The following is a 62,338-nucleotide window of genomic DNA, read 5'->3' as shown; positions in this document are numbered from 1 at the left end:
TACAGTATATCATGCCTACTACTGAAGGGTTAAAATGTGATATTTATGTTATGTTGAAACAATTGTATTCTTTCCTGCAGAAGCCCAAACTGTGATTGGTTGGCAGCAGGATTTGGAGTGAGCCCCGGAAGCTCATTCCAAGGTTCTTGGTCTCACTCTTTAGATGTGAGTGTCATTATCTTGTTACATGTGGATTGCTTAATTTCGTCTACTACTACAGAGAACCCAGATGCCCCCACATTGCTGTTAGGTCCTGGTGGGTAACATTGCAGAACTTCAATGACTAGATGGCCACTCTTCAGGGAGAGTGGGTGCTGCCTCACCAGACACTTAGCGACTTGTGAACAGCAGGACACAAAGGGGCTCATTTAATAGGGGTCCGAATCGCGTTTTCCGCCAGGTTTCCCGAATTTTTCCGATTTGTGCCGAATTGCCCTGGGATTTTGGCGCACGTGATCGGATTTTGGCACATCAGCGCCGGCTTTCACGCAACAGAAATTGGGGGGCGTGGCCGTCGGAAAACCTGACGGAATTTTTAAAAAAATTATGTCACAAAAATAGCACTCACATACGCCGAGACGAAGAAGGTGAATTACGGCGAACTTCAGCCCAGCGGCAGTAAATCTGCCCCAATATGTCAGTGGTAATTGCAAAGGGTTAAATGTAGAGTAATGGAGACATTAACATTATGGTGGGGTGCAGCCAGCATTGTTGTAAATTGTATGAGCTAAGGAAATCCAGATTGCATGCATCATAATAACCCCCTTCTGAGGAATATATAGGAAAATACATGTACCTTGGGGGGTGGGGGGGGGGGTTATTATATTCATCAGTGCCAGAACCGGTCACCCACTTTCTCCAGCCTCATCTTAAATAGTCTAATTGAGTCAAAGCTTGAGTGTCAATAACTCTCCAGGAGGAATAGCCACAAAGGATTCCCGCAGAAGTGTTGACACCGAGGTTTCCCTCCACTTTCAGACAAGGGATCATGGTGGTCCCATGTGTTTGTGTTTCGCTTATGGACAATTATGGAATTATGTGCCATCTCAGCCCAAGACCAGATATATTTTTGGAATCAGGTTTGCCAGGGTAACGCATTCCTGTGTCGAACTAGGTTGCAGCATTCTTGGACGCAAAGATATAAATATCTCTGAATGTGAACATATGAAATGCACCTTGTCTGGTATAAATGTGATCCAGGGATTCATCCAGATCCAATGAGATCTGGATGACCCTTTGTCTTCCCTTTGTCTTCCCATTGAGAAGCTAGAACTCCTCCAAGGTCCTGGATCTGATCTCAGGTAGGAGGGTCCCTAGAGACCTGTTATGGGTGTGAAGGGGTGTGTCTGAACCTATTATAATCACAGCACCACTGGTGCCCATTGTCTTTGCCTAGAGGAGCATTTCACCATCTAAGGAAGGATCATCAAGTGTGGACTATCCATCCCCACTAGGCCCACACAAGGTAACTAACTCACTGATAGCTGATACTTGTAGTCCTACATTTTTTTTATTCACTGCTAACTGTATAGATATCCATTGTGTGTACTGTTTGTCTACTGTGACCTTAAAGGGGTATTCTGGAAATATGAACGTCTGGTACAAAAACCCATAATGCTATAAATAAATGAATATAACAAAACTCAATGTCATTAGTCACAAAATGGAGCTTAACTAGTTTGATTTTATGATTCACAAAATGTAATGGTCTTTCTAAAGTAGGTGGAGTTATCACCAAGATGGTCACCACTGGTAACTACAAATCCCATGACCCTTTGGTTCTCTGTAACTTCTCCTTCCTCTTATGCTGTGCTCCCAGTGATGTAATAGACTGTCCTGCTCTGTTACCATAGTAATGATGTGTAACTGCCATCACTGCAGATTTCCCCAATGGAATGGGTCTCACCACAGCACTGGCCATACTGGATGCACTACAACCAACCGACTACAGCCAAACTTAATGATGATCACGTGACCTGCCCAGGCAGGTGCAGGACATGTGATGTGGACATGTGACCAGCGGCCATCTTCTGTCCTGTATCTGCTCCGCGCAGAGGAAACCAACAAACTGATTAAAGGGCCACTAGCATTGTAATTCTTGTAATACAACAGATACAGATTAGCTTATATTTTAAGGACCCATTTCTATATGAATTAAGCTGATTCCCGGAATACTACTTTAAAGCATTTAAATAAAAAATTTCACATTGTTATATTATATCTTGATCCACAAATCCCCACATCCGTGTCTCGGCTATATACATGCTACGGGGATGGCTCCTTACCAGATATAATCCCGTTATAGACCCGGCTTACTGTATATTAAAGGGGTTTTCCCATGAACCTGTAGGGCCTAACTTTAGTTCATGGAAAAAACCCCTTTATATGAGAGCTGGTGGCGTCTACCGGGCACTTCCTATGCCTCCCAGAACCTGTGCGTTCTGGAAGTATCTATACTATAATTATTTGACCTTGCGTACCCATCAGGGGTCCAGAAAACATCACATAAAAGAGTATTTCAGCATGAATTTAACCTAAAATATCCTTAACTATTTTTTTATTTTTCTGTTTATATAAAAAATAAAAAAACCTTTGTAAAACAAAACTCTTACAAATTTTAAACAAAAAGTTCACATAGAACTGAAACACTAATTGAAAAAATATCAATTTTGTTTCAGTTTCTTTCTGGAACACAGGAGGTGAAGAAGAAATCTGATAAGTTTCACGATGATGTAGATGATCAGAGCGACACAGGAGAAGATGAAGAGGATGACGTCCAGGAGAAGCTGCTGATACCAGGGCTGCTGGTAAGAATAGGGTCTAAGATGGCCGCCTCCACCGGAGCGGATGATGTGCTCCACCCATCCCAATAACTGCTGGTCGGGGGGGAACGGACGTGAGCGCATGATGATGCTCTGCTTCATGGCTGCCGTCTTGTAACTGGGGGAAGACAAAACATGTTGAGTGTATAAAGGAATCTAGAACAATCTTCCACTGTTGTAAGCAGGAAGGCAGGGTCTTCATAGAGGCAATGGACTTAGCTCTTTAGGGTGTTAGTTTGCTAAGATCTTCCTACCACAAGGAGTGTGATGTAACATGGAGGTTGTTTCCCATGGATCCACTGTACAACCTCCATGTTGAGCCTCCATAACACTGCAATGGTTCTAATAAATGGCTCAGCTCACAAATAAATCAGTGTGATGCTCCTGCTGGAGAGCTGGTGTGGTCCCCTCTGTGTTTGGGATTATCACATGACTCCTCTGTGCTGCCCCTTCTCCCCTCTCACAGCATGGATCTCACAGCATGACACCCTTCTAGAATCTAAATGACAATCTTCATCCAGACAGTGTAAAACATCATTCACCTGGGTGGTAACCCCAATATTTTTCAGTATATGATTAGAAAGTTCTTTATTGATTTCTAGGCCAATCGCCCTCAACTCAACCCAGGATCATCCAGACGGACACTCACCTTCTGTCTTCAACTATTTTCCGGATTATATCAGCAAATTTCTTGGACTTTATTTTATAAAATGGAATATATTCTCCCATATGTTTTGCTTTAATTCGGACTACATTGTCTGGCTGATCGGCAAAAATTGGGATTGCCAAAACTGGGACCCCATGATACACGGCCTCCGTCAAGCTGTTCAATCCACCGTGTGTCACCAGGAGGCGCATCTTTGGATGTCCTATAACAGAATATAAATGGGGAGTTAGTTAAAGGAATGAATAGACACACAAATATTTTGCAAATTCTTAGAACAACGTTTCGAGATTTTGGTAAATTATGTGGTATAGTTGCATACATACAAAGGTATTGGTGGGAAGCAAGGTTTGGAATCAAGTCATACTGGGATTGTCACCATCATTCAGGAGAACAGGAACACAGAATCATAGACAAGCAGGGGCTAGTAGCAAACAGATCAGACACCTTTGGAGGACAATAACTAAGTAGGACCCTAATGCTCAGGCACCTTCCTTTGGAGGAAGTTCCCCTTTTCAACTAGGAGCTGCATAGGATTGCCTACAGACCGTGGATACCTGGGGCAGGATGGACTTTATGGAGAAGCACAAGTAGCCAAGGATGCCTACAAAGAATTACTTCTTTCCCAAGGGAAAGAGGAGTAGATATAAAGCCAATGGCAAAACAAGTAACACAAAGGTGGAAATGGACTGTTACAACATTCAGATACATGTTCAGTCCTGGCTTGATCAGCGGTGAGGCTCAGATTTCACCATGTTCTGGATGATTAGCAAATTTTTTGAGAAGCACCATATCTAGAACAATATATATAACACGTTTATATCATGTAGTATTTACCTAGCAAATCATTCTGGTTCACCCAGTCCAAAAGCCTAACGTTGGGGGCCAGTTTCAGGTCCTTCGGCCATTGTGAAGCCTTATATCTCCAGATGATCTTCTGTGGGACACTAGCAAATGCAGAATTCATCTCCTTAATAAGATCCATTCTCGGGATAGTGGAAACCATTGAGCCAAGTGTTACCAGGATAAACCCAGAGTCTCCTGACTCAGCTATGAAGTCTTCTAGATCCTAGACAAAGGAAATGAATCAGTAGTCAGGCAATACTGTATACAGCTGTCTCGAAGTGACTTTAGTCTCATTACTTGTCACCTCCTGGTAGTGTCTGCGACTTATTGTGTGTCATATATATATCACATCTTATTTGACATAGAAGCCTCTCTCAATGGAGTCTGGGTGTAACTCAGCATGATGGATGTTACACCTGTGCCTGCGTTATCCTCAGACCATAAAGTAAGGCTTACGATCTGTCTTATGCTAATCTGAACATGGGTGTATTCCTTTCTTTGCAATCTTGATTTTTTTCCACTATAGCCATTTGTTTATTGCAAACTCTTAACTCACTGTGATTGAGAGAATGGGGGTCGTTTACTAAGTGCCTGAATCGCTATTCTTCGCTGGGCTTTTCCGAAAATTACCGATTTGCGCCGAATTGCCCTGGGTTTTTGCCCCACGCGATCGGATTGTGGCGCATCGGTGCTGACATGCACGCAACGGAAATCAGGGGCATGGCCGCCGGAAAACCCGACGAATTCAGAAAAAAAAGTGTCTCTTGACACGCGCTTACCTGCACCCAAGATACCGGACTTCAGCGCAGCAGCGACACCTGGTGGACATCGGGCGCACTACCTTAGTGGATCGCCAGAAGACCCGAATCCTTGTTGGAGAACGCGTCGTTGGATCGCGAATTGACCGGGTAAGTAAATCTGCCCCAATGTCTCCTCAATCTCATTTCCACCCTGTCTGATGTCAAAGAACTAAACCAATCACCTTGCAAATTTAGGTTATGGATTCTCATGAAGTTCTGTGGATCACTGCTATTTGCTTGCTATAGTCTTGTACTGTGTTTATTCTGTCACCTTTGTACTGCTGTCTTTAACCTATAATCCCTAACCATTTGCCTAGAGATTTTGTACTGCATTGTCCTCTTGGTTCTGACCTTTATTTACTGACTATCCCTCTCTGTGCTGTCTTGTCTTTGTCTCCATGTTTGTACTTGGGCACCGGAAGGGAACTTCGGGCAGTTATCAGCTAGGCAATCAGGTACGGAACAGCTGGGGAGAGTTTAATTCTTAGGGTTCAATGTCCTTGTATATTTTTCCTATCCATCCAGTACATTCCCTGACCCTGCATAACCATAGACTGAGGCTGCTGCAATCACACTACTCATAGGTAGCAATTTTATCCACAAAATGAAAATTTCTTCCCTGTTTCAGATGTCTATTTTTCTATTCATATCTGTCCATAATCCATGCATCAGCTACTGTTATCACCAGAATTCTTTCGGTGGTGGTAAACCCGATTTTTGTTCTCACCTGTGACAATGGTTTAGGCGGCTTTGCATTCAATCCAACAATATATTGAATGTGAGGAAGAAGAGGACGGGCAAATTCAATGCTGAAATCCATATTGTATATCCAGAGCTCCGCTTTATGGTAGAGGTCACTCAATGTAGGTCTAGAGTCAGGAGGAAAATGTTCTTCAATGACTCCGCGGAATATCTCTTCCTTCTTAATCTCCACCATATAGGAGCCCAGGTACAGAAAAGTGTTTTTCACACGTTCCAGGAAATTCATGCGATCAGTAAAACCTGAGAGGAACATTGGCACATAGGATGGAGGGCTCGGCAACCCAAAGGCCAACGAAAAAGAAAAAGATCCAGGAAAGAAAACAATGTATGGAATACCAAGCTTCTCCACAATCAAGAAGTGGCAAGGGTTGAATGGATCCACGATGGCAATGTCATAGTTTTCCTGCTTCAGAAAGTCCAAAATATCCGTCTGGTTCATGTAGAGGCGGCAATGCTTTGCATATATTGTTATCAAGTTTAACAAAGGCTGGGGCCCCTCTCTGAAAGAAAGAATAAAGAAGCTACTAAGACTGGATTTTTATATCTTGTTTCATAAATACGTTGTAAGGACAGGTCTGGCAGATATGACCTCTGAATTTGGAGGGAAGGGGAGTGAACATCAACACCAGACCATTTTAAGGGCGCCTCCCGATTGATGTCACTGTCCTTATATAGATGGTGACGTCACTGAGTAACCTCCCTAAGCCTCCTCTCAGAGGAGGTTGAGAAAGATGCAGGACTGCTGCATCCACCCCCATAAGACTTCAATGGCCTCCACTGAGCGTATATATCGCTTACCAGGATAGTAGGATAGTAAAATGTAAGTTGCTATGTTTTTCTATGCTGTGCTTTGCAAAAACTATGACATTGGCAAAAACGATGGGGCTCAATTACTAAGGGTCAGCGGGACCGTGATTCCGTCGGGTTTCCCAAATATTTCCATTTTGCGCTGAATTGCCCCGGGTTTATGGCGCACGCGATCGGATTGTGGCACATTGGCGCCGGCTTGCATGCAACAGAAATTGGGGGGAGTGGCCGTGGGACAACCCGACTATTTCGGACAAACCACAGAATTTAAAAATGGAATTGTGTCGCAAGATCAGCACTCACATACACCAGGAAGAAGAAGGTAAACTCCGGTGGACCTCGGCGGGGAAGCAACGGATGCAGGAACTCGGGCGCACGACCTTAGTGAATCGCGGTAGACCCGAATCCTCGTCGGACAACACACCGCGGGATCGCGACAGGACCGGGTAAGTAAATCTGCCCCAATGTCTCCATCTGGTAGTATAGATATATGGGTACTCCCAGCGTATACACTGAGCATATAAAAAGGAGGTGTGAGTCTAGCCTTAGAGGGTTTGCTCAAATGAAAGGCAGCGACAAAGAGTAGGGTCCCTACTAAATATTTTGCGTGACTCCCTCGGTATTGGAGGGGAGGGCCTGATCAAGCCTCTTCCACCATTCACAAAAAATTCATATATTAGGGTCCTAACAGGATTAGTAACTTGGAATCCCACCACTACCTTATGGCTACTGTTGGTCTTACAAACTATTATAATGTTTTATTAAGTATGTTTATTGTTTTATAATTCCTTTCATGAAATAGCAGGATGACATTCCTTATTGGCGGCTGACCCAAAACTTTCTAAAAGGGAGAACCAAAAGGTTATATAAACAGTTCCTCCTTTGGTCTAGGATGGAGTGGAGATGGATGGAAGCGAGAAATGGAGTATGTGTGTGGAATTCCACATCAGATTTATTAGGCTTCTTCTAAGCCATGCTTGGTGTTAAGGTCCAACCCGTTTTGCTGTGGGATCTGGTGAACACCGGGTGCCACTTAGACTCTGGTCCCAGGTGTCGGCTTACGTCATCGTCCACGGTGGTCCAGTGGGTCCACTACCCCCGAAGCCTGACACTATCCCTCTAGATTTGTGAATTGTCTGTGCAGTGACTTACTTGCCCATGAAGTATTCTCTCTGAAACTCATTGAAAAACTCTTCATACTCATTGATGTATTTTTCCTCCATGTTATATGTGGACACTGCATATGGGACAGACGTCATCTCAAATCCTGCAAAAATTACAGACCAGGGACTTATTAAAGGGAATGTTTCATACACATAATATCAGTCAAGTACAGTATATGCCAGTGGGGAATAGATGTAGGTGAAAAACAAATTGTTTTAGTTATTTACTATTTACTTTGGGCTGTATTATTTTTAGATGGTGCAGCAGTGTGGGTGCTTTATGACTGCTGTAAGTAATAGCAGTTAAAGTGGTTGTCCCAATATTGTTACTTATCTCCCCACCCCAGGACCACTGGGATCCTCAGCCATTTAGAAAAAGAGTCTGTGGAATAGCCTGCCTCAGGCGCTGGTCACAGCAGGGACAGCAGAGAGCTTCAAGAGGGGTTTAGATGCCTTTTTACACCTAAATAACATTGATGGGTATGTTATATAGAATTGTTTCCCATAAATCCCTTCCTCATCCAATCCCTTCCCTTCCTTTGTTGAACTTGATGGACACGTGTCTTTTTTCAACCGCATAAACTATGAACGTCACCTCATTCACTTCTATGGGGCAGTTGCACCCTTTTCTCATACAGCACCAAAAAAGTAAGTTTAGGTCACTCGTTTACACCAGGGCTCCAGTCACAGAGGACCTTTCATTCCCTTTTGCTCCGCATCGTTGATGGTCCGAGTGGTTGGACCCAGAGGATCAGTAACTTATCAATTATCATGTAGTAAGAGGAGGATAAGTTACAAAGGTGAGACAACTCCTTTAATATAATGTATATAATATTACAGACTTTAGGAAGGGGAGGTGTATACAGAGTCTTATCTGGGCTTATAGTGCCATAAGATCGGACTATTAATACTTGGAACCTGGAAAACCATCTTATAACAATGAAAAGACTCTACTGGACCTGGCTCAGTCTATACAGTTAAGCAGAAAGAGATCTCTCATATATAATTTATTGCATGGATATGGGGTACAGTGTATGCACTGAGCTGGATCAGGTCCTCTTTACCTGATCCTGCTACAGATTTTGGCTGTTTTAAACATGAATTATATAAGTTTATGGACATTTCTGTAATGATTTGATAAATATGGAGCCTAAAATAATTCACTAAAATAACGCAGCAAAACAAAGTTTGTTCAGACCTGGCAAATTCCGGTAATTGTGGCGGAACATCCTGACATCATGTCCGTTGTCTTGTAGAATCCGTGAAACTTCATCCATTAAGAGATAATGGCTTCCACCTAAAATATCAAACAAGAGCTTAATAGATTAAGTTATTAATACTCTGATACATCTTTTATACTGTATTTTAATGTTTGAAATACCTGCCTTTCAGAAGCAACAGGACAGTAACAATTATAGCATGTGTGACCTTGAACTAGAATGATAGGTCATAGAGCTTTCCAAATAAAGGGGAAGGCACTTTGGTAGAAAAGTAGAGTGACACAGGAGCAGAAGTGCACAGCAGTAGGAGAAGGGCACAGCAGTAGCAATGGCACAGAAGCAGAGGGGCTTAGCAGTAGCAGAGTGGCACAGGAGCAGATGGGCACAGCAGTAGCAGAGTGACACAGGAGCAGAGATGCACAGCAGTAGCAGAGTGTCACAGAAGCAGAGGTGCACAGCAGTAGCAGAGAGGCACAGGAGCAGAGGTGCACAGCAGTAACAGAGTGACACAGGAGCAGAGATGCACAGCAGTAGCAGAGTGACACAGGAGCAGAGGGGCACAGCAGTAGCAGAGTGGCACAGGAGCAGAGTGGCACAGGAGCAGAGGGGCACAGCAGTAGCAGAGTAGCACAGGAGCAGAGTGGCACAGGAGCAGAGGTGCACAGCAGTAGCAGAGTGGCACAGCAGCAGAGGGGCACAGCAGTAGCAGAGTGGCACAGGAGCAGAGGGGCACAGCAGTAGCAGCGTAGCACAGGAGCAGAGGGGCACAGGAGCAGAGGTGCACAGCAGTAGCAGAGTGGCACAGGAGCAGAGGGGAACAACAGTAGCAGACTGGCACAGGAGCAGAGGTGCACAGCAGTAGCAGAGTGGCACAGGAGCAGAGTGGCACAGCAGTAGCAGAGAGGCACAGGAGCAGCAAAGTGGCACAGGCACAGAGGTACACGGCATTAGCAGAGTGGCACAGCAGCAGAGGGGCACAGCAGTAGCAGAATGGCACAGGAGCAGAGAGGCACTGCAGTTGGGGCACAGGCACAGCAGTAGCAGAGTGGCACAGGAGCAGAGGGGCACAGCAGTAGCAGCGTAGCACAGGAGCAGAGGGGCACAGGAGCAGAGGTGCACAGCAGTAGCAGAGTGGCACAGGAGCAGAGGGGAACAACAGTAGCAGACTGGCACAGGAGCAGAGGTGCACAGCAGTAGCAGAGTGGCACAGGAGCAGAGTGGCACAGCAGTAGCAGAGAGGCACAGGAGCAGCAAAGTGGCACAGGCACAGAGGTACACGGCATTAGCAGGGTGGCACAGCAGCAGAGGGGCACAGCAGTAGCAGAATGGCACAGGAGCAGAGAGGCACTGCAGTTGCAGAGTGGCACAGGAGCAGAGGTGCACAGCAGTAGCTGAGTGGCACAGGAGCAGAGGTACACAACAGTAGCAGAGTGGCACAGGAGTAGAGGGGCACAGCAGTAGCAGAGTAGCACAGGAGCAGAGATGCACAGGAGCAGAGGGGCACAGCAGTAGCAGAGTGGCACAGGAGCAGAGGGGTACAGCAGTAGCAGATAGGCACAGGAGCAGAGGGGCACAGCAGTAGCAGAGTAGCACCGGAGCAGAGTGGCACAGGAGCAGAGGTGCACAGCAGTAGCAGAATGGCACAGCAGTAGCAGAGAGGCACAGGAGCAGCAAAGTGGCACAGGCACAGAGGTACACAGCATTAGCAGAGAGGCACAGCAGCAGAGGGGCACAGCAGTAGCAGAATGGCACAAGAGCAGAGGGGCACAGCAGTAGCAGAGTGGCACAGGAGCAAAGGTGCACAGCAGTAGCTGAGTGGCACAGGAGCAGAGGTGCACAGGAGCAGAGGTACACAACAGTAGCAGAGTGGCACAGGAGCAGAGGGGCACCGCAGTAGCAGAATGGCACAAAAGCAGAGGTACACAGCAGTAGCAGAGTGGCACAGGAGCAGAGGTGCACAGCAGTAGCAGAGTGGCACAGGAGCAGAGTGGCATAGCAGTAGCAGAGAGGCACAGGAGCAGAGGGGAACAGCAGTAGCAGAGTGGCACAGAAGCAGAGGGGCACGGCAGTAGCAGAGTGGCACAGGAGCAGAGGGGCACAGCAGTAGCAGAGTAGCACAGGAGCAGAGTGGCACAGGAGCAGAGGTGCACAGCAGTAGCAGAGTGGCACAGGAGCAGAGTGGTACAGCAGTAGCAGAGAGGCACAGGAGCAGAGGGGCACAGCAGTAGCAGAGTAGTACCGGAGCAGAGTGGCACAAGAGCAGAGGTGCACAGCAGTAGCAGAGTGGCACAGCAGTAGCAGAGAGGCACAGGAGCAGCAAAGTGGCACAGGCACAGAGGTACACAGCATTAGCAGAGTGGTACAGCAGCAAAGGTGCACAGCAGTAGCTGAGTGGCACAGGAGCAGAGGTACACAACAGTAGCAGAGTGGCACAGGAGCAGAGGGGCACCGCAGTAGCAGAATGGCACAAGAGCAGAGGTACACAGCAGTAGCAGAGTGGCACAGGAGCAGAGGTGCACAGCAGTAGCAGAGTGGCACAGGAGCAGAGTGGCATAGCAGTAGCAGAGAGGCACAGGAGCAGAGGGGAACAGCAGTAGCAGAGTGGCACAGGAGCAGAGGGGCACAGCAGTAGGAGAAGGGCACAGCAGTAGCAAAGTGGCACAGGAGACGAGGGGCACAGCAGTAGCAGAGTGACACAGGAGCAGAGGGGCACAGCAGTAGCAGAGTGGCACAGGAGCAGAGGGGCACAGCAGTAACAGAGTGGCACAGGAGCAGAGAGGCACAGCAGTAGCAGAGTGGCACAGGAGCAGAGAGGCACAGCAGTAGCAGAGTGGCACAGGAGCAGAGGGGCACAGCAGTAGCAGAGTGGCACAGGAGCAGAGGGGCACAGCAGTAGCAGAGTGGCACAGGAGCAGAGGAGCACAGGATTAGCAGAGTGGCACAGGAGCAGAGGGGCACAGCAGTAGCAGAGTGGCACAGGAGCAGAGGGGCACAGCAGTAGCAGAGTGCCACAGGAGCAGAGATGCACAGCAGTAGGAGAAGGGCACAGCAGTAGCAAAGTGGCACAGGAGACGAGGGGCACAGCAGTAGCAGAGTGACACAGGAGCAGAGGGGCACAGCAGTAGCAGAGTGGCACAGGAGCAGAGGGGCACAGCAGTAACAGAGTGGCACAGGAGCAGAGAGGCACAGCAGTAGCAGAGTGGCACAGGAGCAGAGAGGCACAGCAGTAGCAGAGTGGCACAGGAGCAGAGAGGCACAGCAGTAGCAGAGTGGCACAGGAGCAGAGGAGCACAGGATTAGCAGAGTGGCACAGGAGCAGAGGGGCACAGCAGTAGCAGAGTGGCACAGGAGCAGAGGGGCACAGCAGTAGCAGAGTGCCACAGGAGCAGAGATGCACAGCAGCAGAGTGGCAAACAGGAGCAGAGGGGCACAGCAGTAACAGAGTGGCACAGGCACAGAGGGGTACAGCAGTAACAGTCATTGTCCAGACACAATCAAAGGGTCAACTTCTATGTTTGAATGTCTGATCAAGCGAGTGTCATCGACAATATTTTGGAACAGCAGCATTAGGCAGGGACAGAATCGCAGAAATCAGAGCAGCACAATTACACACTTAATACACACACACCTTCCTTTCAGGGAATGTGCCTTAAAGGGAACCTACCACCACGATTTTTCCTATAAAGGTAGAACGGTTGGTAGGTGGATGAATGGAACGTGAGGATAGACCTTTTTTGGGCTAATCCTCACGTCCCGGATATCTTTTGGAATACTTTATTATGCCGATATGTAAATTTTTTAAGCGGCTACAGGGTCGTGGAGTAGCCGGACATGAGGCTACACGTTGCAGCTACTCCACGCCCCAGTAGCCTCTTTTCTCCGCCTACCACGTCATCTTTGTTGCGCAGCTCCACGTAGCTGCGCTCCCTCGGCCGAATAACCAGCATCTGTGCATGCGCAGTATCTCCGGCCTCGGAACTGTGGCCGCGCACCTGCAGAACGCCGGGTATTCGGCTGAAGATGCAGTGGTAGGTGGAGAAAAGAGGCTACTGGGGCGTGGAGTAGCCGCGACGTGTAGCCTCATGTCCGGCTACTCCCCGCCCTAGTAGCCGCTTAAAAAAATTTACATATCGGCGTATTAAAGTTTTCCAAAAGATAGCCAGGACGTGAGGATTAGCCCAAAAAAGGGCTATCCCCACGTCCCATTCATCCACCTACCACCCGTTCTACCTTTATAGGTAGAATCGTGGTGGTAAGTAACCCCGGACTGAAAGGAATTGATCAGGGATTCTTTTACAATGATCTCACTGGTCCTTTAACTTTTTGAAAAGCTGCACCTAAACCCAGGAGGTGCTGCAGCAGCAGGGGTAATCTTAAAGCGACCCTCTGTTATGCTTAAAAATGCCTTTTGTCAGCATTTTGAATAATTTCAGTACTTTATAATAGTTTATTTCATATTACCTGGCTTTTCGCATTTGGCAGTCATGACCTCCAGGAGAGGTAACACCCAGCAGGCATGAACCACCAGCGTTACAATGAGACACACTAGAAACTGAAAGGTCTGATGAGGACAATCAATGGTTAGCGGCTGCCATTTGTTCTCATGTAATGGATAATAAAATGTACTCAAAAGATGCATCAATAGTTTGTCTTCTTGGTTGCCTTAACCCCTTAATGACTGCCGTATTAGGTTTTTACGGCAGCCATTAAGGGCAGCCATTAAAGGGCACCTACCACCACAAATCTACCTATAAAGGTAGATCAGGTAGTAGGTGGATCAATAGGACGTGAGGACAGCCCTTTTAAGGGCTAATCCTCACGTCCACATACGGTTTCGATAACTTTTATTATCTTTATATTCAAATTTATATGCCATCCTGAGGCATGGAGTAGCCGCATCTGAGGTTACATGAGCCTCTTTTCCCCTCCTACTCACCATCTTCGGCGCGCAGCTCCTCGTAGCTGCGCGCCCTCGTCCGGTGATCCTGCAGTCTGCGCATGCTGTTTATTTATATTTATATCAATATTTTTTTCAGACTCCTTAGGGTACTTTAACCCTAGGTTGTCTGATTGATTCTATCATATACGACCATACTACAGTATGGCAGTATTTGGGGAATTTCCTCCTCATTCATTACAATGTGGGAATCATACAATGTTATCAATAGGTTAAAACGAGACCTGAGGCTGTCATGGCAACCGATCACCGATCCCTGATGACGTCAGGGGGAGCGACGATCTTCAACAAGATGGCGGCGCCCAATGCGCCTCCATCTTATTACATCTGGAGCAATGTGCAGCAAAAACTTACCGGTTATGGAGAGGGCTCAGCCCGTGACCCCTCTCCATGCACCAGCAGCCAACCTGTGACATGCTATTACGCCACGGGTCGTTAAAGGGTTGAATTATAACCCCCCTGGTGATGTTTACACAATAAAGATCATTTTAACCCCTTAATAAATCAGTGTCATTGCTGTTTTAGCTCCTATCACTCGGTGATGGTCGGTGTAAGATCCCAGAGTGTGAGCGGGGACTCTCTGAGCAGACACTTCATGATTCCTCTGTTCTATGAGATGCTGTGTGCTGACAATGTCCTTAGATTATCAGGGTACAGGTTCATCTACAGTTTTACTTAGCTTCTGAACATTCACTAGTATCTGACACATAGAAAAAGAGAGATGAGACAGATCAGAGATGAGAGATGATGAGATTGATGAGATGCATATTACACATGACATTCTCAGCTCTACTATCACAGCCATAACATACACAGCTCTACTATATGCTTCGCTCATCCAACCCTCCCCTGGATAAAGATCTTCTCTGCCTGTAGCCTTTACTCTCCTCAAGATGTTGTTGTTTGCTGGCAGGAAGTCAGTGTGTGTGTCAGCTTCTCCGGGAATGGAGGGGGAGGGGCCACTGCAGAGAGGAGCTCAGTGCAGCGTTAGACAGGAGAACAATGGCCCACATTTCCTAAGGCCAGTGCGCCAGTTTTCTGTCGGACTGCCCGCACCACATTTGTGGTGTATACCCGACTGGACACTGAAATGGGTGTTTTGGTGCTCAGTCGGACTGTGCACCACATTTATCTTACAAAGTCCAACAGAAATGTGTTGTACCTACTATGTTAAAGGTGCACCAAAAAAAGTTGGTACTCTCTGTCTGTGCAGATTCATGAAGAACATGTGCCAGAAATCCTGAATCTGGTGCCCCCTGCACACTACACAGGTAACTGCACATAGTACAGACACTGGTGTTAGTAAATGTGCCCCAATATGTCCTTCCGACCCTAAACTCAGAAGATCCAGGGTTAAGTCCAGAGGCAACCAAAATTGTATGGGTTGGAATTATATCAGTGAAATGCTGGATTTTTGTTAATCACAGTGAGTTAGAGAATGTGTTATTTTGTTATCCTGCGTATATATAAGAGTCTTGTCTTTATAGGAATACCCCTTTAAGTCTCCACACGCCTATAAGGCGGTCTTAATTGGCAAACTCTCCATAAGGAGAACTTTTACTTCCTGGCAAAGGGGACAGAAACATTCCTGGAAGTCACAGGTCCCCGTGTCTGGGGGGACGGGGGACGGGGACCAGTGGCTGTGCCAGGGCTCTAGCTGGTCTGGCCAATGACCCAGCAGTGGGAAGAAGGGACCTCAAGAGTCTAAATTGTTCATCATAAGAGATGAAAATTGACTCCAGCTAAAATTGGCAAAGGTTTTTCCAAATTATTCAGATCTGCTGATAAAGCTGCATTCTTTGGTAAATCTCAGACAGATCTGCTGGGAGTGCCCTGCGCTACTCAAATATTGGCAGAACCCGTCCTACTAAATATTACTGTACGATGTGTGGTGTGTATATACTGTACTGTATGCACTGTATGTGTTTGTATATGCTCTATATGTGTGTGTGTATATACTATATGTGTGCGTATATGCTCTAAATGTGTGTAACTTGCATGTATGAGTATACAGAAATATGTATACAGCTGCTATGGGGCCCAGTCTTTCCTAGTTATGCCCCTGGCCCAATGGAAGGTCATCTGAAGTGATGCTGCTTTGCAGCCACTAACAGTGCTTGTCTCTGTTTCTCATTTCAGGCAAAATGTGACTCTTCTCTGCTCATTTGAATATGATTTTGTAGAATCTTTTTTTATATAACTCAGGGGTTAAAATCTGGTGACAGGTTCTCTACACACTCTCTTATGGGGGTCAAAGGACATTTCAGACCCTACCTGAGGGGACTGCAGACAGTGTAATAGATGAGCATAATCCCTCTATTGCTCCCAGGGCCGGTTCTAGACAAAGTGGGGCCCTGGGTAAAACTAAAAGTGGGGCCCCAAAATAAAACTATTTTATGACCAGTCACAGTCAGCAAGAGGCTCCCTTTAGTATGGTAAATGATATGAGAGAATTTTATAGGAGATAGATAAATGATAGGGAGATTTATGGGCAGCACGGTGGCTCCGTGATTAGCACTACAGCCTTGCAGCGCTGCAACATCTGCAAAGATTTTGTATGTTCTCTCTGTGTCTGTGTGGGTTTCCTCCGGGTCCTCCGGTTTCCTCCCACACTCCAAAAAATTACTGGTAGGTTGATTACACTGTGAGGCCCATTGGGGAGAGGGACCGATATTTTCTGAAAGCAGACACTTGCCCCATTTTCAAAATTGCATCAAAGATTTTATAGACATAGGCGCCTTCATGCAATTTTGATTCAAATTGAAACATTTTATTAAAAATACTTAAAATTTGACTTTGATGGCAAAAATGTTTACCTTCACAACATTCAAAATTTCCTCTAAAATATGTACAAATCCAGATACTTATATAAAGAAAATCTACTTTCCTAAAACAGTAAGATGTGAGGAGAGTATACATACCCCACACCAATATATTCACCAAAATATGCAGCAAAGGGAACTGCAGAAAATTCACACAGATGTATCATTGTCTGTTCCTTAGACAATGATAACCCAAATAAATAACTATATATACATAAACCCCTCTAATGAGATAATAAGTCACATTTAGATCTGCGCCATTGTATTAGCTGCACAATAACAGAACCCTCCCCGCTTCATAAGAATGAGAGTGAGAACGTCATAACATCGGTGGAAATAATGGAGGATGGGATGATGGGAATGATGGGATGATGGGAAATAAAAACTTTATTCCAGAACATGTGTGTGTTTTTGGTGTTACATATAACTTTATGGACATGTTCTGGTCGCGGTGTAGTCACATTAGGCGAAGAGGATTGAATGTTCATCATATCAGTCAATTTTCCCAACAAAAAAAACTATCACAAAATAAAAGGGAATAAGAGAGAAAGGGCCACATTTATCACTTTTGCACACTTTTGCGCACTGTTGTTCCAGAATTATCACAAGCTACAACCATCTGTGATAAGGTAATTTCCTGCCTCTTATTAATCACTTTACTTTAACACAGTTTAGGCGCAATTTTGGCGCAGTTTAGGCGCAATGTTAGATTCAGGCACTTACATGTGATCCTGGTACAAGCTCCTCTCTGCTTCTCCCACAGCCCAGCATGAAGATAACACTCACAGCAGCACCCAGGTGTGTGACACCCAGCACCCAGTGACCTCCTCAGCAGTGGCTTCTCCTGGAGGGGATCCCCCAGTGCTGGTCTCCTGCTGCACCCCTGTAATTCTGCACAATATCCCCCTCAGACACACTGGTGATACTGTGCAGAATTACATGGGGGACACTTGTGCAGCATTCTGTAACGTTCTCTTCTCTCTTGCTCTGAGCTCAGGATTCTGCAGAATGTTTTGTAAATAGAAGGTGATGAACTGTAAATATAGTCTGCAGCTCCTGTCTGCAGAGTATCTCATGTCTGTATTATCTGTACTAGTGTCTGCAGAGTATCTAATGTCTGTATTATATGTTCTAGTGTCTGCAGAGTATCTCATGTCTGTATTATATGTTCTAGTGTCTGCATTGTCTGGATGAGCTTTGCAGAACAGCTCATTTCTAGCAGCAAAGGGGCTCAGTGCTTTCTTCTCAGTTAACGCCACCTTCGGGCTGGAGTGTTTTTGCGCCCGTTTTTGCGCCTAAATGAAAAGTCGCAAGTGATGAATATCATTAGGCGCAGCAAAACATCTGGATTGCTATGATAAATGAGGGAAAGCTGGTTATTTTTGCTGCGCAGCTAATTTGGGGTTTAGTCGCAAAAATGGCACAAAAACGGCACGCCTGAATGAAAAGGCGCAAAAACAACAGAAAAAAACGATTGATACATGTGGCCCAAAGTGTGTTCTTAGATAGTTCTGCATAGAGAAGGGTTAAAAACATGAATATTAGTTGATATTATCCCTTCTCATAATGTAGTAACATATAAAGTGAATATTTCCATTATCTGTGAGGTGCAGCAGCTCCTGTGTCCAGCAAATTCTCCGTGCAGCCTGATGGCTAAGAATCTGGAGGGGGGGACATTTCAGAGGGCTGTATCTCTGGGTCTGTGACACATAGAACCTACTTCTTTTTTCCTATGAAAGAAGAGAGTCTCCTCTTTTTTATGAATCTAAATTTGTGTTTCTCAAATGTAGGGAAACGGAAATATTAACTGTTAAACTGCCGTTGGGAGTGATTTTTAAATATAAAAATGTCACCTGATATTCTCACTTTAAACCTGAATATCTCTGGATCCATAGCACCTAGAAACAAAATTCAAGATTCATTTGAAAGAAGAGATTCCCCCCTTTCTCTCAGGGGCCCTGGGCAATTGCCACCTTTGCCTACCCATAGCGCCGGCCCTGATTGCTCCCTCCAGGAAGGTTATTTGCCTTGGACTGCACTGCCCTAAGCTCTGATATCAATGCAGGTCCCATAGTCAGATATAAAACCAGGGCACCTAGTTAAAGAATCCAGGCTAGGAGATGCTTTGCTCTTCTTACCTGTGGACAATTGTTGCAGACAATTATGAATTCCTAGAAAACCGCAATGTGGGAACGTACATGTGCACAGGAGCTTACAATACAGAGAGGAGATAAGGCCTGTGAACTCACCGACAAGACTTATGGTCAGGATCTTGGCTCCTTGTAGACAGTGAAGGTGTAATATACAGAGGAGGATGAGGACACGAGGTGCCCTGCCGCCTGCCATTCTGCAGATCCTGACTTGTGCCAGGCTGTGGGTTATGATGAGATCTCAGCTCTGGAGCATTGCCCGCAGCCTGGCCCGGCCCCTCCAGATACATGTAATGAGTACACAGAATCAGGCCAGAGTTCACACTTATCTTTGACTTCTATCCAGTACAATATCCCTCACTGGGGATAATAGGCGCCACTATCGACCCTGCATAACTGTTATCATCCAAACATCACTGATATATCCACTGCTACAATGTATCATCCGTCCCGTATGTATGGGAGAGGATCCCTGCAGCCAAGGTGGCGATTACCTTGGGTGAGCAGAGCTATAGGTAGTGCCCTATCATGTGCCATAATTAGAGGGGTTTTCCATCATTAGTGGCGTGTACATGCTGCCCCTCATGTGACTTGTGTGCAACTACAGGGGGTTATAAACTTTGCTCACTCAATCTTGTGCAAAATCCCCCACCGGGGATTAGCCTTTTCTTGGGGCCTGGAGGCAGCCGGGGCCCAGAATACCAGAGTGGCTGGCGGTTGCGGCCTAGAGCACACTGATGTAGGCACAGTTGTGCAAAAAAACTCGCTGTTCTTTATTGAACAACACCAGGCAACAAGCCTAGATGGTCTCACAGCAGATTCGGATTACAGGAGTAGTCATGGAGAGGAGTCCTCAGGAATTGGTTCACCAGCCTGGTAGTAGATACAGGCTGGGATGGAGCTGAGTTCAAGTTGTGGAAGCTGCAGCTCTCAGTCTCCTGATTAGGTTCTGTATAAGTACTGAAGGTGTACTGACACTGTGGGGCTCATTTACTAAGGGGCCGAATCGCACATTTTCGTCGGGTTTCCCAACGATTTACGATTTGCCCTGAATTGCCCCGGGATTTTGGCGCACACGATCGGATTGTAGCGCATCAGCTTTCACGCGACAGAAATGGGGGGGGGGGGGCGTCGGAAAACCCGACGGATTCGGAAAAATTGCAGAGTTTAAAAAATAATTTATGTCGCAAGATCAGCACTCACATACACCGAGGAGAAGAAGGTGAACTCCGGGGGAGCAGCAGCGACACCTGGTGGACATCGGGCGCACGGACCTTAGTGAATCCTGGCAGAACCCAATTTCCTCATCGGAGAACGCATCGCGGGATCGGGTAAGTAAATGTGCCCCACTATCTCTATCTATTCATTCCAACTCTGAACACTGACTGACTGGACTGACCTTATGCCCCTCCCTGCTCAGGGATTTTATTCTCCTGGTCAGGTGGAAGCACCTCTCCAATCACTCCAGTTTACAATACAGCCAACAATTGGTCAATAACTTACATCCACTAACCATTGCCTGTTCAGGCAGGATCAAAAGCTGCTATCATGTAATGACCAGGTTCTAGAACAGTGATGTGCAACATCCCTGCCAATGCATGGGCAGAGGAGTAGTTGCGAATAAGCCCCTTGTACCATACAGTAATACAGGTAATTGTGCAGGGGTAGATACTGCCTGGATAGGCAAAGGTTAACATTATTTAATGTTGTCATCCACTGATATACCTGGAGTGTGATTGGGGAGTGAGCCACCACCTGACCAGAGGGAGTAACAAAACCCCTGGACAGGAAGTGACACAGGTAGTAGTCACAAGCCACTACCCACAGAAAACATTTACTGTATAAATATACACGTACAAAGGGATCTGTGAGAAACAAGGTGTGGAATCAGGTCAATCAGGTTTTCTCACCAGAAATCAGCAGATTAGATCAAAGATGGAGTCATACAGTACACAAAAGTCAGACATCAACAGATCGGACACCTATGTAGGGTATTAAAGGGAACCTGTCTCTGTGTTAGTGAGTGTCCGGGTCCCAGGGGTGTGTCCAGGTCCCATGGGTGTTTCCGGGTACCAGGGGTGTGTCGGGGTCCCAGGGGTGTGTCCACATCCCAGGGGTGTGTCCATTGAGGAGCGGTTTCTCCCCAATCCTCGGGAAATCAATCTGTCATCAACTAGTTTAAAATTTTAAAAAATTTAGATCTCCCCTCTCCCTGCTGGATTCTCCCCTCAGACAACCCAACCCTTAGACACCACTTTTCGCCGATCGCATCAGGTTATTCTTGTTCTCATCTACTTGAGGACATGCGCAGATGAAGCAGAGCTGGCCGCCTGGTTCATGCATCGATCTGCACATGCGCCACTCTACGTTAGGGATGGCTGGCTCACTTGATCTGAAGATGTCCGCCAGATGCGGTTGTCGAAAAGTGGAGAATAGAGGCTGGCAGGTTGTTCTGATGTAGTGAGGGGAGAATAGAGAGGGAAATGGGAGGGTTTTTTTTACTTGAAGCTGGCTGATGACGGAGCAGTTTTGCTGAGGGTAGGAGGGGTCCACTCCTCACTGGTGTCACCCCTGGGACACAGGACACTCACTAAGGCAGAGACAGGTAATCTATGATATAAGTTTTGTTTATAACTAAAAAAGGCATATTTATTAAAAAACTGTTAGGAAATGTGCTAACCATTGAGGACATGAGGGAGAGTAAATAAGGGGTCCTGGTGACAGGTTCCCTTTAACCTAAACCTGTCACTAGGAATGTCATTATTAGCTTTTGACAGGTTCCAATAGCCAATTTTATGCTGATTTTAAAAATGTCTTTGTCAGCATTTTGTTTCATTTCAGCACTTAATATAAGTTTATTTCACATTACCTGGCTCTCTGCCAGCAGTGTGTGAGTCCCCAGGGAGGGTGTCAGTCTTCTCTTCTCCAAACTCCCTCCACCTCCCTACTTCCTGTTATGTGCATTGAGCAGGCAATGGAAGGAGTGGTATGATTTGGAGTAGAGAAAGAATGTATGAGGAGACACAGTCACACACAGGCTGCAGCTGCCCCCTCCCCCGGGACTTACCAGAAGCTGCTAGCAGGGAGCCAGGTAACGTGAAGTTTTATAAAGTACTGAAATAATACAGAATGCTGACAAAGGCATTTTTAAAATCAGCATAGCATAGGCTAATGGAACCAATCTATCTATCATGATATTTATCGGATAGTAAAGGGATGCACATGAATGAAAATTGAGAAATCATTGCTTACTAATAGATTTGCTTGAGTGTAGATCCTGTGTTGCATATACTTATTGGTTTTCCCTCAGATCCCTTGAAATTTTATTCAAAATTTATTACATTATTCCGCATGAATGCAGTAAACCTGATTCTTGTACTCACCTGTGTGTCACCTGTGGTTTAGCCGGTTTTGCCCTCAATACACTGATACATTGAATGGGAGGAAGCAGAGGATGGGGAAATTTAATGCTGAAATCCACGTTGTATATCCAGAGCTCCACTTTATGGTAGAGGTCACCTAATGAAAGTCTAGAGTTCACTATAAAATGTCTTGACGAAATATCTCTTCCATTCTGTTCTTCACTATACAGGAGCTTAGATACATAAAAGTTACACGTTACAGGAAATTCATGCGATCAGTGAGATGTACGCGGAACATCGGTACGTAGGATGGAGGGTTCGGCAACCCAACAGACAAGGAATTGGAAAAAGGTCCAGGAAAAAAGGCTATATATCGAATACCAAGCTTTTCAGCAATCGAGAAGTGCCAAGGGTTAAATGCATCTGCAATATCCCCCACCGGGGCCTAGCCTTTTCTTGGGGCCTGGAGACAGCTGGGGCAGGGAATACTGGAGTGGCTGGCGGTTGCGTCCTAGGCACGCTGATGTCACAGTGCTTGGTATGGGGACCGAGTGTGTGCAAGAAAATGTAGAGGGAGAGGCTCATGTACTGGATCTCTCTGGGGCAACCCCTTTGGTGTCTGTTGTATAAGTCCCTGGGTAATGGATGGGGTGCCCTTGGTGTTACAGCCATAACCAGGGAACAGACAGAGGCAACGTTGTGCAAAATAACTCACAGTTATTAGAACAACTGCAGGCAACGGGCCAAACAATATTGTTACAGATGCCGGATTGTTGGAGATTCCGGAATACTGGAGTGGTCATGGAGAGTGATCCTCAGAAGTAGATTCACCAGCCTGGTAGTAGGTGCAGGCTGGGCTGTAGCTGTGTTTAGATATGGAAGCTGCAGCTTTGTCCTGGGTGTTCTCTGTGTAGCACTGAAGGTGTGCATCACACTCTCTCTCTGGTTACTGACAATCTGCAAGGTATGCTCTATGGGAGAGCTGGTAAGAGATGCTCCTGTCTCAGGAGCTAGGGCCTTAAGGGCCTGATCGCGGTCGTACCCTCTGTGACCATCACCTTACCCAGTCACTGGAGTTCACAGTGCATTGTCTGTCTATGGGGTACGCATGACTCTTTAACCTTTTAAGGACGCGGCCAGTTTATAACTTAAGGCTTAGTCCCATTTTTTGTATTATACGGTTTTAACTTTTGAACACTGTTACTTATCAAAGTGATTCTGAGATTTGGTTTTTTCCCCACATGTTGTACTTCATTTTAGTGGTAAATTTTACCTGATAAGTTTTGAGTTTATTTACAAAAAAAAAAAAAATTATGATTTTTTTTGAAAAATTTTCCATTTTCGAAATTCATTGCGTTTTCAGGCAGATAGATTTACAACCTAAATAAGTTGCTGAATAACATTTCCCATATTTATACTTTACATTTTCATATTTTTTTAAATGTCTGGATAATTTATTTTGATGACAGGCGGCTTACAAATCGAATATCGATTTTCCGTATTTTCAGAATTGACTATTTTGGGAATAATTACTGTTTTGAATGAAATTTTAAATATTTAACATAAAAAAACCCCTATATAATCAACCCATTTTCAAATCTGTACCCCTCAGAAACAGCTTTTAGGAAGATTGTTAACTCCTTGAGATCTTCATAGTAATTTAATCAAAATGGAGGTGAAATTTAGAATGGTCAAATCAAAGATACCAGAGACACCATCTTACAGGCACTGCAGGAAGGCAACCCTTGGGTCCTGATCGGACCCCAGGGCTGCAATAGTAAGATGGCAAAAGGGCCGAACGTTTGGGAAACATCCCCGGAAGGGAGTTTAAATGCTGTGGTCGGGCCGGCCGTGGCATTTGATGGGTTAAACAACCGCGGTCGGAGCCCACCCCAACCGCGGGTGTTCCCTGGGGATGTCAGCAGTAGATTACCGCTGACACCCTGTGACTCCCGATGCCGTCTCGGCGCTGAGCGCTAATAGCGGGATCCTGCACAGTACTATTGTGGTGCTGAGCAGTAAGGGGTTAAGGAAGTTACCCTGGGACTGGTGGCGAAAGTTTTTTTTCATAAACTTTAATAAACTGGGTGGGTTGGGTGTTGAGGTCACTTACCCCTCCTTTTCTGCTACTTCATGACATTTGCTCCTTGTGTCACACGGGGCTTTTATAAGTCTCCTCTTCCATCCCCCCCCCCCTCTTTATTGGTTCCGACACTGCAGTGAATAGTCCCTCAAAAGATGCTGAAAATGCAAAAGATATTTATGATTATCTTTTCCTTCACTAGGAAACGGTTAAACCGGTCCAGTTTATTTATTTTTTTGTTGTCCGTGGGCAGGTTCAGGTTCTTCTATCGAGCACATTGACACTTCTGATGTGTGTTTCGGCAACTTTTCATCCAACTAATACAAGGAGAAGGAGACAGTCTAGTACCTGCGGTGCGCCAACTGTTGCCATTGCGCATGCACGCACCTCTCAGCATCATTGTGCATGTGCATATCCACTCAGATCCGCTACTATTGTACAACTATACTGTTGTATAACTCCGGGACAACTGAGCAACCCTGGATACAACCTATATTGGGGTGCAGTGGGGGAGATTTATCAGAATTGTCTGTGGTAAAACTGTTCTAGTTGCCCATGGTAACCAATCAGAGCTCAACTGTAATATTATAAACAAATGTGGGAAAATGAAAGCTGAGCTCTGATTGGTTTTGCATGGGAAACTACAACATTTGTACGCTCAGACACTTCTGATAAATCTCCCCCAGTGAGTGTATACATCATGAATTAACTGTCAGTAAATTGGATATCGTAAGTTATATTGTTGTGTTGACTTGGCCTGTGGATAGGGCCACAGGATAGGGCCTAACTTGCTAATCCGTGTGGGGGTCCGATGTGCCCCTGTCGGATTTCTCTTCACTCCGTGAGATGAGCGGAGCAGTAGGACGTGCATGTACAGCGCTCTGCAATCTCCGTCAGCTTCATAGAGATGAATGGGGCAGCCCGAACATGTGCGGCAGGCTGCTCTGCTCATCTTGGGGAGTGTCAAGGGTTCCGACTGGCGTACTTTGGACCCCCCATTCTTGTGATCTGTGGGGGTCTCATCTCTGAGCAAGTTAGGCCCTATCCTGTTTGCTTGTATTGCTTACTTCTAGGTTGACAAGTGTTTGGGACATATATAACTATATACTCTAATGCAGCACATACACCAGCATGTCTTTCTGGTTTATTGCTACATGATATACATGTATATACCTAAAAGCAAAACACTAAGCCAATTTAGCCAAAAAATATATGAAATCTTTATTTTACGTAATTAATTTAGATAAAATATGATGATACGTAAACAAAAACAACAGGGGGACAGAAAGGGACATATGGGACAGAAAGAGAGGCAGGGTGTCCAATGGTATAAAGTCACATAACACAGGTCATGAGTAGTGACATATCTAATGGTGAACTGTTTGTGCAAAAACTTGCAATAAAGTATACAAAGTGCTAACAGTATCAACCTAAAGTAATCCCTGATATAATCCCTGATATAAATCCCTGATATAAAGATCCCTGATATAAATCCCTTATATAATCCCTGATAACACATACAGGGGGTCATTTACTAAGGGCCCGATGCGCGTTTTGCCGACGGGTTAACCAAATATTTCCGATTTGCGCAGATTTTTCCTGAATTGCCCCAGGTTTTTGGCGCACGTGATCGGATTGTGGCGCATCGGCACCGGCATGCACGCGACGGAAATGGGGGGCGTGGCTGAACGGAAACCCAACGGATTCGGAGAAACCGCCGCAGTTTTTTAAAAAAAGTGTCGCTGGACACACGCTTACCTTTACCCGACAATGGATCGTGAACTCCGGCGGACCTCGGCGGACTTCAGCGCAGCAGCGACACCTGGTGGACGTCAGAGGAACTGCCTTAGTGAATCGCCAGAAGACCCGAATCCACCGCAGAGAACGCGCCGCTGGATCACGGGTAAGTAAATGGACCGGGTAAGTAAATCTGCCCCAAAGTGTTCAGTGCATGTGCAAATGATGAAATGTTGACATACCCATAGTCATGGTGTGCCTCCCGTCTGCCATGATTGAATAACAAAAATACAGAATTTCACAGATATCAGACTGATAGAGACAGGTTGGAATTATGTATACAAATACGGTTGCCCCCAGGATCCGATCACAAATCTTCTGACTATGACAGATTTTTCTCATGAATAGCTTCTCTTGTCTGCTCGCTGGAGTGTGATCTCTACCCCTCTCCCCTGGATTACAAAACAAACTATAACACAGAGACACTTTCTGTTGGCAAGCAGCAGTGTGAGGAGACTAAATATACAAGCTACAGATAACATAAGGGGAAGGGGAAAGAGCTATAGTAGAGCTGACTGTGTGTGTAGCTGAGATATAGCATATTGGGGCTTATTGCAAAGGGTCTCTCATTTTTGTTGGGTTTCCGGACTTTTCAGGGAATGCGCCTGGGATCGTGTCACAGGCAATCGTTTGGTGTCGCAATCACGGCGACTTCACGCGACACAAATTGGGGGGGGGGGGGGGGGCGGTCCTGTCGGACAATCTGACGGATTCAGACTGCGGGATTTAACACTTACATTCACCAGGAAGAAGAAGGTGAACTCCAGCGGACCTGATTGGGGAAGCGACACATTCAGGAAATCAGGCGCACGATCTTCATGAATCGTCGCAGAGTTCATCCTCGTCGGACAGTCCGGATTGGGGACCACGTAGGGACCGGGTAAGTAAATTTGAGAACTTTCTTTCACGGGAAAACCCCTTTAAGAACTAAGCCCAATTTTTTTAAATCTGCCCTGTGTAACTAAAAGGATGTTATGGGACATAGAATTGTAGGTGCAATTTTTCACATTTTTATGAAAATCACCTAAACCTATATTTACAGGCACCTGCTCAGTTTTCAAGTGAATTTGAGGGGGTAAAACCATAAATTATCCCATTATAGAAACTACATCCCTCAATGGGGGTCATTTACTAAGGGCCCGATTCGCGTTTTATCGGCGGGTTACGCAGATTTTTCCGTTTTGCGCAGATTTTCCCTGTATTGCTCCAGGATTTTGGTGCACGCGATCGGATTGTGGCGCATCGGCGCCGGCATGCACGCGACGGAAATCGCTGGGCAGTGCCGCACGAAAACCCGACGGATTCGGGAAAAAATGCCGCATTTAAAAAAAAACTGTGTTGCGGGACACACGCTTACCTTCACCAAGTATAGGATCGTGGACTCCGACGGGCCTCTGCGGACTTCAGCGCAGCAGCGACACCTGGTGGACGTTGGAGGAACTGCCTTAGTGAATCGCCAGAAGACCCGAATCCACCGCAGAGAACGCGCCGCTGGATCGCGAATGGACCGGGTAAGTAAACCTGCCCCAGTGTGTGATATACCGTGAAACCCCATTTACATAGCTTTTTTATAGTTGACTTGTTTGGCAGAATATAGAACTAATTTGTCGAGAAATGTAGCTTATTTTGCATCACCATGTTTTTTGTAGACAGAGCTATTTTAGGGCTTATTTTTTGCAGGACTAGCTGTACTTTTTATTGGTATCATGTTTAAGTAAATGTTACTTTTTTATCACTTTTTATCTTTTCCCTATGAGGATGGATGTAAAAAAAATTCGTAATTTTTGCCTGTTTTTATTTACAGCATTCCCTGTTCAGTAACAATTTTGTTTTTATGTATGGGTTGTTACAGACATGGTGATTTTCATGATAAAACAGCATTTACTGCCTGCAGCCCTAGGGTTCTTCATAGGACCTCGGGGCTGCCACGAAAGCAATTGGCACATCTGTAAGTTCTCGGTACTGCTTCTGAGCCCAAGTGATTGCTGAGATGTACACGTACGTTGGTGTGCAACAACAGACTGCATTTCCTGATGCACATGTACGTCTTATTGTATTAAGGCGTTAAACAAGCTCTGTGCAGCTACACATATAAATTGTCTACTGTAGAGTGTAAGCTCTTATGGGCAAAGACCCCTCTCCTGTAGAGTGTAAGCTCTTATGGGCAGGGTCCTCTCTCCTGTAGAGTGTAAGCTCTTATGGACAGGGTCCTCTCTCCTGTAGAGTATAAGCTCTTATGGGCAGGATCCTCTCTCCTGTAGAGTATAAGCTCTTATGGGCAGGATCCTCTCTCCTGTAGAGTGTGAACCCTTATGGGCAGGGTCCTCTCTCCTGTAGAGTGTAAGCTCTTATGGACAGGGTCCTCTCTCCTGTAGAGTGTAAGCTCTTATGGACAGGGTCCTCTCTCCTGTAGAGTATAAGCTCTTATGGGCAGGATCCTCTCTCCTGTAGAGTATAAGCTCTTATGGGCAGGATCCTCTCTCCTGTAGAGTGTGAACCCTTATGGGCAGGGTCCTCTCTCCTGTAGAGTGTAAGCTCTTATGGGTAGGGTCCTCTCTCCTGTAGAGTGTAAGCTCTTATGGACAGGGTCCTGTCTCCTGTAGAGTGTAAGCTCTTATGGGCAGGGTCCTCTCTCCTGTAGAGTTTAAGCTCTTATGGGCAGGATCCTCTCTCCTGTAGAGTGTAAGCTCTTATGGGCAGGGTCCTCTCTCCTGTAGAGTATATGCTCTTATGGGCAGGGTCCTCTCTCCTGTAGAGTGTAAGCTCTTATGGGCAGGGACCTCTCTCCTGTAGAGTGTAAGCTCTTATGGGCAGGGTCCTCTCTTCTGTAGAGTGTAAGCTCTTATGGGCAGGGTCCTCTCTCCTGTAGAGTGTAAGCTCTTATGGGCAGGGTCCTCTCTCCTGTAGAGTGTAAGCTCTTATGGACAGGGTCCTCTCTCCTGTAGAGTGTAAGCTCTTATGGGCAGGGTCCTCTCTCCTGTAGAGTGTAAGCTCTTATGGGCAGGGTCCTCTCTCCTGTAGAGTGTAAGCTCTTATGGGCAGGGGCATTTTTCAACAAGAATAATAAAATCTGAAATCTCTACTGGTTATATGATGAAAATGTTTTTATTTTCAATTTAGGAAAAATCTTACATATTTAAAAGAAACAGACACTGATTAAAAAAATCTCAGTTTTGTTTCTGTTTCTTTCTGGAACACAGGAGGTGGAGAAGAAATCTGATAACTTTCACGATGATGTAGATGATCAGAGCGACACAGGAGAAGATGAAGAGGATGACGTCCAGGAGAAGCTGCTGATACCAGGGCTGCTGGTAAGAATAGGGTCTAAGATGGCCGCCTCCACCGGAGCGGATGATGTGCTCCACCCATCCCAATAACTGCTGGTCGGGGGGGAACGGACGTGAGCGCATGATGACGCTCTGCTTCATGGCTGCCATCTTGTAGCTGTGGGAAGACAAAAAATATCAAGTATATCCATAACGTTCTAGAACATTCTTACACTGCTGTGAAGAGGCAATTTAAGCAGAAACCTAAAGCCTTCATAGATACAATGGAATTTTATCTTTTGAGGTTTAGTTTGGTAAGAACATCCTACCACAAAAGATAAGATATAATATAACATGAAGGTTGTTTCTCATGGATGCACATGGATTGATGGATCTAATAAATGGCTCAGTTCCCCTCTCACAGCACGGATCTCACAGCAAGATACTCTTCTAGCAACCATATGACAATCTTCATTAGGACAGTGCAAAAACATCATTGATCTGGGTTGTGTGCCCAATAGAGGCACCAATTTATCAATATATGATTGGTGGGCTATTTACAAAGTTCTAAAATAATTGCAGGGAACCTTGACCCTAGATTACGGACACTCACCTTTTGTCTTTTATTAATTTCTGGATCATATTAGCAAATTTGTCAGACTTGATTTCATAGAATGGAATATATTCTCCCATATGTTTTGCTTTAATTCGAACTATGTTGTCAGGCTGATCTGCCAAAAGTGGAATTCCCAAAACGGGGACCCCATGATACACGGCCTCTGTTAAGCCATTCAACCCACCATGTGCCACCAGAAGTCGGATCTTCGGATGTCCTGTAACGGAAAGTAATGGGGAATCAGTTAAAGGGTTGGATAGTCACACATATACTAGGTAGATTGTTATAACACTGTTGCCAGATTTTGGTTCGGTGGTGGTATGTTAGTTGTTGCAAACTATAACCCACAGATCTGCTGGATTAATAAACTTACAAAGGCAATGGTGGGAGGTAAGATCTGGGATTCTTGCCATCACCAGAAGAGCAGGAACACATATACCAGCCATGGCTAGGGACATAAAATTAATATGGCAAGAGAAGAAGAATTTGCGGCACTCACCGGTCACAGGAAACGGCCCGTCACCTTGGCGTGGCGTGCATCCTCCCTGCCATGAATTGTTTCCCTCAATAAAGTGAAGATTCCCCCTGTGACCGGTGAGTGCCGCAAATTCTTCTTCTCCTTGTTTGCCATTTATTGCTTGACGCTACATTTGGACGTGCACCGCGGTATTGTTATATTATACATGTCACCTGGTCCATCACCCCGGCTCACGGTCCTGCTTTTGCCCTCATAGGCGATATATGAATGTGGTAGTGCCGGTAGCTTGTGCTTTTTCTACTTGAACATAATATGGCAAGAGATCATATATCTTTGGAGGACATGAAACAAGTAGGACCATAATTCTCAGGCACCTTCCTTTTCGAGGAAGATGGCTGTTTCAAAAAGGGGTTGCATGGGATTGGCTACAGACATTGAGACTAGTGGCCTTCTGGACTGCATCAAAAATTGTAGGGACCTAGTGGAGTCCTGCAAAGCATAGCAGGTTTCCTAGGTGGAAGAGGACAGGATGGAAAGACAGTTCCAAGACTGGTGACAGACACTGGACATAGACCTCCAGTGTTTCTTCTTTGAGGTACATGTTTAGTCTTGGTTTGTTCAGTGGTGTCACATTGTTCTGGCAGGAGGGATCCTAATATATTTACAAGCCCCAGGTCTAGAGAGATTTAAGTTCCAATGTATATAGAACATTAATATCCAGTAGTATTTACCTAGTAAATCATTCTGGTTCACCCAGTCCAGAAGCCTAAGATTGGGGGCCGGTTTCAGGTCCTTCGGCCATTGTGAAACTTTAAATTGCCAGATGATCTTCTGTGGGACACTAGCAAATGCAGAATTCATCTCTTTTATAAAATCCATTCTATAGACAGCGGATATTATTGGGCCAAGTGTCACCAGGATGAACCCAGAGTCTCCTGACTCATCTATGAAATCTTCTAAATCCTAGACAAAGGGAAAAAAGTGGATATGAATCAATTGTCAGAAAAGGAAAGGATCGAAATGTAAATGGTCATCTGCTCAATCACTCCCCTTCTCCCTTTAGCATTGCTCCTGACTCCATTACAAACTATGCCCTACCACATCCTCTCCTCCTTCTCTCTAGCCCCGGAGACGACCATTCAATTTAGATTTGAAAGCCTTTCAGACCCCCCCCCCCCCCAACAGGACTCAGCACAGGATTCTGATTGGGAGCCAGGAACGATAAACTACAGGATTGTAGTGAAGTAAAATGATTTTGTGACCTAAACATGATTAATATTGAGGTATGTCCTTTAGGAACTATACCATGCCCTATCATGACTCAAAATTGCCCTTAGTGATGATAAGTTCTGTGCTGGTGCCATAATTTCTTGGACTGAACTTCATCCAATTTTGGGAAGTAAGTGTTCACCCTTACAGACACTGACAATTATGGTCCCGCCATTGGCTCTCCACTGGGGCATTCTGGGAAATATGCCAGCAATAAGAGATGGGGATGAGAGAAAAACTGTGTTCAATACACCAAAAGGACATTTTGAAGAACCTGGTGATGCCCTTTAGATTTTACAGCACACCTGCAGTCTTCCAAAAATGTGTAAATGACAATATTTCATGATATACTGGGTCAGTAGATAGCGGTTTATATGAACAATATTCTTAGATTTTCTCCAGATTAGCCTATTCATATAGGACTTGTCTGAAAAGTGATAGCATCAAAACTTATTGTTTGCTTAACTATCCAAATGTTTTTTGGGATTTCAAAGAATCCCTTTACATCATCAACCCTGATTTTTTTTGGTATGGATCCAATAAAAGTCACTGCTATAGACAACTGAATAATCCCTGACTACCCGTTTGCCTAGCAATGTTGTACTGCATTGTCCTCTTAGTTATGACCCATGTTTGATTCTATTGTCTTCTATTAGTCTCTGTGTTTGCACTTTGGTGCAGGAAGGGAACGTCAACCAGTTGTACCGGGAAAGCTGGGCAATCAGTTAGAAACAATTAGTAATAGGTTTGTTGTATGTTCTTCCCATAAATCAAGAACATTCCCTGACCCTGCATCATAATAACCTTGTCTACCCTAGTCTTAATGGAGTCAATGCTGAGGCTGCTGTAATCCCAGGAATCTGTTACGTAGCAATTTTATCCAGAAAATGAACATTCCTTCCTTATTTAAGATGTTTATGTTTTGATATCTATCATCTATCTATCTAATATTGTTTAACTCTTGCAACTAACATCAGCAGGGAGAATGCAGAGGGTTCCATATAATTGAGCACCCATTGCTTAATATTAGATTTCACTTGAGTGTAGATCCTGTGTTGCATATCCAAAGTGGTCTTCCTTTATATCTCTAGAAGTTTTGCCCATCATTACATTATTATTGTACTCACCTGTGACACGGGTTTAGCCGGTTTTGCCCTCAATCCACTGATACATTGAATGTGAGGAAGCAGAGGACGAGGAAATTCAATGCTGAAATCCATATTGTATATCCAAAGTTCCGCTTTATGGTGGAGGTCACTCAATGAAGGTCTAGAGTCAGGAGGAAAATGTTCTTCAATGACTCCGCGGAATATCTCTTCATTCCTAATCTCCACCATATAGGAGCTCAGATACATGAATGTGTTTATCACACGTTCCAGGAAATTCATGCGATCAGTAAAACCTGAGAGGTACATCGGCACATAGGATGGAGGGCTCGGCAACCAAAAGCCCAATGGATAGGAAAAAGGTCCAGCAAAGAAGGCAATATATGGAATACCAAGCTTTTCAGCAATCAAGAAGTGGCAAGGGTTAAATGGATCTACGATGGCAATGTCATAGTTTTCTTGCTTCAGAAAGTCCAAAATATCAGTTTGGTTCAAATATAGGCGGCAATGCTTTGCATATAACGTCATCAAGGGGAACAAAGACTGCGGCCGATCTCTGAAAGAAAGATTTTAAAAACTTCTTAGACAGATTGTTCAAATGAGTAGGGTCCCTACTATTTATTTTGGGTAACCCCTGTGGTGTTGGAAGGGAGGGTCTGATCAACCCTCCTCCACTATTCAACACAAGCTAAAGCCCAATATCTTCATGTAGTTGAGTCCAAAAAGGTGAGCAAACGCGGCACATCCTAAAAACAATGCTTTCCTTTATTTGGGTTCCATTAAAACACCACGGGTGGTAAAGATATAGCCTACTCGTTTCGAGCACATGCTCTTAATCATGGCATGTAGTAAAGGGGTTCTAAAGAAAAATAAATATGGTGGAGGGGCCCGAAAAAATAAACTGCTTGTTCTCACCTCTCTCCGTGCTCCTGTTTAGATGCAGTGCTGCTCATCACTGCCAGAAATAAGCAGTGATGTAACTACTACAGCTGCTGTCTTTCTACAGCCTGAAACTCCTGCTGTAGCAGGCACACAGCTGTGGTCGCCATATCACCGCCCGGATCTGTATGCAAAAAAAGACTGGCAGTGACTTGAAGTGACAGGCAGCACTGCAGCTGAACAGGAGCACAAAGAGAGGTAAGTACAAGTAGTTTATTATTTTTACAGCCCCCCACCAGCAATATATACAAAATTTAGATGCCACCTAGAGACCATTGGTGGTCTTACAATGTATGATGTTTGAGTATGTTTAGAGTTTTATAATGAATTCCTTTAAAGTGGTAGCAGTAGGACTTCCTTTTTGGCTGCTGACCTAGAACCTTCTAGAAGCAAGAAACAGAAGTTTATAAAAAGGGTTTTGTGAGTCTGGGGTGCTGTAGTAGAATTAAATTAGTGTGTAAGGTTCATCTGTTTTGGAGAGAGAGAGTAGATCAACAGCCACCATAACCATCAAGCTAGGTCTCAGACCAAGACCATTCCGATCTTGAGCTATAACTTCCCGACACCTCTTAGGACTTGGTCAGCATCTTTCAGAGCGTCCAATAAATTCCACTTGTCTTTGTTTACAACTCCTTTGCAGGCTAATGGTTGTAGAGGTCTGTTATAATCACAGGGCAGTGTGGGATCAGACTACAACTTCAACCTATGTGTTTCCATGGAGGTCATTCTAGAAGCAAATAAATACTCTAGAGTTAAGTGCTGAAAAGTACAACAGGGTATAATACAATACAGCAATTGGAGATATCTGATCTCTTCAGCATCTTTTGCAGCGGTCCACATTGGCACCAATGAAGTAAGAGGTAGGTGGAAGGTCCTCAAAAATGATTTTAGGGACTTAAGCCATGAGCTCAGGGCAAGGACCTCAAAGGTAGTTTTCTCCGAAATACTGCCTGTACTACGTGCCACACCAGAAAGGCAGCGGGAGATCAGGGAGGTAAATAAGTGGCTCAAAAGTTGGTGTAGGAAGGAGAGCTTTGGGTTCATTGAGAACTGGGCTGACTTTTCTGTCGGCTACAGGCTCTACAGTAGGGATGGGTTGCATCTCGATGGGGAGGGTGCAGTTGTTTGGGGGGAAAACATGTCTAGAAAGTTTGAGACGTGTTTAAACTTGTACAACTACATTTATGCAAAACAAGACATGGGGGAGGAAGGGGGGCTGGGATAAGATCAGGGAATAAGAACCAAAGAAATAGGGATACGGAAAACCATATAAAGTGTATGTACACAAATGCCAGAAGTCTCACAAACAAAATGGAGGAACTGGAGCTCTTAATGTTGGAGCGGAAATATGATATAGTGGGTATCAGCGAGACATGGCTGGACAGTAGCTATGACTGGGCTGTTACTATAGATGGTTATAGTCTTTTTAGAAATGATCTTATAAATAAAAAAGGGGGAGGGGTTTGTTTATATGTGAAATGGGTGGAGATAAGGAGAGGGAAAAAGAATAATAAAATATTACTAGGGGTTTGTTATAAGGCTACAAATATAATGGAGGCAGCAGAGATAATGCTGATAAGTCAAATGGATGCGGCTTCAAAGCATGGTGAAGTACTTGTCATGGGGGACTTCAATTACCCTAATATAGCTGGGGTGGGGGGGGACATACAGGTCCTTCAAAGGATTGCAGATCACCTGTAACTGCTGGACCTTCTCCTAACCAACAGACCTGACAGAATATCAAAATTACAGGTTGGGGGAACCTGGGTAATTGTAACCACAATATCATTGATTTTATATTACGTTTTACTAAGATGGTTAGTAGGGGGGCAATGGATATTCTACGGGAGGACCTTATAAGTATAAACAGGGATGATGTTCTCAAAAATAAAAGCACCCAAAAATATTCTAAAATATTCTAAAAAGACTCTAAAAGACGAAAAAGCATAAGAAAAACAAGAAAAAGCCTATAAGGAGAGCAATAAGCAAGAAGGTTAAGGCGTTTAAGGTGCTAAAACAAGAAGATTGTGATGAGGCGTTACAGGATTATAGAGAAAAATAAATTCTGTAAAAACCAGATAAAGGAAGCAAAAATAGAGACTAAAAGAAAAATTGCCAAGTAAAGTAAAAATAATCCTAAATTACTTTTCAAATATATAACGGCCAATGTATTGAATGCCTTAACCCAGGAAAAGATAATAAGGGAAAATGTAAATTCTCTTTTGAATGTCAACAGTAAGAGGTACGGTGCTGCCTCAACGCCACTAAAAATAGACAAATCGCTGGGCCCATATTGTATACACCGTGGGTACTTCATAAATCATGTACTGTGATAGATAAACCATTATACTTGATTCTTTAAGGACAGGTTCTGTTCCACAGGACTGGAATATAGCAAATGTGGTACCAATATACAAAACAGGATCAAAAAGCGATCCTGGAAACTCCAGACCTGTGAGTCTAACTTCTGTTGTGGGGAAAATATTTGAGGAGTTTATTAGAGATGCTATCTAAGAGTATCTGACTGTACATAATCTATAACCCAGCATCTGCATGGGTTTATGATGAATAAGTCCTGTCAGACTTATCTGATCACCTTCTATGAGGAAGTTAGTTGAAGACTGGACCTAGGGGAAGCTTTGGATGATCTTGACTTTTCCAGGGCATTTGATACTGGGTACATAACATGAGGTACATAACATGGTACTTAACATGAGACTGCTTAGAGGAGAGGTGGCTCTACCATTACCATAGACAGGGGGCATCCTCTACACCTAGAGGAGAGGCGACTTTCCCATCACCATAGACAGGGGGCATCCTCTACACTTAGAGGAGAGGCTGTTCTACCATCACCATAGACAGGGGGCATCCTCTTCACCTAAAGGAGAGGCACTTCTACCATCACCATAGACAAGGGGCATTCTCTACACCTAGAGGAGGTTCTACTATCACCATAGACAGGGGGCATCCTCTACACCTAGAGGAGTGGCGGTTCTACCATCACCATAGAAAGGGGGCATCCTCTACACCTAGAGGAGAGGAGGTTCTACCATCACCATAGACAGGGGGCATCCTCTACACCTAGAGGAGAGGCAGTTCTACCATCACCATAGACAGGGGGCATCCTCTACACCTAGAGGAGAGGAGGTTCTACCATCACCATAGACAGGGGGCATCCTCTACACCTAGAGGAGAGGCAGTTCTACCATCAACATAGACAGGGGGCATCCTCTAAACTTAGAGGAGAGGCAGTTCTTCCATCACCATAGACAGGGGTCAACCTCTACAACTAGAGGAGAGGAGGTTCTACCATCACCATAGACAGGGGGCATCCTCTACACCTAGAGGAGAGGAGCTTCTACCATCACCATAGACAGGGGGCATCCTCTACACCTAGAGGAAAGGGGGGTTCTACCATCACCAGAGACAGGGGCATCCTCTACACCTAGAGGAGAGGAGGTTCTACCATCACCATAGACAGGGGGCATCCTCTACACCTAGAGGAGAGGAGGTTCCACCATCACCATAGACAGGGGGCATCCTCTACACCTAGAGGAGAGGCGGTTCTAGTATCACCACAGACAGGGGAATCCTCCACACCTATAAGAAGTTTCGATTGTTTCAGGGAGTCACTGTGACCACCATGTTAGGGGTCTGGAAGGAATTTTCCCCTGCTTTGGGCCTATTGACATCATGCTCAACTAATGGCGGATCTTCATATAGGTGCCAAGAGGCCCAAGCCTGCCCAAGCCGCATTGGTCAATAACAAGGGACTGGACCACTTCAAGTTAAAAAAAAACTCTATACTTACCTCTGGCTTCTTCTCCCCATTGCTCCTTCTTCTCCCCTTCCTGCCTGCGCGCAAACACACTATGACGTGGTGGTGTCGTGGCAGCGTGACACATGTGTGTACGCATGGGCAGGAAGAAAAGACGACAGAGCTGCAGGGAGAAGAGGTAAGTTTAGAGTTTTTTTTCAAGAGTGCTCTGCTGTGGATATTTCATTAATGAGGGAGGGTGGAATTTCTGTGTGGACACTTCTGTAAAGGGGGGACATCTGCTGTGGACATTTCATTAAATGGGGGCGCTGCTGTGGACATTTATTTAAAGGGGGGCTCTGCTGTGGACATTTCTTTAAAGAGGGGCTCTGCAGTGGACATTTCTTTAAAGGCTCTGCAGTGGAGATTTTATGCCAGGGGGCTCTGCTGTGGACATTTCTTTAAAGGGGCTTTGCTGTGGACATTTTATTTGAGGGGGCTCTGCTGCGAACATTTCATGTGAGGGGGGTTCTGTTGTGGACATTTCTGTAAAGGGAGCATCTGGGGTCGACATTTTATTTATGACATGTGGCTGCTGCTGAACATTTTGTAGCTGCATAAACTACTCTAGGCTTATACTCCCGTCAATAAGTTTTTCCAGTTTTTTTGCAGTAAAATTAGGAGCCATGATTTATACGCAAGTATTTAGAGTAAGAAAGTTTTTTTCATCATAGTGAAAAGGCCAAAGACAAGGGGACATTATGGGGCACATTTACTAAGGGTCCACAGAGCGCATTTCTGTCAAGTTTCCCGACTATTTCCTATTTGTGCCGCATTTAACAGAGGTTTTTGGCGCACGCGATCGGATTTTGGCGCAATCGCGCCGAAACACAAATTGGGGGCGTGGCCGTCGGACAACCCAACTGATTCGGAATAAGCGCGGGAATTAAAATTCTAATTTTGTTGCAAGACAATACACTCACATACACACCAGGAAGAAGGTAAACTCCATCGGACATGAGCGGGGAAGCGACACATGCAGGATCTCGGGCACACAATCTTAGTGAATCGCGCTGGACTTCATCCTCGTCGGACAACCCACCTCGGGGAACGCGACAGGACTGGGTAAGTAAATGTGCCACTATAGGTTTGTGAAGACTATAGAAAAAGGGATATTATTGTGTCCCTTTTTCTGTAGCCCCCTTCTTATATAGATACACAACAGAAAAAGCAGCACTACAGAAAAGGGAGGAGCTGCAGGAAAGAGGTTATTTTAGAACGGGGGGCTGCTGGAAATCGCACATTTTATGGGTCGGGGTATCGCCGGAGGACATGAATCAGCTTCGGAGAACGCAACGCTGGATCACGAATGGACCGGGTAAGTAAATCTGCCCCATTAGAGTTTAGTGCTTAAAGGTGAAACAGGAAGCATCCCTCTAGACTTGTGTATTGTCTGTGCGGTGACTTACCTGCTGATGAAGATTTCTCTCTGATGCTCATGGAAAAGCTCATCATACGCTTTGAGGTATTTCTCCTCCATGTTATATGTGGACACTGCATACGGGACAGACGTCTTCTCATACCCTGTAATAATTACAGATCAGGGACTTCTTAAAGGGGAAGTTTTATGCACATGATCATAGTCCAGTACATTATATGACAGTAGGGGAGAGGTGTAGGTATAATGGGGCTCATTTACTAAGGGTCTGCAGACAGCACTATCCTCGGAATGTCCGGCGATTTCCGATGTGCACAGCATTTAGAAGGGTTTTTGGTGCACTCGATCGGATTTTGGCGCATTGGCGCCGACTTTCATGCTACGCAAATTGGGAGGGAGGGGATGGGGGACGTCGGATGATCTGACGGATTCAGACTAAACGCATGATTTAACATTGAAATTTGTGTCGCAAGCCAAGCACTTACATACATCGGGAAGAAGAAGGTGAACTCTGTCTGACCTGAGTGGGGAAGCGACACATGCAGGATATCGGGCGCACGATCTAAGTCGATCGCGGCACAGTGCAGGATCGTCAGGGAACGCACCTCGGGGATCGCGACTCGGCCAGGTAAGTAAATGTGCCCCATTGTGTTTCATATTCTGTAGTTATTTAGGAATCACCTTAGGCGGCCATATTGGAGACACACACAGACGGCCATATTGGAGACATAAGTTGTATTATCAAAATAGATGGTAGAGCAGTGTGCTCACATTGACTGCTGCAATAGCAGCAGCAGTTAAAGGGGTTGTCCCAATATTGTAACATTCAGAAAAAGAGAGAAAGTCGCCTCATTCAATTCTATAGGGCAGCAGAGTGTAGATCAAACATGTGCCCCAGCGCTCCAGTCACAGAGGGAGTTACAGTCCTATTTGCTCCCAATCATCATGGGCCCCAATGGTTGTGCCCTGAGGATGGGGGATAAGTTACAATGGTGAGACAACACCTTTAAAACAGCCTCATAAATTATTACAGTCTTCAGGAAGGGGAACTGCTTACAGAGTCTTATCTGGGGTTATAATGTCATAAGATAAGACACTTAATGCGAAAATATAAAAAGGCATAAAGAATGCCTTAGGTATAAAGAATCGATGGCACTCACCAATCTTCAGTAAAAAATTCAAAAAGGCAAAAAAGTATGCATCTTCTCCACATCGGCTAACTCACCCTAATGCAGAATCGCATCACCTGCTTACATGTGGAATTCTGACGATATGAGTCAATCCTCCGGCATCCGGGCTCCTCCATCCGGAAGTCGCCGAGGGACAAAGAATTTTTTACTGAAGATTGGTGAGTGCCATCCATTCTTTATACCTACAATTACTTATGACTTAAGAACATTAAAGGGAACCTGTCACCAGGAGACCCATTTTTAGTACTCCCCCAGTCCCCACAGAGCATAGTACATACACTGCCAAAGTGTTTTTGTATTAAAAATTGGTTTTACAGAAAAAAAGATATGTTATATTGTACCTTTCATTAGCATCTGCTGTGTGACTAGGCAGTTGTCAAATGGGAGGGGCTGGAAAGGAGCAGTTCCCCCCCACCCTTGGGGAACAGCTCCTCCATGTGACCTTTTCAAATATATGAAAACACCCCTCACTTGGCTAAGCGACGCCCCCTGCTCCTCTACAGCCAATCCCGAGTGAGGGGAGTTATTCATATATTTGAAAAGGTCACGTTTCCCAAGGGTGGGGGGAACTGCTCCTTTCCAGCCCCTCCCAATTGGCAACTTTCCAGCCCCTCCCAATTGGCAACTGCCTAGTCACACTGCCTATTGTACCTCATGAAAGGTACAATATAACATATCTTTTTTTCTGTAAAACCTATTTTTATACAAAAACACTTTGGCAGTGTATGTACTATGCTCTGTGGGGACTGGGGAAGTGCTAAAAATGGGTCTCCTGGTGACAGGTTCCCTTTAATACTTTGAACCTGAAAAACCATCTCATAACAGAAGACACTACTGGACCTGGCACGTCTATACAGTAAAGCAGAAAGATCTCTGATATCTCATTTATGCATTGATGTGGGATACAGAGTATGCATTCAGCTGGATTACTGGACCCATGGGGACAAGGTCCTCTATCTGATCCTGCTATTATAGAGATTTTGGCTGTTTAAAACATGCATTATGTAAGTTTATGGGCAGTGCTGTATTAGTTTGTTGAATATGGAGCTTCTAGAGCATTCAGAAAAATATGGTGCCACAACCTTTCCCACACAAAGCCTCCTACAGACCTTGCATATTCTGGTAGCCCTGATAAAACATCCTGACATCATGTCCATTGTCTTGGAGAATCTGTGAAATGTCATCCATTAAGAGATAATGGCTCCCACCTAAAATGTCAAGCAAGAACTTAGATTATACATGTGCAATGTCCACACACATTGGGGCAGATTTACTTACCCGGTCCTATCGTGATCCCACGGTGCGTTGTCTGATGAGGATTCGGGTCGTAGTGGAGGGGCAGAGGAGCACAGCAGTAGTGGAGGGGCAGAGGAGCAAAGCAGTAGTGGAGGGGCAGAGGAGCACAGCAGTATCGGAGGGGCAGAGGAGCACAGCAGTAGTGGAGGGGCAGAGGAGCACAGCAGTAGTGGAGGGGCAGAGGAGCAAAGCAGTAGTGGAGGGGCAGAGGAGCACAGCAGTAGTGGAGGAGCAGCAGAGTACAGCAGTAGTGGAGGGGCAGAGGAGCACAGCAGTAGTGGAGGGGCAGAGGAGCACAGCAGTAGTGGAGGGTGAGAGGAGTACAGCAGTAGTGGAGGGGTAGAGGAGCACAGCAGTAGTGGAGAGGCAGAGGAGCACAGCAGTAGTGGAGAGGCAGAGGAGCACAGCAGTAGTGGAGAGGCAGAGGAGCACAGCAGTAGTGGAGGGGCAGAAGAGCACAGCAGTAGTGGAGGGGTAGAGGAGCACAGCAGTAGTGGAGGGGTAGAGGAGCACAGCAGTAGTGGAGGAGCAGGGGAGCACAGCAGTAGTGGAGGGGTAGAGGAGCACAGCAGTAGTGGAGGGGTAGAGGAGCACAGCAGTAGTGGAGGGGTAGAGGAGCACAGCAGTAGTGGAGGAGCACAGCAGTAGTGGAGGAGCAGAGGAGCACAGCAGTAGTGGAGAGGTAGAGGAGCACAGCAGTAGTGGATGGCCAGAGGTGCACAGCAGTAGTGGAGGGGCAGAAGAGCACAGCAGTAGTGGAGGGGTAGAGGAGCACAGCAGTAGTGGAGGGGTAGAGGAGCACAGCAGTAGTGGAGGGGTAGAGGAGCACAGCAGTAGTGGAGGGGCAGGGGAGCACAGCAGTAGTGGAGGGGCAGAGGAGCACAGCAGTAGTGGAGGGGCAGAGGAGTACAGCAGTGGTGGAGGGGTAGAGGAGCACAGCAGTAGTGGAGGGGCAGAGGAGCACAGCAGTAGTGGAGGGGCAGAGGAGCACAGCAGTAGTGGAGGGGCAGAGGAGCACAGCAGTAGTGGAGGAGCAGAGGAGCACAGCAGTAGTGGAGGGGCAGAGGAGCACAGCAGTAGTGGAGTGCACGAACACAGGTGCTTAGTGAATCGTGGCAGACCCGAATACTCGTCTGACAACGCACAACGGGATTGCGACAGATCCGGGTAAGTAAATGTGCCCCTATGTGTTACATATTTTTTTTTAACAATTTTTACACCTTTTCATGCTTCACTTATTCTGTAGACAAGTACAACTACAGTAAAACCAAATTCATGTACAGAGGTTTTTTTAAGTCATGATATTTTACAATAAAGACAGAGAATTTTTTTCACTGACCAAGTTGTTGCCGGCTTGGCACTGGTATAATACACTGACATATGTCTGCACTGAAGTGTGTTTTATTTTTGTAGCCTTAGACTTGCAGTGGTTGCATCAGACTGTGCCTTGGCAAATCATGATGATTGTCGATAAAATGCTGATCATGCTGCAATTAGGGTTAGATTAATTAGGTTAACCCCAAATACCATGGACACCTCAAACATCAGTAAGTTCCCCTCTATAGTACACCTCTAGAAAGGAAGGCTCCATTGCTTTTGACTGCACAGTCCTAAGCTCTGATGTCTGTGCAGATGTTGCCTATGGTCAGATATGAGCTAAACCCCTTTAAGATGTCCACATGGTCTATAGGTCATATTATAAAGTGAGGACCCGTTTAAAGAATCCAGTCTAGGAGATGCTTTGCACTTCTTACCTGTAGACTTACTTGTTGCAGACAATTATGAATTCCTAGGAAGCCGCAAAGTGGGAACGTATATGTGCACAGGAGCTTACAATTCATAGAGGAGATCAAATCTGTGAACTCACCGACAAAACTTATGGTCAGGATCTTGGCTCCTTGTAGACAGTGAAGGTGTAATATACAGAGGAGGATGAGGACACGAGGCGCCCTGTCGCCTGCCATTCTGCAGATCCTTACTGTGCCAGGCTGTGGGTTATGATGAGATCTCAGCTCTGGAGCAGATCCCGCAGCTTGGCCCGGCCCCTTCAGATACATGTAACAAAGAATTAGGTCATTTAGTTAATTAGTGCCTCCATCCAGCACAATATCCACCAAGATGGTTCACTAGTGTGGCTCTAGACCCCACATGAGCTCTATATTTGAGGGAGGGAATCCCTGTAGTGTCTGGCTGCAACCATTGGGGGTCGACAGAGTGCAAGTAGAGAAACAGCTTGTTCCTTACTATGCTAAAGTACATGATGCACATGGTAGCCAGTAGTCACTGGGGCAGATTTACTTACCCGGTCCGTTCGCGATCCAGCGGCGCGTTCTCTGCGGTGGATTCGGGTCCGGCCGGGATTCACTAAGGCAGTTCCTCCGCCGTCCACCAGGTGGCGCTGCTGCGCTGCAGTTCCCCGGTGGCGCTCTGGAATGCCCTGAAATTCACCGGCCTATACCTGGTGAAGGTAAGTGTAATTTTCTCGACACATTTTTTGTTTTAAATGCGGCGGTTTTTCCGAATCCGTCGGGTTTTCGTTCGGCCATGCCCCCCGATTTCCGTCGCGTGCATGCCGGTGCCGATGCGCCACAATCCGATCGCGTGCGCCAAAATCCCGGGGCAATTCAGGGAAAATCGGCGCAAATCGGAAATATTCGGGTAACACGTCGGGAAAACGCGAATCGGCCCTTAGTAAATGACCCCCACTGTGTCCTTGCAAGCCCGGAGGCGTATAGCCGTTGGGCTAATGACTGCACAAAGGGGTCTTAGTTAGCGGGGTTCTAAGTACAGGAATAAGGCCCTCTTTAACTGAGGTGGTTTTTTTTCCCCTTTCCTTTCTGTCTCCCTGCGTATGCCAGGGTGGTGGGGGCTATGTGACTAGGGGCGGGCTTGTGTCGTGGGTGGTACAGGAAGTGAGCATAGCTTAAATAGGGGCTGCAGACGTCACTCACCCTCTTTCTGGATCGCGTTTCCCACCCGCCCTCCTTTTGTTTAAGGTATTTTCGGCGTTGCTTTTGTCACAGCTGGCGGTTAGTTGGGTTATTTGGCCTACATGCCCATTGGCTGGCAGGCATACAGGTGGGAGGGGTTTGTTGCACTTTGTTTGTTGTTATTTCAATTTGTTTACCTGTTCAAATTATGTTTTAAATAATACAAAAAAATAATATAAAAAATATAAATGTTTATTACAATAATATATAAAGCTGTGGCCGACCCTCACGTCAACCCACATATGTTCAAACTTTAATACAAGTCTCTGTGTGTTTTTTATCGGCGAATATTGGTTTAGGGTTAAAGGGGCCTGTGCTCCCGGAGGTTTATGGTTTAAATTTATTTGGGCAGTCCTCCACATGGTAACCAGTAGTCACAGTGCCGCTCCACATGGTAGCCAGTAGCCACAGTGCCCCTCTGTTTAGTAACCAGTAGTCACGGTGCCCCTTCTGAATGGTAGCCAACCAGTAGTCACAGTGCCCCTCTACATGGTAGCCAGTAATCACAGTGCCTCTCTATATGGTAACCAGTAGTCACAGTGCCTCTCTATATGGTAACCAGTAGTCACAGTGCCCCTCCACATGTTAACCAGTAGACACAGTGCCCCTCCACATGGTAACCAGTAGTCACAGTGCCCCTCCACATGGTAACCAGTAGTCACAGTGCCCCTCCACATTGTTACCAGTAATCACTGTGCCCCTCCACATGGTAACCAGTAATCACTGTGCCCCTCCACATGGTAGCCAGTAGTCACAATTCCCCTCCACATGGTAACCAGTAATCACTGTGCCCCTCCACATGGTAGCCAGTAGTCATAGTGCCTCTCCACATGGTAGCCAGTAGTCACAATGCCCCTCCACATGGTAACCAGTAGTCACAGTGCCCCTCCACATGGTAACCAGTAATCACTGTGCCCCTCCACATGGTAGCCAGTAGTCACAGTGCCCCTCCACATGGTAACCAGTAATCACTGTACCCCTCAACATGGTAGCCAGTAGCCACAGTGCCCCTCTACATGGTAGCCAGTAATCACCATGCCCCTCCACATGGTAGCCAGTAGTCATAGTGCCCCTCCACATGGTAGCCAGTAGTCATAGTGCCCCTCCACATGGTAGCCAGTAGTGATAGTGCCCCTCCACGTGGTAGCCAGTAGTGATAGTGCCCCTCCAAATGGTAGCCAGTAGTCATAGTGCCCCTCCACATGGTAGCCAGTAGTCATAGTGCCCCTCCACGTGGTAGCCAGTAGTCATAGTGCCCCTCCACGTGGTAGCCAGTAGTCATAGTGCCCCTCCACGTGGTAGCCAGTAGTCATAGTGCCCCTCCACATGGTAGCCAGTAGTCATAGTGCCCCTCCACATGGTAGCCAGTAGTCATAGTGCCCCTCCACATGGTAGCCAGTAGTCATAGTGCCCCTCCACGTGGTAGCCAGTAGTCATAGTGCCCCTCCACATGGTAGCCAGTAGTCATAGTGCCCCTCCACATGGTAGCCAGTAGTCATAGTGCCCCTCCACACAGTATAAGAATAAGAATGTCTTTCTGTCAGAGAGGAAGAATGTTTTCTCACCTTTGCCTGCTCCCCTGAAGCAGCTGCAGTCTACTGATCTTCTCCTATGTGTGACAGAGAATATAAGAAGACAGTTGTAGCTTAGGGGGAACAAAGAAAGGTAATTATTTGAGTACCCAGCCCTATGCAGAGCTCCAGGCACCTGTATATAGAAACTGTGTACATGATCCCTTACTGCTCTGCAAACCTCCTGTATATGACTAAGTCAGAGCCCGTCTTGCCACACTTTATACAAGAGTAAGTGTTTTTTTTTTGGATGACATTTTAATTTGAATGTGAGGTATAATGTACTCTCGATAAAAAAATCATTGAGGCAATTGTCAGGCTCACAGACAGGGTGGATAGCACACGTGGTGTTTTAAAGCCGTTTTGGGCCATCTTTAAGCAGTCTGTTAAAAACGCATGCATTTTTGACAGGTTGACCAATTATCTTAATTAAAACTGTTCTAAAACGGATGCGTCTTCAAAAAAATGATGCGTTTTTTTAACGCATGCATTTTTTAATGAGTTCAAAACACCACGTGTGCCATCACCCTTAGGATTAGGAAGGGATCTTATCGGGCTGCACTGGACCCCCCTCGGAAAGCTCTCTGCTCTCCAGAACCTGAGTGATTTGGCTACCACCACTCGTCGTACATAAGGCTGGGTACTAATCATGAGGATATCAGTACTAATATTTTTGGAGGTATTTAACTGCTTCCTGTAGCTGTGAAGCCGTTTGTTTGAAACAGTAACAGCAGAAAGATGGAGGAATTGTTATTATGTGGCTGAAATATGAAATATGCCATGTGTGTAGCAAGAAGGGTTTTTCACGCTGTGAGATAGAGGACACTGCTGTCTTGTTGATATCATTAACAGACAGAGAGAATCTCATCCTCATGCCATAAATTTTGGTTTTGGGAAAGACTGGTTTATTGCCCAAGCATCCTGGTCTGGGTTACAGGAGTTCCAGAGGGGAGGGGTGTCTACTAGAGATGAGCGAACATACTCGTCCGAGCTTGATGCTCGTTCGAGCATTAGCGTACTCGAAACTGCTCGTTGCTCGGACGAATACTTCGCCCGCTCGAGAAAATGGCATCTCCCGCCGTTTTGCTTTTTGGCGGCCAGAAACAGAGCCAATCACAAGCCAGGAGACTCTGCACTCCACCCAGCATGACGTGGTACCCTTACACGTAGATAGCAGTGGTTGGCTGGCCAGATCAGGTGACCCTGGGATAGACTAGCCGCTGCCCGCGCTGCTCGGATCATTCTGTGTCTGGATGCCGCTAGGGAGAGAGCTGCTGCTGGTCAGGGAAAGCGTTAGGGTGTTCTATTAGCTTACTGTTAGGCAGGAGTGATTCTACAAGAACCCAACAGCCCTTCTTAGGGCTACAATAACGTTATACTGTTTTTTTTTTGTTTGCTTGTGGCTGGGCTTGCTGGCACTAGTAGTGCAGCTAGTACCATATTGTGAGGAATTTGCAGGGGGACTTGCTACCGTTGTGTTTAGCTCTTAGTGACACACATATCCACCTCAAACACCAAAGTGGGAAAATTTATTAGGAGTTTGATTTCAATTAGGCACAGTCTGCCATTTACTTTTTATTTTACGTTTATTTTTTTCATAACTCAGCGTCATCTCATCTGGCATAGTAGTGTGCTTTCATACTTGGCTAGAAAATAGCCATAGGAGAATCCAAACGGCTTACTTACGCCTACAGTAGCGTTATATATATTTGATTTCTGGTTGATCTGCTGGTGGCTGTGCTTGCTGCAGTGCATCTACTAGCAAATTGTGAGCAATTTGTAGTGAGAGTTGCGACCGCTGTGTTTTGCGCTTAGTGACGCACATATCCATCGCAAAGACCGAAGTGGGAAAATTTATTAGGGGTTGGATTTCAATTAGGCACAGTCTGCCATTTCCTTTTTTATTTTACGTTTATTTTTTTAATAACTCAGCGTCATCTCATCTGGCATAGCAGTGTGCTTTCATACTTGGCTAGAAAATAGCCATAGCAATAGGATAGCATTGTTTGGTTTTAAAAACTAAAAAACACAAAAAAAACTAAAAAACACAAAAAAACACAAAAAAAAGTAAAAAAAAAATTAAAGTTATAACTTTCATTTTCAAAATGTTTAACCCGAGGGCTAGGGGTAGAGGACGAGGGCGGGGACGTGGGCGTCCAACTACTGCAGGAATCAGAGGCCGTGGTCCTGGGCGGGGTGAGACACCACCTGCTGATGAGGGAGCAGGGGAACGCCGCAGAGCTACACTCCCTAGGTTCATGTCTGAAGTTACTGGGACTCGTGGTAGAGCACTGTTGAGGCCAGAACAGTGCGAACAGGTGATGTCGTGGATTGCCGACAATGCTTCGAGCAATTTGTCCACCAGTCAGTCTTCCACGCAGTCCACCCATGTCACTGAAATCGGCACTCCTCCAGCTCCTGCACCTCAGCCTCCTCCCCCCCAGTCTGCCCCCTCCCAGGAAAATTTGGCATTTGAACCGGCATACTCGGAGGAACTGTTTTCTGGACCCTTCCCACAGTCACAAACCACTTGTCCGGTTGCTGCTGAGCAATTTTCCGATGCCCAGGTTTTCCACCAGTCGCAGTCTGTGGGTGATGATGACCTTCTTGACGTAGTGGAAGAAGTGTGTAAAGAGGTGTCCGACGATGAGGAGACACGGTTGTCAGACAGTGGGGAAGTTGTTGTCAGGGCAGGAAGTCCGAGGGGGGAGCAGACTGAGGGATCGGAGGATGATGAGGTGACAGACCCAAGCTGGGTTGATAGGCCGGGTGAACACAGTGCTTCTGAGACGGAGGAGAGTCCTCGACCAGAACAGGTTGGAAGAGGCAGTGGTGGGGCCAGACGGAGAGGCAGGGCCAGACCTGGTGCATCAGCGCCAAATGTGTCAACTAGTGAAGCTCCCGTGGCGAGGGCTCCTGCGGCGAGGGCTAGATTTTCAGAAGTCTGGAGGTTCTTTAAGGAAACACCGGATGACCGACGGACTGTGGTGTGCAACATTTGCCAAACCAGGATCAGCAGGGGTTCCACCACTAATAGCTTAACTACCACCAGTATGCGCAGGCATATGAATGCTAAACACCCCACTCAGTGGCAACAAGCCCGTTCACCTCCGGCCGTGCACACCACTGCTCCTTCCCCTGTGTCAGCTGATAGTCAGCCCCCTGCCCAGGACCCTGCCACAAAAACCCCATCGTCGCCTCCACGATCCTCCACAGCATCCACCAGCGTTCAGCTCTCCATACCCCAGACGCTGGAGCGGAAACGCAAATACCCGCACGCCCAAGCCCTTAATGTCCACATCTCCAGATTGCTCAGCCTGGAGATGCTGCCCTATAGGCTAGTAGAGACCGAGGCCTTTCGCAACCTCATGGTGGCGGCCGCCCCTTGGTATTCGGTCCCCAGCCGCCTCTACTTTTCCCGATGTGCCGTCCCAGCCCTGCACCAGCACGTGTCAGACAACATCATCCGTGCCCTGACCAACGCCGTTTCTGACAAGGTCCACCTGACCACGGACACGTGGACGAGTGCTGCCGGGCAGGGCCACTATATATCGCTGACGGCACATTGGGTTAACTTGGTGGAGGCTGGGACCGAGTCTGACCCTGCGGCTGGTCATATACTGCCGACGCCAAGGATTGCGGGGCCTACCTCGGTCCAGGTGTTTCAGGCCTACTATGCCTCCTCCTCCTCCCACCCCTCCTCCACCTCCTCCTCCGAACTACCATCCGTGGGCATGGCGCCATCAGTCGGTAGCTCTAGGCACAGCAGCAGTGCCGTCGCTAAGCGACAGCAGGCGGTGCTCAAACTGCTGAGCCTAGGCGATAAAAGGCACACCGCCCAAGAACTATTACAGGGCATCACGGCGCAGACTGATCTGTGGCTGGCACCGCTGAACCTGAAGCCAGGCATGGTTGTGTGTGACAACGGCCGTAACCTGGTGGCGGCTCTGCAACTCGGCAGACTGACACATGTGCCATGCCTGGCCCATGTGTTAAATCTGATAGTTCAGCGTTTCCTCAAGACATACCCCAATCTGTCTGATTTGCTCACGAAGGTGCGCCGCATCTGTGCGCATTTCAGGAAGTCCAGCACAGATGCTGCCACTCTCAGGGCAGTGCAGCGCCGCCTCCAACTGCCCGCTCACCGACTGTTGTGCGACGTGCCCACGAGGTGGAATTCAACACTGACCATGTTATCCAGAGTTTACCAGCAGCGCAGAGCGATTGTAGACTGCCAGATGTCAACTTCCACCAGAACTGGTAGTCAGGTCAGTCAGCTTCCTCAAGTCTACAATGAGGAGTGGACGTGGATGTCTGATATCTGTCAGGTGCTGAGTAACTTTGAGGAGTCAACACAGATGGTCAGTGGCGATGCCGCCATCATCAGCCTCACCATCCCGCTGCTTGGCCTGTTGAAAAAATCTCTGATCAGCATGAAGTCGGAAGCTTTGCGCTCGTCACAAGAGACGGGGGAAGAAGATTCCCTTGTTGATAGCCAAAGCACCCTTAGGTCTGTTTCTCAGCGCATATCGGAGGAGGTGGAGGTGGAGGAGGATGAGGAGGAAGAGGAGGAGAATGTTGGCGAGACACAAGAGGGGACCATTGTTGAGTCCTTCACTGTTCAGCGTGTATGGGCAGAAGAAGAGGAGTTGGAGGAGTTGGAGGAGGAGGAAATGGACAGTCAGGCCAGTGAGGGGAGTGAATTCTTACGCGTTGGTACTCTGGCGCATATGGCAGATTTCATGCTAGGCTGCCTATCCCGTGACCCTCGCGTTCAAAGAATTTATTCCAGCACCGATTACTGGGTATTCACTCTCCTGGACCCACGGTACAAGCAAAATCTTTCCACTCTCATCCCTGGAGAGGAAAGGAGTGTGAGAATGCATGAATACCAGCAGGCCCTGGTGCACAAGCTGAAACACTATTTCCCTTCTGACAGCGCTAGCGGCAGAGGGCGTACTTCTGCGGGACAAGTAGCGAGGGAGAGTAGGCGAGCAGGCAGCTTGTCCAGCACTGGCAGGGGTACGCTTTACAAGGCCTTTGCCAGTTTTATGTCACCCCAGCAAGACACTGTCACCTGTCCCCAGTCTCGGCAGAGTAGGGCTGATCTTTACAGAAAGATGGTGAGGGAGTACGTAGCTGACCATACCATCGTCCTAAATGATCACACAGCTCCCTACAACTACTGGGTTTCAAAGCTGGACATGTGGCACGAACTGGCGCTGTATGCCTTGGAGGTTCTTGCCTGCCCTGCCGCTAGCGTCTTGTCCGAGCGGGTTTTCAGTGCAGCTGGTGGCATCATCACCGATAAGCGTACACGCCTGCCGACTGACAGCGCTGACAGGCTGACGCTTATTAAGATGAATAAAGCCTGGATTTCTCATAATTTCCAATCTCCACCAGGTGAAGGAAGCTCAACCTGAATAATTTATCCACTCCTCCTCCTCCTCATTTTCCTCCTTCTCCTCCTCTTTGTACAGTAAAGCAGAGGAAACTGGCTATTTTTTGACAGGGCCCACTGGCTCTAGCTATAGTACTTTATCCATTTAATTTTTCTGGAGGGCCACCGACCCGGTCCTCTGTTTTAAACAATTTTTGGGAGTGCCACATACAGGCACTCAATCTATTCAATTTTTCTGGAGGGCCACCTACCTGCTCCTCTGGTTTGAAAACTTTTTTGGACTGCCACATACAGGCACTCAATCTATTCCATTTTTATGGAGGGCCACCTACCTGCTCCTCTGGTTTGAAAACTTTTTTGGACTGCCACATACAGGCACTCAATCTATTCCATTTTTCTGGAGGGCCACCTACCTGCTCCTCTGGTTTGAAAACTTTTTTGGACTGCCACATACAGGCACTCAATCTATTCCATTTTTCTGGAGGGCCACCTACCTGCTCCTCTGGTTTGAAAACTTTTTTGGACTGCCACATACAGGCACTCAATCTATTCCATTTTTCTGGAGGGCCACCTACCTGCTCCTCTGGTTTGAAAACTTTTTGGGACTGCCACATACAGGCACTCAATCTATTCCATTTTTCTGGAGGGCCACCTACCTGCTCCTCTGGTTTGAAAACTTTTTTGGACTGCCACATACAGGCACTCAATCTATTCCATTTTTCTGGAGGGCCACCTACCTGCTCCTCTGGTTTGAAAACTTTTTTGGACTGCCACATACAGGCACTCAATCTATTCCATTTTTCTGGAGGGCCACCTACCTGCTCCTCTGGTTTGAAAACTTTTTTGGACTGCCACATACAGGCACTATCCAAATTAAATTGTCTCCATAGCAGCCTCCACACGTTGTCTCCATTGCTACCTCAAAAAGTCGTCCATATAGCTGCCTCCATACATCGTCCCTTTATCAAACGAGGTGTGTCAGGCCGAAATTTGGGTTGTTTTCATGGATTCCACATCAAAGTTGTTAACTTTGTCGCCACCCAGCTGTGTTATCCAAAAAATATACTGGCAAACTTTTATCATTTACCAATATTATTTCAGCGCTTCTTGCGCTTCTGTTTACATTCCCCTCACCCGCCATATCCTAAACTTATAAGAACGCTACTACACTTGATCTTATACAAAAGGTTCTTAGAAGTGCTGTTTGGGGAGTAGCCTAGAGACACGGACTTGGATTGGCGAAAGCTCATCTGGCAGCGGAGCGCCAGCTCCATGCCAAGATCCAACTAACATAGTTTTAACTGCAGCACCTTTAATCTACTACTAGTTCACTGCCTCCATACATGGTCCCCTTATCAAACGAGCTTTGTCAGGCAGAATTTTGGGTTGTTTTCATGGCTTCCACAACAAACTTGTTAACTTTGTCGCCACCCTGCTGTGTTATCCACAAAATATACTGGCAAACTTTTATCATTTACCAATATTATTTCAGCGCTTCTTGCGCATCTGTTTACATTCCCCTCACCCGCCATATCCCAAACTTATAAGAACGCTACTACACTTAACTTGGTGCACGCTGGGACCGAGTCTGACCCTGGGGATGGTGATATACTGCCGACGCAGAGGATTGCGGGGCCTACCTCGGTCCAGGTCTCAAAGGCCTACTATACCTCCTCCTCCTCCCACCCCTCCTCCACCTCCTCCTCCTCCGAATTACCATCCGTGGCCATGGCGCCATCAGTCGGTAGCTCTAGGCACAGCAGCAGTGCCGTCGCTAAGCGACAGCAGGCGGTGCTCAAACTGCTGAGCCTAGCCGATAAAAGGCACACCGCCCAAGAGCTATTACAGGGCATTCCACATCAAACTTGTTAACTTTGTCGCCACCCTGCTGTGTAATCCACAAAAGATACTGGCAAACTTTTATCATTTACCGATATTATTTCAGCGCTTCTTGCGCATCTGTTTACATTCCCCTCTCTCGCCATATCCCAAACTTATAAGAACGCTACTACACTTGATCTTATACAAAAGGTTCTTAGAAGTGCTGTTTGGGGAGTAGCCTAGAGACAGGGGCTTGGATTGGGGAAAGCTCGCCTGGAAGCGGAGCGCCAGCTCCATCCCAAGATACAACTAACATAGTTTTAAGTGCAGCACCTTTAATCTACTACTAGTTCACAGCCTCCATAATAATAATAATAATAATAATCTTTATTTATATAGCGCCATCATATTCCGTAGCGCTTTACAAATCATAGGAAACAAATACAAATGTAATGTAACAGAGCACAACATTTGTATGGAACAACAGGAGTGAGGTCCCTGCTCGCCAGAGCTTACGGTTTATGAAGATGATGGGGTAACACGAGGTAAAAGAATTTTTAAAGGTCAAGCCATTCTTCTTAGGGAATAGAACAAAATATAATAAATGGAATTGCTGTCGCTTGAACCACTCAGCCGTCACCAGGTCCAGGGTGAATGGGACTGCATAGAAGTCTGGTGCCTGTTGGTTGCTGGATAACAGATGGGAGGTCGACACAGGACGGGTTAGTAGAAGAGTTAAAACTTCATGCAGTTAATGAGTGTTATAGGCTTGCCTAAAGAAATGGGTTTTAAGAGCACGTTTAAAACTTTGGAGGTTAGGTATTAGTCTGATAGTCCGGGGCAGAGCATTCCATAGAATTGGTGCAGCTCTAGAGAAGTCTTGGAGACGCGAGTGGGAGGTCCGCACTAGGGTAGAGGTTGATCTAAGATCACTGGCGGATCTAAGAGCACGGGTTGGGCGATAGACTGAGATAAGAGAGGAGAGGTAGGGGGGTGCAGCATTATACAGAGCTTTATGGATGAGGGTTATTATTTTAAACTGTATTCGAAAGGAGACTGGCAGCCAGAGCAGCGACTGGCATGAACTGTAGGCATACATGGTCCCCTTATCAAACGAGCTGTGTCAGGCATAATTTTGGGTTGTTTTCATGGCTTCCACAACAAACTTGTTAACTTTGTCGCCACCCTGCTGTGTAATCCACAAAATATACTGGCAAACTTTTATCATTTACCAATATTATTTCAGCGCTTCTTGCGCATCTGTTTCCATTCCCCTCACCCGCCATATCCTAAACTTATAAGAACGCTATTACACTTGATCTTATACAAAAGGTTCTTAGAAGTGCTGTTTGGGGAGTAGCCTAGAGACAGGGGCTTGGATTGGCGAAAGCTCGCCTGGCAGCGGCGCGCCAGCTCCATGCCAAGATCGAACTAACATAGTTTTAACTGCAGCACCTTTAATCTACTACTAGTTCACTGCCTCCATACATGGTCCCCTTATCAAACGAGCTGTGTCAGGCAGAATTTTGGGTTGTTTTCATGGCTTCCATGTTAACTTTGTCGCCACCCTGCTGTGTAATCCACAAAATATACTGGCAAACTTTTATCATGTACCGATATTATTTGAGCGCTTCTTGCTTACCTCCTTTGGTTCCTCTCTGCCACCCATTGGTTTGAAGCCTGAGTCCATTTAGGGTATGTCGCCATGCCACTCTCTAGCCTGCCGCTGCTGCCGCTGCCTCTGCATGCCGTCCCCTATAGTGTCAGGGTCAATTATTGGATGTTTTAGATGCTATCTAGCTTCATTCTGTCACTCTGTCATGGCCATGCTGTTGCCCATAATTTTGGCATAATGGTGCGATTAAGCAGCCTCAGAGGCATCCATGCATGCTGCCCCTGCTGTTTCCTGTCCATTTCCGTGGTGTTTCCATCCTTTTCTGAGGTTCCCAGGTGTTTGGCCAAGCTTCCCTGTGCAGAGCCTTGGTCCCCTTGAAAAATGCTCGAGTCTCCCATTGACTTCAATGGGGCTCGTTATTCGAGACGAGCACTCGAGCATCGGGAAAAGTTCGTCTCGAATAACGAGTACCCGAGCATTTTAGTGCTCGCTCATCTCTAGTGTCTACCACTCCTAATTTTGAGATATTCCTATCTTTACTCTACAGCCATGATATATTTTTCTGTAATTTTAAAGTCACCTCCAGAACATCCACCACATGCAAATCAGGTAATGCATTATAACTAGAGATGAGCGAGCACTAAAATGCTCGGGTACTCGTTATTCGAGACGAACTTTTCCCGATGCTCGAGTGCTCGTTTCGAGTAACGAGCCCCATTGAAGTCAATGGGAGACTCGAGCATTTTTCAAGGGGACCAAGGCTCTGCACATGGAAGCTTGGCCAAACACCTGGGAACCTCAGAAAAGGATGGAAACACCACGGAAATGGACAGGAAACAGCAGGGGCAGCATGCATGGATGCCTCTGAGGCTGCTTAATCGCACCATTATGCCAAAATTATGGGCAACAGCATGGCCATGACAGAGTGACCGAATGAGGCTAGATAGCATCTAAAACATCCAATAATTGACCCTGACACTATAGGGGACGGCATGCAGAGGCAGCGGCAGCAGCGGCAGGCTAGGGAGTGGCATGGCAACATACCCTAAATGGACTCAGGCTTCAAACCAATGGGTGGCAGAGAGGAACCAAAGGAGGTGAGCAAGAAGCGCTCAAATAATATCGGTACATGATAAAAGTTTGCCAGTATATTTTGTGGATTACACAGCAGGGTGGCGACAAAGTTAACATGGAAGCCATGAAAACAATCCAAAATTCTGCCTGACACAGCTCGTTTGATAAGGGGACCATGTATGGAGGCAGTGAACTAGTAGTAGATTAAAGGTGCTGCAGTTAAAACTATGTTAGTTGGATCTTGGCATGGAGCTGGCGCTCCGCTGCCAGGCGAGCTTTTGCCAATCCAAGCCCCTGTCTCTAGGCTACTCCCCAAACAGCACTTCTAAGAACCTTTTGTATAAGATCAAGTGTAGTAGCGTTCTTATAAGTTTGGGATATGGCGGGTGAGGGGAATGTAAACATCTGCGCAAGAAGCGCTGAAATAATATCCGTAAATGAAAAAAGTTTTCCAGTATATTTTGTGGCTTACACAGCACGGTGGCGACAAAGTTAACAAGTTTGATGCGGAATGCCCTGTAATAGCTCTTGGGCGGTGTGCCTTTTATCACCTAGGCTCAGCAGTTTGAGCACCGCCTGCTGTCGCTTAGCGACGGCACTGCTGCTGTGCCTAGAGCTACCGACTGATGGCGCCATGCCCACGGATGGTAATTCGGAGGAGGAGGAGGTGGAGGAGGGGTGGGAGGAGGAGGAGGCATAGTAGGCCTGAAACACCTGGACCGAGGTAGGCCCCACAATCCTCTGCGTCGGCAGTATATGACCAGCCCCAGGGTCAGACTCGGTCCCAGCCTGCACCAAGTTAAGTGTAGTAGCGTTCTTATAAGTTTGGAATATGGCGGGTGAGGGGAATGTAAACAGATGCGCAAGAAGCGCTGAAATAATATCCGTAAATGGTAAAAGTTTGCCAGTATATTTTGAGGATTACACAGCAGGGTGGCGACAAAGTTAACAAGTTTGTTGTGGAAGCCATGAAAACAACCCAAAATTCTGCCTGACACAGCTCGTTTGATAAGGCGGCCATGTATGGAGGCAGTGAACTAGTAGTAGATTAAAGGTGCTGCAGTTAAAACTATGTTAGTTGGTTCTTGGCATGGAGCTGGCGCTCCGCTGCCAGGCGAGCTTTCGCCAATCCAAGCCCCTGTCTCTAGGCTACTCCCCAAACAGCACTTCTAAGAACCTTTTGTATAAGATCAAGTGTAGTAGCGTTCTTATAAGTTTAGGATATGGCGGGTGAGGGGAATGTAAACAGATGCGCAAGAAGCGCTGAAATAATATCTGTAAATGGTAAAAGTTTGCCAGTATATTATGAGGATTACACAGCAGGGTGGCGACAAAGTTAACAACTTTGATGTGGAATCCATGAAAACAACCCAAATTTCGGCCTGACACACCTCGTTTGATAAAGGGACGATGTATGGAGGCAGCTATATGGACGACTTTTGGAGGTAGCAATGGAGACAACGTGTGGAGGCTGCTATGGAGACAATTCAATTTGGATAGTGCCTGTATGTGGCAGTCCAAAAAAGTTTTCAAACCAGAGGAGCAGGTAGGTGGCCCTCCAGAAAAGTGGAATAGATTGAGTGCATGTATGTGGCAGTCCAAAAAAGTTTTCAAACCAGAGGAGCAGGTAGGTGGCCCTCCAGAAAAATGGAATAGATTGAGTGCCTGTATGTGGCAGTCCAAAAAAGTATTTAAACCAGAGGAGCAGGTAGGTGGCCCTCCATAAAAATGGAATAGATTGAGTGCCTGTATGTGGCAGTCCAAAAAAGTTTTCAAACCAGAGGAGCAGGTAGGTGGCCCTCCATAAAAATGGAATAGATTGAGTGCCTGTATGTGGCAGTCCAAAAAAGTTTTCAAACCAGAGGAGCAGGTAGGTGGCCCTCCATAAAAATGGAATAGATTGAGTGCCTGTATGTGGCAGTCCAAAAAAGTTTTCAAACCAGAGGAGCAGGTAGGTGGCCCTCCATAAAAATGGAATAGATTGAGTGCCTGTATGTGGCAGTCCAAAAAAGTTTTCAAACCAGAGGAGCAGGTAGGTGGCCCTCCAGAAAAATTGAATAGATTGAGTGCCTGTATGTGGCACTCCCAAAAATTGTTTAAAACAGAGGACCGGGTCGGTGGCCCTCCATAAAAATTAAATGCATAAAGTACTATAGCTAGAGCCAGTGGGCCCTGTAAAAAAATAGCCAGTTTCCTCTGCTTTACTGTACAAAGAGGAGGAGAAGGAGGAAAATGAGGAGGAGGAGGAGTGGATAAATTATTCAGGTTGAGCTTCCTTCACCTGGTGGAGATTGGAAATTATGAGAAATCCAGGCTTTATTCATCTTGATAAGCGTCAGCCTGTCAGCGCTGTCAGTCGACAGGCGTGTACGCTTATCGGTGATGATGCCACCAGCTGCACTGAAAACCCGCTCGGACAAGACGCTAGCGGCAGGGCAGGCAAGAACCTCCAAGGCGTACAGCGCCAGTTCGTGCCACATGTCCAGCTTTGAAACCCAGTAGTTGTAGGGAGCTGTGTGATCATTTAGGACGATGGTATGGTCAGCTACGTACTCCCTCACAATCTTTCTGTAAAGATCAGCCCTACTCTGCCGAGACTGGGGACAGGTGACAGTGTCTTGCTGGGGTGACATAAAGCTGGCAAAAGCCTTGTAAAGCGTACCCTTGCCAGTGCTGGACAAGCTGCCTGCTCGCCTACTCTCCCTCGCTACTTGTCCCGCAGAACTACGCACTCTGCCGCTAGCGCTGTCAGAAGGGAAATACTGTTTCAGCTTGTGCACCAGGGCCTGCTGGTATTCATGCATTCTCACACTCCTTTCCTCTCCAGGGATGAGAGTGGAAAGATTTTGCTTGTACCGTGGGTCCAGGAGAGTGAACACCCAGTAATCGGTGCTGGAATAAATTCTTTGAACGCGAGGGTTTACTGGATAGGCAGCCTAGCATGAAATCTGCCATATGCGCCAGAGTACCAACGCGTAAGAATTCGCTCCCCTCACTGGCCTGACTGTCCATTTCCTCCTCCTCCAACTCCTCCAACTCCTCTTCTTCTGCCCATACACGCTCAACAGTGAAGGACTCAACAATGGTCCCCTCTTGTGTCTCGCCAACATTCTCCTCCTCTTCCTCCTCATCCTCCTCCACCTCCTCCGATATGCGCTGAGAAACAGACCTAAGGGTGCTTTGGCTATCAACAAGGGAATCTTCTTCCCCCGTCTCTTGTGAGGAGCGCAAAGCTTCCGACTTCATGCTGACCAGGGAGTTTTTCAACAGGCCAAGCAGCGGGATGGTGAGGCTGATGATGGCGGCATCGCCACTGACCATCTGTGTTGACTCCTCAAAGTTACTCAGCACCTGACAGATATCAGACATCCACGTCCACTCCTCATTGTAGACTTGAGGAAGCTGACTGACCTGACTACCAGTTCTGGTGGAAGTTGACATCTGGCAGTCTACAATCGCTCGGCGCTGCTGGTAAACTCTGGATAACATGGTCAGTGTTGAATTCCACCTCGTGGGCACGTCGCACAACAGTCGGTGAGCGGGCAGTTGGAGGCGGCGCTGCGCTGCCCTGAGAGTGGCAGCATCTGTGCTGGACTTCCTGAAATGCGCACAGATGCGGTGCACCTTCGTGAGCAAATCAGACAGATTGGGGTATGTCTTGAGGAAACGCTGAACTATCAGATTTAACACATGGGCCAGGCATGGCACATGTGTCAGTCTGCCGAGTTGCAGAGCCGCCACCAGGTTACGGCCGTTGTCACACACAACCATGCCTGGCTTCAGGTTCAGCAGTGCCAGCCACAGATCAGTCTGCGCCGTGATGCCCTGTAATAGTTCTTGGGCGGTGTGCCTTTTATCGCCTAGGCTCAGCAGTTTCAGCACCGCCTGCTGTCGCTTAGCGACGGCACTGCTGCTGTGCCTAGAGCTACCGACTGATGGCGCCATGCCCACGGATGGTCGTTCGGAGGAGGAGGTGGAGGAGGGGTGGGAGGAGGAGGAGGCATAGTAGGCCTGAAACACCTGGACCGAGGTAGGCCCCGCAATCCTCGGCGTCGGCAGTATATGACCAGCCGCAGGGTCAGACTCGGTCCCAGCCTCCACCAAGTTAACCCAATGTGCCGTCAGCGATATATAGTGGCCCTGCCCGGCAGCACTCGTCCACGTGTCCGTGGTCAGGTGGACCTTGTCAGAAACGGCGTTGGTCAGGGCACGGATTATGTTGTCTGACACGTGCTGGTGCAGGGCTGGGACGGCACATCGGGAAAAGTAGTGGCGGCTGGGGACCGAATACCGAGGGGCTGCCGCCGCCATGAGGCTGCGAAAGGCCTCGGTCTCTACTAGCCTATAGGGCAGCATCTCCAGGCTTAGCAATCTGGAGATGTGCACATTAAGGGCTTGGGCGTGCGGGTGGGTTGCACTATTTTTGCGTTTCCGCTCCAGCGTCTGGGGTATGGAGAGCTGAACGCTGGTGTATGCTGTGGAGGCGACGATGGGGTTTTTGTGGCAGGGTCCTGGGCAGGGGGCTGACTATCAGCTGACACAGGGGAAGGAGCAGTGGTGTGCACGGCCGGAGGTGAACGCGCTTGTTGCCACTGAGTGGGGTGTTTAGCATTCATATGCGTGCGCATACTGGTGGTAGTTAAGCTAGTAGTGGTGGAACCCCTGCTGATCCTGGTTTGGCAAATGTGGCACACCACAGACCGTCGGTCATCCGGTGTTTCCTTAAAGAACCTCCAGACTTCTGAAAATCTAGCCCTCGCCGCAGGAGCCCTCGCCACGGGAGCTTCACTAGTTGACACATTTGGCGCTGATGCACCAGCTCTGGCCCTGCCTCTCCGTCTGGCCCCACCACTGCCTCTTCCAACCTGTTCTGGTCGAGGACTCTCCTCCGTCTCAGAAGCACTGTGTTCACCCGGCCTCTCAACCCAGCTTGGGTCTGTCACCTCATCATCCTCCGATCCCTCAGTCTGCTCCCCCCTCGGACTTCCTGCCCTGACAACAACTTCCCCACTGTCTGACAACCGTGTCTCCTCATCGTCGGACACCTCTTTACACACTTCTTCCACTACGTCAACAAGGTCATCATCACCCACAGACTGCGACTGGTGGAAAACCTGGGCATCGGAAAATTGCTCATCAGCAACCGGACAAGTGGTTTGTGACTGTGGGAAGGGTCCAGAAAACAGTTCCTCAGAGTATGCCGGTTCAAATGGCAAATTTTGCTGGGAGGGGGCAGACTGGGGGGGAGGAGGCTGAGGTGCAGGAGCTGGAGGAGTGCCGATTTCGGTGACATGGGTGGACTGCGTGGAAGACTGACTGGTGGACAAATTGCTCGAAGCATTGTCGGCAATCCACGACAGCACCTGTTCGCACTGTTCTGGCCTCAACAGTGCTCTACCACGAGTCCCAGTAACTTCAGACATGAACCTAGGGAGTGTAGCTCTGCGGCGTTCCCCTGCTCCCTCATCAGCAGGTGGTGTCTCACCCCGCCCAGGACCACGGCCTCTGACCCCTGCAGTAGTTGGACGCCCACGTCCCCGCCCTCGTCCTCTACCCCTAGCCCTCGGGTTAAACATTTTGAAAATGAGAGTTATAACTTTAATTTTTTTTTTACCTTTTTTTTGTGTTTTTTTTTTTTTGTGTGTTTTTTAGTTTTTAAAACCAAACGATGCTATCCTATTGCTATGGCTATTTTCTAGCCAAGTATGAAAGCACACTGCTATGCCAGATGAGATGACGCTGAGTTATGAAAAAAATAAACGTAAAATAAAAAAGGAAATGGCAGACTGTGCCTAATTGAAATCCAACCCCGGGCCCTAATAAATTTTCCCACTTCGGTCTTTGCGATGGATATGTGCGTCACTAAGCACAAAACACAGTGGTCGCAAGTCTCACTCCAAATTGCTCACAATTTGCTAGTAGATGCACTACAGCAAGGACAGCCACCAGCAGATCAACCAGAAATCAAATATATATAACGCTACTGTAGGCGTAAGTAAGCCGTTTGGATTCTCCTATGGCTATTTTCTAGCCAAGTATTAAAGCACACTACTATGCCAGATGAGATGACGCTGAGTTATGAAAAAAATAAACGTAAAATAAAAAAGGAAATGGCAGACTGTGCCTAATTGAAATCCAACCCCGGGCCCTAATAAATTTTCCCACTTCGGTCTTTGCGATGGATATGTGCGTCACTAAGAGCAAAACACAGTGGTCGCAAGTCTCACTCCAAATTGCTCACAATTTGCTAGTAGAT

At 46.7% G+C, this 62,338-nt stretch overlaps 2 protein-coding genes across 4 annotated transcripts; both read right to left on the bottom strand.

The window, feature by feature from the left end:
* Nucleotides 1–2,663: 2,663 nt before the first annotated feature.
* Nucleotides 2,664–24,554, bottom strand: LOC140117791 (UDP-glucuronosyltransferase 3A1-like). Of its 3 annotated transcripts, none has more exons than XM_072134882.1 (7): nt 24,489–24,554; nt 9,063–9,161; nt 7,854–7,968; nt 5,860–6,394; nt 4,324–4,555; nt 3,472–3,691; nt 2,664–2,940 (listed from the first exon to the last, which is right to left on the bottom strand). In XM_072134882.1, the coding sequence occupies exons 2-7, from the start codon at nt 9,139–9,141 to the stop codon at nt 2,664–2,666; spliced, it is 1,458 nt and encodes a 485-aa protein (XP_071990983.1). In that variant the 5' UTR covers nt 9,142–9,161; nt 24,489–24,554. The 3 variants fall into 3 exon arrangements, with proteins under 3 accessions (XP_071990983.1, XP_071990973.1, XP_071990989.1); XM_072134872.1 differs by lacking the exon at nt 24,489–24,554 and adding an exon at nt 19,113–19,254; XM_072134888.1 differs by lacking the exon at nt 24,489–24,554 and adding an exon at nt 14,854–14,923.
* A 4,854-nt stretch (nt 24,555–29,408) lies between these two features.
* On the bottom strand, nt 29,409–46,195 carry LOC140117780 (UDP-glucuronosyltransferase 3A1-like). Its single transcript, XM_072134843.1, has 8 exons — nt 46,166–46,195; nt 43,478–43,655; nt 41,424–41,522; nt 39,156–39,270; nt 33,012–33,546; nt 31,347–31,578; nt 30,135–30,354; nt 29,409–29,699 (listed from the first exon to the last, which is right to left on the bottom strand). Exons 2-8 carry the CDS (start codon nt 43,572–43,574, stop codon nt 29,423–29,425), a joined length of 1,575 nt encoding a protein of 524 aa, XP_071990944.1. The 5' UTR covers nt 43,575–43,655; nt 46,166–46,195; the 3' UTR covers nt 29,409–29,422.
* Between the last annotated feature and the right edge of the window lie 16,143 nt (nt 46,196–62,338).

Source organism: Engystomops pustulosus, chromosome 1, assembly GCF_040894005.1.
Source record: "Engystomops pustulosus chromosome 1, aEngPut4.maternal, whole genome shotgun sequence".
Lineage (NCBI taxonomy): Eukaryota > Metazoa > Chordata > Amphibia > Anura > Leptodactylidae > Engystomops > Engystomops pustulosus.
This window is presented reverse-complemented; position numbering and strand designations above follow the sequence as displayed.

Excerpts from the sequence above, each read along its gene's own strand:
- LOC140117780 (XM_072134843.1), bottom strand. The coding sequence starts at position 43,574 with ATGGCAGGCGACAGGGCGCCTCGTGTCCTCATCCTCCTCTGTATATTA. Across the intron at positions 30,355-31,346 it reads GAACCAGAATGATTTACTAG|GACATCCGAAGATCCGACTT; the intron begins GTAAATACTACT and ends TTTCCGTTACAG. Across the intron at positions 29,700-30,134 it reads AAATTAATAAAAGACAAAAG|CTACAAGATGGCAGCCATGA; the intron begins GTGAGTGTCCGT and ends GTCTTCCCACAG.
- LOC140117791 (XM_072134872.1), bottom strand. The coding sequence starts at position 19,209 with ATGGCAGGCGGCAGGGCACCTCGTGTCCTCATCCTCCTCTGTATATTA. Across the intron at positions 3,692-4,323 it reads GAACCAGAATGATTTGCTAG|GACATCCAAAGATGCGCCTC; the intron begins GTAAATACTACA and ends ATTCTGTTATAG. Across the intron at positions 2,941-3,471 it reads AAAATAGTTGAAGACAGAAG|TTACAAGACGGCAGCCATGA; the intron begins GTGAGTGTCCGT and ends GTCTTCCCCCAG.